We start from the raw sequence: 71,053 nt of genomic DNA on the forward strand, positions 1-71,053 counted from the left end.
ACCACGCGTACATAATTATGCACTAGAAATCCCATGGGCATCGACGGAGGCACAGCTAAGTTGCGGTCCACAGTTCAGCTTGACCAATCCCGGACACACATATACTGTCAAATTTTTTCTTTTTCCTTTTCCAGGTTTACTTAGGCCTTTTTCAAATGGCCCGACCACCGATCCTGTTAAAGGACACAAAGACCAAGGAGGCAAGGAGCTTTGATGTACAAGGGAATCCCCAGGTGGTCTCTGCTAATGATTGCTATACCTATTTTACATACCCGCATGCAGCTCGCTCTTGGTCATGGCATGTTAAAATAGCCTTATTTGCTTATCGCATTTCTTGTATAAGTACGCCTCAGCGTATTCATCACAATACAATGGTAACATCAGCTTATTACTTGATTTTCTCCTGGACTTTGTACTTATTACTCATCGAACCCGTACACTCTGGTACGTATCACTTCGCCAGGGGCTTCAGCACGCCCCGTAGTACGGCAATCAAGTCCGAACACTTTTTACAGTACGGTTCGGCACCCCGAACTTATAGCATTATATGCATCGGCTCCGAATCATGTCTTTGGTCAATAGTTGGGTTGCCCGGCTCATGTTCTTACTACCTTATGTTCTGCTATATTGGCTAGGGTAGTAAAGGGAGAACTACTGCGATTGTGTCCTGGTTCTTCCGGACGAGCACCTCAGTAGAGAAAGCCGAAAACTGACTGTCATGATGCAGCGAGAGCTGGTCAGATGTTCGAGAGGTTTCAAATCCTTAGAGATTTTTTTCCGCTTTATGCAAGGAATCGGTTTTTATCCGATCAGGCATATTTAGTGCCCCTAGCTCGGTCTTCCGAATACCAGGGGCTTCGCCAAGATTCTTATTGTCAAACCCCTATGGCTACGTGAGGGCGATAAAAGCCATATAGTCCGATTGCCTTGTTCGTTGTGCTAAACTCCTCCTTTAAAGACCAGAATGTGGAGTAAAGAGTGTTTAGATTTATCCCGAACACCCCCGTAGTATCTACGTGGGGGCAGAAGCCGACGATTGGTTAACCCTCAGATTACATAAACGGCCGCACAGGAGGTCAAATTTTAAGAGTCACAAGCATAACGACTTGTTTCATGTTACAAGACAGGATAACATGAATGTTTTTAGGGGAATATAACATCCCTCGCACAGTGCTCCGCCACAAGGCGGGATCCCTCTAGGACACCATCAAAATAGAGCTCGGGTCGGCGATGCTCCTTGCCCTCAGACGGTCCTTCGCTCATCCACTTCTTGGCATCCATCTTCACCCAGTGCATCTTGACGCGGGCGAAGGCCATCCGTGCACCTTCAATGCAGACCGACCGCTTTATGACTTCAAGCCGCGGGCAGGCTCTAACAAGCCGCTTCACAAGTCCGAAGTAGCTGTTGGGCATGGGCTCGGCAGGCCACGGCCGGACTATTAGGTCTTTCATGGCTAGCTCGGCCGCCTTGTGCAGCTCAACCAGCTGTTTCAGCTGGTCGCTGAAGGGCACCGGATGTTTTGGTCTAAAGAATTGGGACCAGAACAGTTTCTCTGAAGAGCTCCCTTCTTCGTCTTGATAGAACTCGGCAGGTAAATCCGTGAACACCCCTGGAGAGCTCCCAATTCAGGTAAGTAAAAGGAACATTTCCTTAACAGACTTGCTTTGCATAATGAAATCCTTACCCGCCGCGATCTTCTTGGCCACCTGGATTTCCTGGAGGGTGCTTTGGGCTTCGGCTCGGGCATCTTGTGCGCTCTGGCGGGCCTACGCAAGTTCGGACGCTTGCGTCTTAGTATCACGCTCCAATGACTCGTACGTTTTGACGACATCTTGGAGCTCTTGCTGGACCTCGCCGACCCGGGCCTCGTGCTTCTCGCGTGCGGCGTGCTCCTTGGCCGCTTTGTCCTCGGCCTCGGCCAACGCCTTCTTGAGGGCCGCCACCTCGGTCGTGGCCCCTAACAAAGTTCGTGACGCTTTAGTCCGCACGAAACATTCATTCTTCCTAAAATATACGCGCAGGTTACTGCATACCTTGGCTGTCCTCAAGCTGCTTCTTTACGAGGCCGAGCTCTTCATTGGCCCGCTCCAGGCTCTGCTTCAGGCCGGAGACCTCCGCAGTATGAGCGGTAGCAGCCAGCAGCGACGCCTGCTTATTTCATAGACATATTATGTTAGACTCCTGCAAAAATTGTTTTGATCCTCTGTTCGGCTTTTTCTTTCCGAACACCGAACAGAGCATCGGGGGCTACTGTCTACACTGTGATATTCTTTCTACGATTATTACCTCTAAGCCTGTTAAAAGGCTAGCGCAGGCCTCGGTCAGTCCGCCTTTGGCGGACTGAACCTTTTCGATCACCGTACCCATAAGGGCACGGTGTTCATCCACAATGGAGGCGCCTCACAGCGCTTCCAGCAGACTATCCGGTGCCTCTGGTTGGACAGAGGTCCCCGGCGGAACAGCCACACCTCCTCCTTTCGGGGAAGGCTGTTTGCTGAACTCCGGAACCATGTAGGTCTCCGGAATGGTTTCCGGCTGAGGGACGAATGGAACTTGGCCCCCATCACCAGTCCCCAGGGGGCTTTTTCCCCCATGTGTCCGGCGGCCGAGAGTCATCCTTGGGCGCCACCCTGATGATCTCCGGAACCTCCCCCCGGCCTGGGACTATCCTTTGGGACCCCACCTCGTCATCACCCTTGGGCGAGACAGAGTGAGTGGGCGGCGGTGACATGCTAGCCATCTCATTTGAGTCTAGCGAACCCTCTGTTGAGGATCGCGGGGAGCTATCACGGGCCGGACTACAATGGCACGGATTAAACATATTAATATTGCAAAGCGGAAGGGCTGAGCATCTAATGTGCATAAGATTTGGGGGTACTTACGAGGCAGCCCGAGGCTTGGTCCGGGGTATTCGCTCCGGACTGCTATCGACATCCCACGCGGAGTTATCCGCAAGGGAGTCCTTCCTCTTCTTGGGCGCCTTCGCCTCCAAATTTGCGGCGGCCCCCCTTTTCTTCCTTCCCCCCTCAGGGGGGAGCTACTTTCTTCCTCCTCCTCGCCGTCATGTTCGGCGGCCGAAGAGTCCGTCTCGTCTTCGGAAGACATGTCCGAAGAGACCTTTCGGCGAAGGCCACTCCTGGTCCCTTTGGCCGTCTTCTTGGCCTTCTTCTCCGGCACATCATAAGGCGCCGGAAATAGCATCTTCCTGAGGAGTGGGGTTTCTTCATCTTCGGGTAGCGGAGCTGGACAATTAGTCTGCTCCGCTACGTCGGTCCAGGCCTAAAAGAAATTGATAGGGAGGCTTAGACTCCTTCCTCAAGATATGCCTGTAAATGTTATAGCTTGAAATCATGTGAGAACTTACCGAATTAGCCTGGCGCTTTAAGCTAAGCCCACGATCCTCGGTCGTAGGCGGTGGTGTCTCCCCGGCTTTGAAGAGCACTTTCCAGATGTCTTCGTGCGTCGTGCCGAAGAGCTCCAGCAGCATCTGGTGCTTGGTCGGGTCGAACTCCCACAAATAGCAACTCCGGCGTTGGCACAGAAGGATCCGGCGAATGAGCATGACCTGAATCACGTTGACAAGTTTGATCTTCTTAGTTATCATGTTCTGGACGCACGTCTCGAGCCCAGTTAGCTCGTTCGTGGAACCCCAGGTTAGGCCCTTCTCTTGCCAGGAGGTGAGCCGCATCGGAACTCTGGATCGGAATTCGGGGGCCGCTGCCCAGTTGGTGTCGCGCGGCTCGGTGATGTAGAACCACCCCGACTGCCACCCCATCACTGTCTCCACAAAGGAGCCTTTGAGCCAGGTGACATTGGGCATCTTGCCCACTATGGCACCTCCGCACTCTGCTTGTTGACCGCTCACCACCTTCGGCTTCACATTGAAGGTCTTCAGCCACAGGCTGAAGTTAGGTGGGATGCGGAGAAAGGTCTCGCACACGACTATAAATGCCGAGATGTTGAGGATAAAGTTGGGGGCTAGATCATGGAAGTCTAGCTCATAGTAAAACATCAGTCCGTGGAGAAACGAGCGGGGAGGGAATCCCAGCCCGCGGACGAAATGCGCGAAGAAAACCACCCCCTCATGAGGCTCGTGTTGGGGAACGTAGTAATTTCAAAAAAATTCCTACGCACACGCAAGATCATGGTGATGCATAGCAACGAGAGGGGAGAGTGTTGTCCACGTACCCTCGTAGACCGACAGTGGAAGCGTTATCACAACGCGGTTGATGTAGTCGAACGTCTTCACGATCCGACCGATCAAGTACCGAACGCACGGCACCTCCGAAGTTCTACACACGTTCAGCTCGATGACGTCCCTCGAACTCCGATCCAGCCGAGTGTTGAGGGAGAGTTTCGTCAGCACAACGGCGTGGTGACGATGATGATGTTCCACCGACGCAGGGCTTCGCCTAAGCTTCGCGACGGTATTATCGAGGTGTAATCTGGTGGAGGGGGGCACCGCACACGGCTAAAATATCGTATATCAAGTGTGTTCTTAGGTGCCCCCCTGCCCCCGTATATAAAGGAGCAAGGGGGAGGCCGGCTGCCTATGGGGCGCGCCAAGGAGAGGGGGGGAGTCCTCCTCCTAGTAGGAGTAGGACTCCCCTTTCCTAGTCCTACTAGGAAAAGAAGGGGGGAAGGAAAGAGAGGGAGAGGGAGAGGGAAAGTGGGCTGCACCCCCCTCTCCTAGTCCAACTAGGACTCCTCTGGGAGGGGGCGCACCACCTCCTGGCTGCTGCCCTCTCTCTCCCCTCAAGGCCCACTAAGGCCCAATACTTCCCCGGGGGGTTCCGGTAACCCTCCGGCATTCCGGTTTAATCCGAAACTTCTCCGGAACACTTCCGGTGTCCGAATATAGTCGTCCAATATATCAATCTTTACGTCTCGACCATTTCGAGACTCCTCGTCATGTCCGTGATCACATCCGGGACTCCGAACAACCTTCGGTACATCAAATCATATAAACTCATAATAAAACTGTCATCGTAACTTTAAGCATGCGGACCCTTTGGGTTCGAGAACTATGTAGACATGACCGAGACACCTCTCCGGTCAATAACCAATAGCGGGACCTGGATGCCCATATTGCCTCCTACATATTCTACGAAGATCTTTATCGGTCAGACCGCATAACAACATACGTTGCTCCCTTTGTCATCGGTATGTTACTTGCCTGAGATTCGATCGTCAGTATCTCGATACCTAGTTCAATCTCGTTACCGGCAAGTCTCTTTACTCGTTCCGTAATACATCATTCCGCAACTAACTCATTAGTCACAATGCTTGCAAGGCTTATAGTGATGTGCATTACCGAGTGGGCCCAGAGATACCTCTCCGACAATCGGAGTGACAAATCCTAATCTCGATATACGCCAACCCAACAAGTACCTTTGGAGACACCTGTAGAGCACCTTTATAATCACCCAGTTACGTTGTGACATTTGGTAGCACACAAAGTGTTCCTCCGGTAAACGGGAGTTGCATAATCTCATAGTCATAGGAACATGTATAAGTCATGAAGAAAGCAATAGCAACATACTAAACGATCGGGTGCTAAGCTAACGTAATGGGTCATGTCAATCACGTCATTCTCCTAATGAGGTGATCCCGTTAATCAAATGACAACTCATGTCTATGGCTAGGAAACATAACCATCTTTGATTAACGAGCTAGTCAAGTAGAGGCATACTAGTGACACTCTATTTGTCTATGTATTCACACATGTATTATTTTTCCGGTTAATACAATTCTAGCATGAATAATAAACATTTATCATGATATAAGGAAATATATAATAGTTTATTATTGCCTCTAGGGCATATTTCCTTCAGTCTCCCACTTGCACTAGAGTCAATAATCTAGTTCACATCGCCATGTGATTTAACATCAATAATTCACATCACCATGTGATTAACACCCATAGTTCACATCTCTATGTGACCAACACTCAAAGAGTTTACTAGAGTCAATAATCTAGTTCACATCGCTATGTGATTAACACCCAAAGAGTACTAAGGTGTGATCATGTTTTGATTGTGAGATAATTTTAGTCAACGGGTCTGTCACATCCAGATCCGTAAGTATTTTGCAAATTTCTATGTCTACAATGCTCTGCACGGAGCTACTCTAGCTAATTGCTCCCACTTTCAATATGTATCTAGACCGAGACTCAGAGTCATCTAGATTTAGTGTCAAAACTTGCATTGACGTAACCCTTTACGATGAACCTTTTGTCACTTCCATAATCGAGAAACATATCCTTATTCCACTAAGGATAATTTTGACCGCTGTCCAGTGATCTACTCCTAGATCACTATTGTACTCCCTTGCCAAAATCAGTGTAGGGTATACAATAGATCTGGTACACAGCATGGCATACTTTATAGAACCTATGGCCAAGGCATAGGGAATGACTTTCATTCTCTTTCTATCTTCTGCCGTGGTCGGGCTTTGAGTCTTACTCAATTTCACACCTTGTAACACAGGCAAGAACTCTTTCTTTGACTGTTCTATTTTGAACTACTTCAAAATCTTGTTAAGGTATGTACTCATTGAAAAAACTTATCAAGCGTTTTGATCTATCTCTATAGATCTTGATGCTCAATATGTAAGCAGCTTCACCGAGGTCTATCTTTGAAAAACTTCTTTCAAACACTCCTTTATGCTTTGCAGAATAATTCTACATTATTTCCGATCAACAATATGTCATTCACATATACTTATCAGAAATGTTGTAGTGCTCCCACTCACTTTCTTGTAAATACAGGTTTCACCGCAAGTCTGTATAACACTATATTCTTTGATAAACTTATCAAAGTGTATATTCCAACTCCGAGATGCTTGCACCAGTCCATAGATGGATCGGTGGAGCTTGCATATTTTGTTAGCACCTTTAGGATTGACAAAACCTTTTGGTTGCATCATATACAACTCTTCTTTAATAAATCCATTAAGGAATGTAGTTTTGTTTATCCATTTGCCATATTTCATAAAATGCGGCAATTGCTAACATGATTCAGACAGACTTAAGCATAGATACGAGTGAGAAACTCTCATCGTAGTCAACATCTTGAACTTGTCGAAAACCTTTTTGCGACAATTCTAGCTTTGTAGATAGTGACACTACTATCAACATCCGTCTTCCTCTTGAAGATCCATTTATTCTCAATGGCTCGCCGATCATTGGGCAAGTCAATCAAAGTCCATACTTTGTTCTCATATATGGATCTTATCTCAGATTTCATGGCCTCAAGCCATTTTGCGGAATCTGGGCTCACCATCGCTTCTTCATAGTTCGTAGGTTCGCCATGGTCTAGTAACATGACCTCCAGAAGAGGATTACTGTACCACTCTGGTGCGGATCTTACTCTGCTTTACCTACGAGGTTTGGTAGTAACTTGATCTGAAGTTACATGATCATCATCATTAACTTCCTCACTAATTGGTGTAGGAGTCACAGGAACAGATTTCTGTGATGAACTACTTTCCAATAAGGGAGCAGGTACAGTTACCTCATCAAGTTCTACTTTCCTCCCACTCACATCTTTCGAGAGAAACTCCTTCTCTAGAAAGGATCCATACTAAGCAACGAATGTCTTGCCTTCGGATCTGTGATAGATGGTGTACCCAACTGTCTCCTTTGGGTATCCTATGAAGATACATTTCTCCGATTTGGGTTTGAGCTTATCAGGATGAAACTTTTTCACATAAGCATCACAACCCCAAACTTTAAGAAACGACAACTTTGGTTTCTTGCCAAACCACAGTTCATAAGGCGTCGTCTCAACGGATTTTGATGGTGCCCTATTTAACGTGAATGTAGCTGTCTCTAATGCATAACCCCAAAACGATAGTGGTAAATTGGTAAGAGACATCATAGATTGCACTATATCCAATAAAGTACGGTTATGACGTTCGGACACACCATTATGCTGTGGTGTTCCAGGTGGCGTGAGTAGTGAAACTATTTCACTTTGTTTTGACTGAAGGCCAAACTCGTAACTCAAATATTTTACCTCTGCGATCATATCGTAGAAACTTTTATTTTCTTGTTACGATGATTCTCCACTTCACTCTGAAATTCTTTGAACTTTTCAAATGTTTCAGACTTGTGTTTCATCAAGTAGATATACCTATATCTGCTCAAATCATCTGTGAAGATTAGAAAATAATGATACCTGCTACGAGCCTCAATATTCATCGGACCACATACATCCGTATGTATGATTTCCAACAAATCTGTTGCTCTCTCCATAGTTCCGGAGAACGGCGTTTTAGTCATCTTGCCCATGAGGCACGGTTCGCAAGCATCAAGTGATTCATAATCAAGTGATTCCAAAATCCCATCAGTATGGAGTTTCTTCATGCGCTTTACACCAATATGACCTAAACGGCAGTGCCACAAATAGTTTGCACTATCATTATTAACTTTGCATCTTTTGGCTTCAATATTATGATTATATGTATCACTACGATCGAGATCCAACAAACCATTTTCGTTGGTGTGTATGACCATAGAAGGTTTGTATTCATGTAAACAGAACAACAATTGTTCTCTAACTTAAATGAATAACCGTATTGCAATAAACATGATCAAATCATATTCATGCTCAACGCAAACACCAAATAACACTTATTTAGTTTCAACACTAATCCCGAAAGTACAGGGAGTATGCGATGATGATCATATCAATCTTGGAACTACTTCCAACACACATCGTCACCTCGCCTTTTTACTAGTCTCTGTTTATTCTGCAACTCCGTTTCGAGTTACTACTTTAGCAACTAAACCAGTATCAAATACCGAGGGGTTGCTATAAACACTAGTAAAGTACACATCAATAACATGTATATCCAATATACCTTTGTTCACTTTGCCATCCTTCTTATCCACCAAATACTTGGGGCAGTTCCGCTTCCAGTGACCAGTCCCTTTGCAGTAGAAGCACTTAGTCTCAGGCTTAGGTACAGACTTGGGCTTCTTCACTTGAGCAGCAACTTGCTTGCCGTTCTTTTTGAAGTTCCCCTTCTATCCTTTTGCCCTTTTCTTGAAACTAGTGGTCTCGTCAACCATCAACACTTGATGTTTTTCTTGATTTCTACCTTCGTCGATTTCAGCATCACGAAGAGCTCGGGAATTACTTTCGTCATCCCTTGCATACTATAGTTCATCACGAAGTTCTACTAACTTGGTGATGGTGACTAGAGAATTCTGTCAATCACTATTTTATCTGGAAGATAAACTCCCACTTGATTCAAGCGATTGTAGTACCCAGACAATCTGAGCACATGCTCACTAGTTGAGCGATTCTCCTCCATCTTTTAGCTATAGAACTTGTTGGAGACTTCATATCTCTCAACTCGGGTATTTGCTTGAAATATTAACTTCAACTCCTGGAACATCTTATATGGTCCATGACGTTCAAAACGTCTTTGAAGTCCCGATTCTAAGCCGTTAAGCATGGTGCACTAAACTATCAAGTAGTCATCATATTGAGCTAGCCAAACGTTCATAACGTTTGCATCTGCTCCTGCAATAAGTCTGTCACCTAGCAGTGCATCAAGGACATAATTTTTCTGTGCAGCAATGAGGATAATCCTCAGATCACGGATCCAATCCGCATCTTTGCTACTAACATCTTCCAACATAATTTTCTCTCGGAACATATCAAAATAAAACAGGGAAGCAACAACGCGAGCTATTGATCTACAACATAATTTGCCAAATACTATCAGGACTAAGTTCATGATAAATTTAAGTTCAATTAATCATATTACTTAAGTACTCCCACTTAGATAGACATCTCTCTAATCATCTAAGTGATTACGTGATCCAAAGTAACTAAACCATGTCCGATTAACACGTGAGATGGAGTAGTTTCAATGGTGAACATCACTATGTTGATCATATCTACTATATGATTCACGCTCGACCTTTCGGTCTCTGTGTTCCGAGGCCATATCTGTACATATGCTAGGCTCGTCAAGTTTAACCTGAGTATTCCGCGTGTGCAACTGTTTTGCACCCGTTGTATTTGAACGTAGAGCCTATCACACCCGATTAACACGTGGTGTCTCAGCACGAAGAACTTTCGCAACGGTGCATACTCAGGGAGAACACTTTTGTCTTGAAATTTTAGTGAGAGATCATCTTATAATGCTACCGTCAATCAAAGCAAGATAAGATGCATAAAGGATTAACATCACATGCAATCAATATAAGTGATATGATATGGCCATCATCATCTTGTGCTTGTGATCTCCATCTCCGAAGCACCGTGCTTGTGATCTCCATCTCCGAAGCACCGTCATGATCACCATCGTCACCGGCGCGACACCTTGATCTCCATCGTAGTATCGTTGTCGTCTCGCCAACTTATTGCTTTTATGACTATCGCTACCGCTTAGTGATAAAGTAAAACTATTACATGGCGATTGCATCTCATACAATAAAGCGACAACCATATGGCTCCTGCCAGTTGCCGATAACTCGGTTACAAAACATGATCATCTCATACAACACATTATATCACATCATGTCTTGACCATATCACATCACAACATGCCCTGCAAAAACAAGTTAGGCGTCCTCTACTTTGTTGTTGCAGGTTTTACGTGGCTGCTACGGGCTAAGCAAGAACCGTTCTTACCTACGCATCAAAACCACAATGATAGTTTGTCAAGTTGGTGCTGTTTTAACCTTCGCAAGGACCGGGCGTAGCCACACTCGGTTCAACTAAAGTGAGAGAGACAGACACCCGCCAGTCACCTTTAAGCAACGAGTGCTCCGAACGGTGAAACCAGTCTCGCATAAGCGTACGCGTAATGTCGGTCCGGGCCGCTTCATCTCACAATACCGCTGAACCAAAGTATGACATGCTGGTAAGCAGTATGACTTATATCGCCCACAACTCACTTGTGTTCTACTCGTGCATAGCATCAACGCATAAAACCAAGCTCGGATGCCACTGTTGGGTTACGTAGTAATTTCAAAAAAATTCCTACGCACACGCAAGATCATGGTGATGCATAGCAACGAGGGGGGGAGAGAGTGTTGTCCACGTACCCTCGTAGACCGACAGCGGAAGCTATATCACAACGCGGTTGATGTAGTCGTACGTCTTCACGATCCGACCAATCAAGTACCGAACGTACGGCACCTCCAAGTTCTACACACGTTCAGCTCGATGACGTCCCTCGAACTCCGATCCAGCCGACTGTTGAGGGAGAGTTTCGTCAGCACGACGGCGTGGTGACGATGATGATGTTCCACCGACGCAGGGCTTCGCCTAAGCTCCGCGACGGTATTATCGAGGTGTAATCTGGTGGAGGGGGGCACCGCACACGGCTAAAATATCGTATATCAAGTGTGTCTAGAGGTGCCCCCCTGCCCCCGTATATAAAGGAGCAAGGGGGAGGCCGGCTGCCTATGGGCGCGCCAAGGAGAGGGGGGGAGTCCTCCTCCTAGTAGGAGTAGGACTCCCCTTTCCTAGTCCTACTAGGAAAAGAAGGGGGGAAGGAAAGAGAGGGAGAGGGAGAGGGAAAGGGGGCTGCGCCCCCCTCTCCTAGTCCAACTAGGACTCCTCCTGGAGGGGGCGCACCACCTCCTGGCTGCTGCCCTCTCTCTCCCCTCAAGGCCCACTAAGGCCCAATACTTCCCCGGGGGGTTCCGGTAACCCTCCGGCACTCCGGTTTAATCCGAAACTTCTCCCGAACGCTTCCGGTGTCCGAATATAGTCGTCCAATATATCAATCTTTACGTCTCGACCATTTCGAGACTCCTCGTCATGTCCGTGATCACATCCGGGACTCCGAACAACCTTCGGTACATCAAAACATATAAACTCATAATAAAACTGTCATCGTAACTTTAAGCATGCGGACCCTTTGGGTTCGAGAACTATGTAGACATGACCGAGACACCTCTCCGGTCAATAACCAATAGCGGGACCTGGATGCCCATATTGGCTCCCACATATTCTACGAAGATCTTTATCGGTCAGACCGCATAACAACATACGTTGCTCCCTTTTTCATCGGTATGTTACTTGCCTGAGATTCGATCGTCAGTATCTCGATACCTAGTTCAATCTCGTTACCGGCAAGTCTCTTTACTCGTTCCGTAATACATCATTCCGCAACTAACTCATTAGTCACAATGCTTGCAAGGCTTATAGTGATGTGCATTACCGAGTGGGCCCAGAGATACCTCTCCGACAATCGGAGTGACAAATCCTAATCTCGATATACGCCAACCCAACAAGTACCTTTGGAGACACCTGTAGAGCACCTTTATAATCACCCAGTTACGTTGTGACGTTTGGTAGCACACAAAGTGTTCCTCCGGTAAACGGGAGTTGCATAATCTCATAGTCATAGGAACATGTATAAGTCATGAAGAAAGCAATAGCAACATACTAAACGATCGGGTGCTAAGCTAACGTAATGGGTCATGTCAATCACGCCATTCTCCTAATGAGGTGATCCCGTTAATCAAATGACAACTCATGTCTACGGCTAGGAAACATAACCATCTTTGATTAACGAGCTAGTCAAGTAGAGGCATACTAGTGACACTCTGTTTGTCTATGTATTCACACATGTATCAAGTTTCTGGTTAATACAATTCTAGCATGAATAATAAACATTTATCATGATATAAGGAAATAAATAATAACTTTATTATTGCCTCTAGGGCATATTTCCTTCAGAAACCTATTCGTTGCAAGTGGGTTTTCAAGAGAAAAGAAGGTGTTTCTCCTAATGATGAGACAAGATATAAAGCAAGGTTAGTTGCTAAAGGTTACAGTCAGATTCCAGGTAGTGACTATAACAAAGTCTTTTCTCCTGTTGCGAAGCATAGCTCTATTCGCACTTTACTCAGTATTGTTGCCATCCTGATCTTGAGCTTGAACAATTGGATGTTAAAACTGCATGTTTACATGGAGAATTAGAAGAGGATATTTATATGGAACAACCTGAAGGTTTTGTTATTCCTGGAAAAGAAAAGCTTGGCTATAAGTTAAAGAAATCTATGTATGGATTGAAGCAATCCCCTAGACAATGTTACAAGAGATTTGACACTTTTATGCTCTCTCAAGGTTTCAAAAGGTCTCATTCTGATAGTTGTGTTTATTTGAAAACTATCAATGGTTCAACTATTTTTTTGCTCCTTTATGTTGATGATATGCTAATTGCTGCAAAGAGTATATCAGATGTTGTTGAACTAAAGAAGCAATTGAGTAATGAATTTGAGATGAAGGATTTGGGTGCAGCAAAGAAAATTCTTGACATGGAAATATCCAGAGATAGACCGTCTGGAAAAGTATATCTAAGTCAGAAGGGATATATTGATAAAGTTCTTCGTCATTTTAATATGCATAATGCCAAGCCAGTAAGTACTCCGTTAGCTGCACACTTCAAATTATCATCAGCATTATGTCCTAAGTCAGATGCAGATATTGAGTACATGTCTAGAGTTCCCTATTCGAGTGCAGTTGGTTCACTTATGTATGTCATGGTTTGTTCTCGTCCGGATTTATCTTATGCATTGAGTGTTGTCAGTAGATACATGGCTAATCCTGGAAAAGAGCATTGAAAAGCAGTTCAGTGAATTTTCAGGTACCTGTGAGGTACTTCTAATGCTTATTTATAGTTTGGGAAAACTGGAGATGGACTTGTTCGTTTTGTTGATTCTGATTTTGCTGGTGATTTGGATAAGAGAAGATCACTCACAGGTTATGTTTTCACCATTGGTGGTTGTGCTGTGAGTTGAAGAGCAACTTTGCAGTCTATTATGGCATGTTCCACTATTGATGCCGAGTACGTGACTATTTCTGAGGCATGCAATGAAGCTATCTGGTTGAAAGGTTTGTATTCTGAGCTTCGTGGAGATTCATCTTGCCCTACCGTATTTAGTGACAGTCAAAGTGCCATATATCTTACAAAGAATCCAATGTATCTCGAGAGAACAAAGCACATTGATGTCAGATTTCATTATATTCAAGATGTTGTTGCTGAAGCCGATTTGAAGGTATGCAAGATAAGTACTCATGATAATCCTGCTGATATGATGACAAAGCCAGTTCCAACCAATAAGTTTGAGCTTTGCTCAGGCTTAGTTGGTATTTCTCACTAGTCCTATGGACTTTGACGCACAAGGTGTTTATGCTGATTTGGATGGAGTTATCTACTTTCTTCGACTACTTGAGGGAATTTGGATCAAGGTGGAGATTGTTAAATTGTGATCCAAATTATACCATGTTGGACTAGACGTAGTACAATAGGTGTGGGCCTTTGCGTTGACGTCGACGCGTACAAGTACAACTCGTTTCTTGTCCTCCAAGTCTATCGTCTCATACTTGTAATACTCCTTCTCATAGTGATTGAGTCTTCGTGCGTCCGTGGTTTTCTCCCACAAAGGTTTCCACATAAAAATACGTGTGCTATTGTGTCTCGTTTATCTCGTTTTTATCTAACAAAAGGCACTCCTGAGTGCTGACTCCCCGGCCAACCTGAGCGCTGTCAATATATTAAGCCGTGCACAATCCACACTTCACACCTTCACAGCTCCATCTTACTCTCTCACGCCCAGCCAGTGGATCGTCGCGCCCTCTGCCCCCAACGACGCATCGATGGCACTGGCGCCACGACCACTGGCCACCATAGTTTTCGTCTGCCAGATGATGGCGGTCGTTCTGCAGGCCACGACCTTGACTTGCGTTGTGCTCGCAGGCGACCTCTGGTTCTAGACGTTCCTGTATGCTACTATACCACCTCTCTGGCCTCTTCTAGCCATCTGTTCAACCAACACCACTTCACTTTGGCATGTAGATTCCTCAAGGCTCTCCTGGCGGCGGAGCTGGCCTTGAACACGGCACGACTGATCTACGAAGCGGCGCAGGTCTTCTTCCAGAAACTGTTGTCGGCCTTCCGCTGGCAGATGATGGGGCTCGTCGCCGCTGACTAGGTACCGTACAGTAGTATTCTCTTTCATGCTCGCTGGCTCGCACAAACATATATGTCGTCCTACGTGTGCGTGCATGCATGGATTGCAAGTGATGATGCTCCTCCTTTTCACTATTGGGTCGAGCTCCCTCGCCGTGGAGGACTTCATCGAGAACAACATGAGGCATTGCGCGTGGCTGAAGCCCGAGACGTGCGAGCGGTACAAGGCCTCCGGCGTACTTACCTTGCTGGCGTGGGCTTTCACTGCCCTGGTCGCCTGTGTTATGCTTCGTCAGCAAAGGATCTGGGATGAAGACGCCGCCACCGCTGATGCATGATGGGCAGTCAACTTCTACCTAAGCATGAGAGATTTATTTGATACTAGTAGTAGTAATAAATAGTTTAGTTTGGCTACTATCGCTATGACGTCGCCATGTGTACGTACGGTAGACGTACTACCCTCCCTATGATTTTTAGTAAAAGTGTATATTATTCCCGTATATGATGCTTAAGTTTGGTTGCGGCTCACTTTGAAGATAACGTTTGCCGGTGGTTGGTTGCCAGTTGTCTGTTGGTACCCCGCCGTCATATCAGTACAATGCACTGCTTTTCTTCGCTATGATATACAGCTTACCACGTATGCCATGTGATGTACAATGCTATGCTGTCGAAAAGTCAGTAAGGGCTAGGCATGAGGCTAGCACTTCACTACCCAAGTCAGCTAAAAAGGACAATGATTGGTGAAGTACTGTACTGTAACAAGGAGTTCACTCAACTTCTTATCAAGGAAGAAATATTATGAAAGCAGAGATCTCGTCTAGACAAGATGAAAGGGGAAGATCGTAATACAAAATATTTTCAGCGAAAGGCTTCTTGGAGAGCGAAAAAATTCTATTTCGGCTCTTAGGAAGGATGATGGTTGTCTCACATAAAATCTGAAGGAAATGAAAGGTATCGCAAACTTGTTTTTTAAACAACTTTATTCTTGTGATGCTTCGGTTGATCCATCCCACATTATTTCGATAGTCAAGCCCCATGTGACAGATGATATGAATGATGATCTCTGCAAGCCTTTTATGGAAAAAGAAATAAGTGATGCCTTTTTTCAAATGGGACTGTTAAAAGCACCAGGGCCAGATGACTTTCCTGCGAGGTTTTTCTAGCAGAATTTGGGTCGAATCGAAGATGATATCGTCAAGGCTATGCAGCAATTTTTTATTTCTGGAATTATGCTTGACGGTTTCAATAATACAACTATTGTTCTCATCCTGGAGATTAAATCCTCAAACAATCAAAGATTTTAGGCCGATCAGTTTGTGCAATGTTATCTATAACATTATTTCCAAGTGTCTTGTTAACAAGATGCGACCGCTCTTTGATGGTATGATTTTCCCTACCCAAAGTGCGTTTATTCTGGGATGCTCTCATAGCTTTTGAATGTATGCATTCAAACATACATTCGTTAAGTACGCTTAAGGATTTAAGAGGGGAATACTATGCTTATAAGTTGGACCTGCCAAAGCCTATGACCGTGTGGATTGGCAATTTTTGCAAGGTATGATGGGTGCATTGGGTTTTGCGCCACAATGGATTAAATGGGTTATGACATGTGTTACTTTGATGAAATTTGCGGTGCACTTTAATGGTCAATTGTTGAAGTCATTCTCACCAACTCAGGGGCTCGGACAGGGAGATCCTTTATCTCCCTATTTGTTCTTATTTGTTGTCGGGGCGCTTTCTTCGTTGCTTAATGACGCATGTGCCAGGGGAGTCCTCCAGGAATTCAGACTGAATAGACAATGCAAGCTCCGGGTATTTCTCATTTGTTATTTGTAGATGATAGTCTGCTATTTTTCAAGGGTTCTTTTGATCAAGCTTTAGCAATTAGAAATATTCTAACGGTGTATGAGAAGGGAAATGGACAAGCCCTGATAAGTGTTCCATAATGTTTGGGAAATGTGCAGCTTGGAGAAACAAGTGACTATTATGGTTATCTAAAAAATTACTGTGGAGGGGTTCGAGGATAAATATCTTGGATTACCAATCCCAGAGGGTAGAATGAAGGCTGGTATGTTTCGGTATACTAAAGACAAGCTTTTGTAAAGGCTTTCTGATTGGATTGAAAAATATGCTTCTTGTGGAGTCAAGGAAGATTTAATCAAAACAGTAATTCAGGCTCTAACTGTGTATGCTATGGGTGTTTTCAATTTCCGGCTTCCCTTTGTGAGGAGTTATCCTAGATTATAAGGAATTTTTGGTGGGGAGATGAAGAAGAAAGAAGGAAAACACATTGGTTGGCGTGGGACAAACTAACAAGACCAAAAGGGAAGGGTGACATGGGCTTTCCTGATCTCAGACTTTTTAATCAAGCTCTTTTGGCCAAACAGGCATGGCGGTTGTTGGTTTATCCGGACTCGTTGTGTGCAAAGTTGATGAAGGAAAAGTATTACCCTCATGGACATATTCTGGATACGGTGTTTCCGCATGCTACTTATGTGACTTGGCAAGGTATTACACATGGCCTGGAACTTCTTAAGAAGGGGATCATTTGGCGCGTATGTGATGGATCTAGTATTAATATTTGGACGGATAATTGGATACTTAGGAGGCATGGCCTACAAATTTCAGCTAGAAGGCATAATACCAGCTTAAAGTGGGTATCTGATTTATTCATGAGCGGGCGTAAGTGTTGGGATGAAATTTTGATCAAGTGTCTTTTTTTAAGCACTGACCATAGAACAATTGTTCTACGGTATTTTCATTAATAAATTATATACAAAATACAAGTGAGAAACCTAACATCAACCAATACCAGTTTTATGAAACATGGAAATTAACAATGAAGATCTATCCAGTCCCTAATCCTTTGCGCTTTTGCTTGCGTAGCTCTAATTTGCACTCCTTTGAGCCCTTCCTGAAGATAGTAACTCCATCCTTGCACATGTGAAGCAGCATGTCTGAAAATTTTATCATTTATGACCGACCAAATACCCCAACAGCCCATGATGATAACCTCTAGGGAAATGCTTTGGGGCAGATGCTGAAGAGCCAATTGGATATCATCAATAACTGATATACCTCTTTTCCTATTCGGGATGATCCTATCCCAACAAAGCAAGGCAAATGGATAGTCCCAGAATGAGTGCATGTTTGTTTCCTCAGTATTGTCTGCACAAAGCACACAATTGTAGCTGTTCAAGACCATTCTATGAAGTAAATTCCTGGAGTTGACACTATCATGTAGAAGCATCCAAAAGAAAATCTAGTGCCTCAAACGGCATGCTGTTTTCCAAATATCCTGGAACAAAGAGTGTACTTTAGTGGGTCCCATCATGTGTGCATACATCTGGATAGAGGAATATCCTCTGGAACATCCAATAATGGACCATCTATCATTTCCTTGCATGTCACTTCTTCCTTGTAGGCATTCTTGTAGAGCATTAAACTGCAGAAAAGTCTGATGTGATAATGGTGTATGAAAATGGGATGCCAAATCTTCAGTGTTCAGAATTTGCTGAAGGGAAACATTATTGTTGTTTCTGCAAGAGCTAAGCTCAGGGAATTTGTTGAGGAGTGGCTGGTCCCACTAGCAGTCTGACTAGAATAGAGTTGTGTTACCAGAATGACCAGAAGAAACAGCAAATGCTTTGTAGAGAGGCAGAAGTTTGAGCACGGTTTTCCACCAAAAGGAGCCCACCTATCGATCCCCACGCAATAGTAAGTTTCCCAAATGATATTAACCCATGGAATATTCTCTTTATTGAGGAATTTGTGCACTTGTTTCATGAGCAGCGCCTGGTTGTGCACCTCAATATTTAAGATGCCAAGTCTTCCATTAGCCTTGGGTTGGCAGGCAGTGCTCCAAGCAATCAGAACTGCCCCTCTGTCTTGAGAACCATATTTCCTCCAAAAACAGTTTCTGAAGTGGCTGTGAAGTTGATTTACCACTATAATTGGAATCTGAAGGGAGCACATGAAATAAATGGGCAGACTGGAGAAAACTAATTTAATGAGTGTGAGCTTATCACCAGTAGAAAGCAAAGTTGAGCAGCTCATCAGCCTATTTTCAACTCTTTTCAGTAATGGCAGAAAATCTTCAACCCTTGGTTTGCTGAGGCTGAGAGGAAGGCCTAAGTACGACAGAGGTAAGGTACCAATCTGACATCCCAAAATGTCTGAGAGAATCTGCATCTTGTGCTCAGGAGTATTGATGGAAATCATGGTGGACTTGGAGTAGTTTACTTTGAGGCTAGTGTATGCTGCAAAGTGGAGCAAAAGGTTCTTGATGTTGTGTAGCTGTGTAGCCTCTGCATTTGCTATCAAAATGGTATCATCGGCATATTGAATAATGGGATAATCTTGGCTGGACTGATGAATCAATGGTGCTGGGATCAGATCATTTCTTTTTGCCTCATTCAACATTGTTTGTAAAATATCTGCTGCAATAACAAAGATGGGGGGAGACAGTGGGTCTCCTTGTCTTACTCCACATTTTCACAAAAATTGTTTGCCTGGGACCCCATTAAGTAGCACAGAAGAAAAACCAGTACTGTATATCATCTTAATCCATTGAATCCATCTACTTCTAAAACCTTTAGCTTCTAGAATTTCCAAGATGGTATCATGATTAAGCATATCAAAGGCCTTCTCAAAGTCCAATTTCAATAGAACCAGCTCCTTGTTTGACTGATTGCACTGATGAATATATTCATATGACCAAGCTAGACAATCCTGAATGCATCTGTTGAAAAGAAAACCATATTGATTCTGGTGCACTAAGGAGAGGATAACTTTCTGTAGTTTGTTAGCCAACAACTTCGTGATGATCTTCAATGTGCAATTCAAGAGAGAGATAGGTCTAAAATCATTTGGCAGAATAGCAGCATCTTTCTTAGGAATGAGTGTTATGAAAGAGTAGTTTATGCTCTGAAGGTTGACAGTCCCCTTGTGAAAATCTTCTATTAATCTATAGAAATCAGGGGCAATGATGTCCCAGCAAACCTTAAGAAATTTGGTATTAAATCCATCTGGGCCTGGGGATTTATCTGCAGGAATGTGTTTAATCACATCATCAATTTCCTCTTTGGTGAAGGGGAGTTCCAATTCAGAGAGATCCAAAGGTTGTTGAAGCAGAGTGTGCAGAAACAGTGGGTTTTCGGGTTTGGATGCAGTACCAATCCTGTTCTTAAATGCTCTGAAAAGAATAGCTGCTTTGGCTTGGTGCTCCTGATGTTCAAAACCATCCTCATCCCTTAAGACAACAATGTGGTTGTTCCTGTGCTTGATGGTGGCTTTAGCTTGGAAATACTTAGTGTTTGCCTCACCCATTCTTATCTTTCTAATGGTAGCTCTCTGTTTCCAGTATATCCTTTGATGCTCATTAATCTCTCTCAGATGTTCAATTAAGATAAGTCTACCATTGGCTTCCTCAGTAGATAAATCTCTGTACTCCTCAATAACATCATAACATAAGATCATGAAGTTAGTTTTCTCAATGGTGGCCTTCATATTTGATATAGTCCTTGCCAAAATTTTCAGGCCCTTCCTTAGCCTCTTGAATTTTGCAGCAATACATTGGCACTATCCACTTCCTGAACATCTTGTTCCCAAATTTGCTTCACTACCTCTTTAAATTGTGCATGTTTAGTCCAGTAGTTTCAAACCTGAAGATCTGTGATTTAGGGATTGAGGTACCAATCTTGATAAGCACAGGAGTATAATCAGAAGTTGTTTTAGCTAGGGGAATGGCCAAAGTTGATGGGAAAGAGAGAGCCCAAGATTTATATGTAAAGCACCAATCTAGCTTCTCTAGTAGTGGTGCGTCTTGCATATTGCTCCAAGTGTAGTTTCTGCCCTTGAGTGGGATCTCAACCAAAGCTTGTCTGCTTATTACTTCATTGAATAGCAGCATGTCATTAATACTTCCACCTTCCCTATTCATGTTTTGTGGATACCTGATGTAATTAAAGTCACCAAGAATCATCCAACTCATCTCAACATCAATTTGGAAGTTCTGAAGCCAGACTAAAAAGGAAATTCTATCTTCAGGATTACAAGGCCCATAGACATTAGTCAAGATCCAGACAGAACCATTGAGTTTACATGTGAAATGGATTGATAGAGAGAAGGCATTTTGATGGAAGATGTGACCAGAGAAGATGCTATCATTCCAAGCAGTGAGGATTACTCCAGAAGCACCAATGGAGGGAAGGAATTCAAATTTAGAGAGTCTTTTGGGACAGAAGTTCCTGAGATAAGATTGATCAAAATTCTCTCTTTTTGTTTCTTGAAGACATAGCACTGAGCAACCTGACTCCTCAATCTTATTTGATATAGCATCCCATTTTTGGATCATTGAGGCCCCTAATATTCTAATTTAAAACGTTCCAATTTCTAGCCATGATCAAAATGTTGCAGAAACAACACTGATATGTATTTATACTTGGTAACTGATCCCCTGGAATTAATGTGACACACTGGTTTCACTGGCATCAACATGACAGGATGTATCTCAGAACAAATCAGACATTTTAGAGATACAATAAGCATGGAAGGTTCTAACTTAAGCACAAAACAGTCAAACATATCTGTTCCATTCAGGGAACCATGCATCTTAGTCTGTCTTCTTGATGAACTGTTACTAGTTACCCAAAAGACCAAAATAAAGGAAGATAACTGGTTTATTACATGTCCCATTGGACCAGCAGGATTAATTCAGAGTTTTGCTGGTGCCCTTTGACACCATGCTGCTCTCCTTGGACTTGCTACCACCCTTGGGAACCATGTTTCCTTCCTTAGGCTTGCTGTTGGTTTTTGCCTTCTTGGGGATGTTGGAGAGCTTCTCTTCTGAAGTGTTCTGAGCATTAACCTTGCGAAAAGATGTATTCAAGTTCTTAATAACTTTGGTAGGGATGGAAGGAGTCAGAGAGTGACAAGCTAAACAATCTTTGTCCATACAAACAGATTTCTTAAATCCTTTTTGCAATTGTTGCAGTCTGCAACTCCTTCTTACCTCAGTTTCCACCAGTGGACCCTTTTCTTTCCTCTTCCAATTCTGATGAAGAGCAGATGTTGAGGAGGCAGATATTTCCTGAGAATCTCCCTTAGCAGAAGGAGTATTTTCCTGATCCTAGGGATTATTCATTAAACATGACACACTATTAGAATCTGGGCATGATTCTGGGATGGCAAAAGGCAGGCAATTCTTAATCTCCTTATTCTGAGCAATGATCTCCCAAACTTGAGACTTAATAAATTTCTGAGCCCACTCAAATTTATCAGGAGTAAGAAAAGTGACAGAGAGAAAGTTAACCCACTCCATAGGTACCTGAATGATGACTTTGCTGTTCTCCTTAGGAGAAAAATGAGTTTCCTAAGTGAGGTCTCCTTCCTTACCAAGCAGTTCTTCCAGTGGAAAATCTGGGGAATTGAGGGTTGTGGAACTCTCAGGAGGTTGCAAATAAGGTAGGTAAATGGGTTGGGAAAACCCAGGAGGTGCAGAAGTTTCAGAGAAAGAATCACCTGGATTTTGATCAGCTCGGATGGGAATATCTTTAGTGTCTTGAGTCTCAGGGAGAGGAGGATCACTGTTTGGTTCTGTAGCAAGCTGATGTGCCTCTTGGCCATGCTCTACTGCAGGTAAAACTCTGTTTTGTTTCAAAATAATGCCTCTGTCCTCAACAATGCTCATGTCTTTTCCAGTTCTCTGAGAAACAACTCTGTTTTCCATGTTGCTAATCCTTCCAATGGGTGACTTCTGGCTAGATGTTGCAGGTGTAGTGTCAATCTGCTTGTTAACATATGAAGCAGAATTGAAAACTTCCAATTGCATTGGATCCTCGGCAGACCAGATGGGTTCAGAATGATGTTGCAAAATAGCTACCAGGCTAGGATCTTCATATAGTGACCCAGTAACCTGATGCTCATGGGCCCTTATGGGAATTGGGTCAATCTGTTCCTGAGGCCCAACCACCACATTCAAATCAGGGAGGGCTGGCGCCAAAGGCCCATTAGCAGAAGCAGCAGTCTCAGCATTGTCATTTGGGGGCTCCTGTGACAAGGTGATGTTACTATCTCCTGGTCCAATCATACCCTGCTGATCCCGAACCTCCTCCATGGGCTCCATAATCTCATTGAGATTCATAAATTCACCAGCATGTAATTCCTGGTCCACAAGCTCATTCTTTGCAGGCAGGGCCCAGTGGCCCCATCCACGTAAATCTGGTTCATCTTCCTCCACCAGAGCATTATTGTTAGGAGCAAGCTGCAGATTGAGATCATGCTGTGGAGGTTGATCATGATGCTGTAGAGGACCCAGAAAGTGATTATGCTGGTTCTGATGAAAATTAGCTTGTAGTGGGACTGGGTGAGGGTTGCCAAAAGGAGGGATTGGGTTCTCATCAGGAGCTACTCTGCCCAACATGGTATCCTGCAAGATCACTACTGGAACGGAGAAAGTATGCAGGATCAAGTATCTTTTCTATCCACATGATGCGGAGGAAATTCTTAAGATTCGTATTTAGGCCTCTAGGGATGGTGATTTTGTTGCATGGCACCACGAGAAGAATGGTATATTCTCTGTTAAAAGTGCATACCATTTTGCGCTTAAATTGAAGGATAGTCAGGATCCTGTTGGCTAAGCTAGTGGCGAACCAGAGGTGGAAAGAGGGATTTGGGAGTTAATATGGAAGGCAAATATCCCTCAAAAGATCAAGATTTTTGCGGGCGAGCTGCTACCAATAGCTTGGCGGTCCAGATGAATTGAGTTAAGCACCATCAGACTGATTCATGTATATGTTCTATTTGTGGTATACAAGATAAAGACATCTTTCATGCTCTGGTGAGCTGTTCTAAAGCTCGTGCTCTACGACTGGCCTTGAGAGAGCTATAGAATATTCCGGATGAAGAGTTCTTCAAGTGCACGGGACCAGATTGGTTATTGATTTTGCTGGCGCAGTTGGGCTTGCAGCAGAGGGAGCAAATCTTTTTTCTTTTCTGGCGAGCATGGCATTTGAGAAATGATTTAATTTTTGGGAATGGAAAAGAATCCGTTAATGCCTCTGCATATTTTATGGACAATTATTGGCCACTTTCACGTCCAGTCACGACACCGTTCAATTGAACGCTAGCAAAAAAGGTAAGGAGAAGGAGAGCGCTGTTGTTGCTGATTATGCACCATTAAAAGATCATGTGGTGTGTACTCCTCCCACTGATGACCATATCAATATCAATGTTGACGCTAGTTTTGTGGAGAGTACTAATGCAGCCAGTGTGGGGGTTGTAGCTTGTAATTCTTCAGGAGAAATTATTGTTTCTTCGTGGGATTTTATTGATCGGTGTACCAGTGTGAATGAAGCTGAGCTACGCGCCTACCTTGCAGGACTTTATATAGGTATCACCCTTCATCAATCTATTGTTTTAGAGACTGACTGTGCTTTCGTACATTCGTTTTTTTGCAAATGAGAAGCTTGACATGTCCTCTCTAGCTGATATGATGAATGAGGCTCTGAGTATATCCAGTATGATCCAAAATTTTAATATTTCAAAGATAAGTCGGATTGCCAATGGGGCGGCACATGAGATTGCTAAGTTTAGCTTTAGTACTAGGTTCGATGGGATTCTTTTTAATTCTGTTCCGCCCTGCGTGGTGTATGCTGTAACGAATGATTGTAAGAACATTTCTCTGGATTAATTAATATATGGCATGTTTTGTAAAAAAATAACCTTACCCCCTCCGAACAGAATTAGCAGCATGCAATTAAACACCCAATCATACAGCTGTAAGAGCATGGTTAATAGTATAGCCAGCTGCTGGCAATATGGACATGCCATGTCAGCAAGTGTTAACATTATTAACTGGTCATACAATAGAGTCGGCTATAAGCTTGACTATAAGCTCACATTTTTTCGCTTTCTCTCTATCTCCGTCCTCTCATTAAATGCTTTTGCCTAGGAGCACGAATAGAGCCTAGCTCTTGCATGAGAATCCACTTCTTCACTTTTTCCTTGTCTCTCTCCTCCACATAGGGAAACTGCTATGTAAGCGGGCTTATAACCCACTATTGTACTTGCTCTAAGGAGAAATTGAGAAATACAATAAGTGGTTGTCTGTCATTAGTAAGTCTTGTTCGCTAAGTATGGAAAGGGGATGATACGCGCCGGCGCGCTGGCCCAAATTTGGGTCGGTCGCACTGCAGCCGTTTGATGCATCCTCGTGGGCATTGGATTCCATCAAAAATGGTTCGCCCTACTTCTTCCTCATGCAGCGCCGTGCTTGTTGTCGCCTCCTGTTGGAGCATCGCACCGCCCCTGCCGCTCCAAGCGTTGCGCCGTCCTCGTTATGCTCGTCGCTGTGCTCGTCGCTACCATCGTGGTTCGCAGAAACCCACCGCCAACATCTCATCCCCATTGAAGCATCGCATGGGTAGTTTCATGAGGAAAATGGATGTAGCAAAACAAGTAGGCGGTAGTAGCAAATAATAGATACGATTGCAGCAAAAACGCCTCGCTGTCATCGTCACCGGTTGTAGCTCGCCGTGGAGGGTCGCAATAATTTGAGTCGCCGGTGTAGCAAAAGACGCCGCCGGTTCCAGCAAAACTGGCACCGCTGGTTACAACATTTTGGTTGAAGCTTTCTCAATCTCTGGTAAAAGATTTTTCATCTGCTGGACGAAGCTTTTTTTAAACGGTTACAATTTTTCATGTGTTCGAGAAAGTCTGGTTCAAGCTTTTGTAATGGCTGGTGCTACCTCTTAAGCACTGCGTTGGTTTTCCCTTGAAGAGGAAAGGGTGATGCAGTAAAGTAGCGTAAGTATTTTCCTCAGTTTTTGAGAACCAAGGTATCAATCCAGTAGGAGGTCATGCTCAAGTCCCTTGTACCTACACAAACAAATAAGAGTCTCGCAACCAACGCGATAAAGGGGTTGTCAATCCCTTCACGGTCACTTACGAGAGTGAGGTCTGATAGAGATGATAAGATAATATTTTTGGTATTTTTATGATAAAGAGTAAAAGTAAAGAAAGCAAAGTAAACAGTAATGGAAATAACGGGAGATTAATATGATGGAAAATAGACCCGGGGGCCATAGGTTGCACTAGTGGCTTCTCTCAAGAGCATAAGTATTACGGTGGGTGAACGAATTACTGTCGAGCAATTGATAGAATTGAGCATAGTTATGAGAATATCTAGGTATGATCATTTATATAGGCATCACGTCCGTGACAAGTAGACCGACTCATGCCTGCATCTACTACTATTACTCCACACATCGACCGCTATCCAGCATGCATCTAGAGTATTAAGTTCATAAGAACGGAGTAACGCTTTAAGCAAGATGACATGATGTAAAGGGATAAACTCATGCAATATGATATAAACCCCATCTTTTTATCCTCGGTGGCAACAATACAATACGTGTCGTTTCCCCTACTGTCACTGGGATCGAGCACCGCAAGATTGAACCCAAAGCTAAGCATTTCTCCCATTGCAAGACAGATCAATCTAGTAGGCCAAACCAAACTGATAATTCGAAGAGACTTGCAAAGATAACCAATCATACATAAAAGAATTCAGAGAAGATTCAAATATTGTTCATAGATAATCTTGATCATAAACCCACAATTCATCGGATTTCACAAACACACCGCAAAAGAAGATTACATCGAATAGATCTCCAAGAGAATCAAGGAGAACTTTGTATTGAGATCCAAAGAGAGAGAAGAAGCCATCTAGCTAATAACTATGGACCCGAAGGTCTGAGGTAAACTACTCACACATCATCGGAGAGGCTATGGTGTTGATGTAGAAGCCCTCCATGATCAATGCCCCCTCCGGCAGGACGCCGGAAAAGGCCCCAAGATGGGATCTCACGGGTACAGAAGGTTGCGGCGGTGGAATTAGGTTTTCTTGGTGCTCCTCGATGGTTTGGGGGTACGTAGGTATATATAGGAGGAAGAAGTAGGTCGGTGGAGCCACGAGGGGCCCACGAGGGTGGAGGGCGCGCCTGGGGGGGTGGGCGCGCCCCCTGCCTCGTGGCCGCCTCGTTGGTTGCTTGATGTCCACTCCAAGTCCTTTGGATCATGTTTGTTCCAAAAATCACGCTCCCGAAGGTTTCATTCCGTTTGGACTCCGTTTGATATCTTTTTTCTGCGAAACACTGAAATAGGCAAAAAAAACCAGCAATTTGGCTGGGCCTCCGGTTAATAGGTTAGTCCCAAAAATAATATAAAAGTTTATAAATAAGCCCATTAAACATCCAAAACAGAATATATAATAGCATGGAACAATCAAAAATTATAGATACGTTGGAGACGTATCAGCTGGCTGAAGATTTTTCAATCTCTGGTTGAAGCTTTTGTTAAAACGGTTGCAACTTTTCATGTGTTCCAAAGTCTGGTTGAAGCTTTTTTATCTACTAGATGTAGCATTTTGTGTCCATGGTTGTAGCACGGGCACCGCCATTTGTAGCTGTCCCGGCGTCACGGTTGCATCTCCGCTAGTCGCCATGGTTGTAGCAACGAGGCACCTCTGGTTCAAGCGTTTTGGAATGCCGCCGGTTGCTTGTCACGTGTTGTCGTGTTTAACTCGGATGAGAGATGGCCGTCGGGAATTAGGGGATCGGTCCCCTCGAGCATTGGTAATCGAAGAGAAAAGGACTGGGGAGAGGGAGCTCTTAGGGGGGGAGGGGGAGGAGGGTTGCGACGGCGACTTGTTGTGTGGGACGGGCGGTCAGAGCTGCAACGACGCTGTGGTGTGCGGAGCTGCGTAGCTGAGCGCGTTGACGAGGAAGGGGAGGGGCACGCGTTGTTGTCCACAAGATGGCGATGGATCCCCTGGCTCGCGTGCGACCAACCGAACGCTCAGCCGACGCAGCAGCTCCAAACGTTTTCCATATGGAAAAGGGTATCTAATGACTGAAAGTGCATACATAAAGGAATGGAGGGAGTATATATCATGAATGGGAAATTTTTGTTTATTTCCAAAACTACACGATTAAATGGAAACAAGCGCTAATTGATTTCGCATGTTAATCCTGCAAAATAATCTAAGATTGACAATCAGGGAAAATCAATTAATAATTTAGTTTCTCTTCGCATGTTAATCCTACATAATAATTAATCCCTCGAATTTTGGTTTATTCCAGAAACAACATGCCCGGGGTTTTCTATGCTTGTTAATTCGCACCATGATATTAGATTAGATATGTGTGTTAATTGATAACCTTCTAGTGCAATCAAGAAATCTCTCTGTTACTTGTAATACAGCCCATTAACGGTGGCGCAAAGGGCGAGCCCTGGCGGCATCAACACACTGTTTAATCGCTCGCGCTGCCGTTCCTGATTGGCTCGTTGTGGCTGAAACGATGTTTTATTTTTTGGTGAGAAACCTTCCCAGATAACACCTCCCTCGGTAAAACAGAGATGGAGAGGAAGGAATTTTCCTTCCTTCCCCTTGAAGGCAGCCCAGCTCTTCCTCTTCGGTTCCTCTCACACGCATCCTTTCCTTCCTCTCTCGTCCCCTCCCTGGTGCTCCGCCGCCGCCTTCTTTCTCCACCAAATCTACCCCGTCCCATCGTCCTCATCCACGGCCATCGAGTGAAGGAGCCTGAGCAGGTGAGGGGGTGGCTCTGGGAGTCGATGGTGTCTCCAGAGCGGTCGAGAGGCGTTGGGTCGAAGGCGTCGTGCCTCGGTGGCCGGGATTGGGCAAGTCAGATGGGAAGCAACGATGCCGGAAATTGTTCGCTGCGCCTCCACCTTGTCCCTGGCCCTTCTACGAGCACTTTCTCATGTCCACGGGAGCCCCCTTTCCACCGAGCTCCAGATCCATGACACTAGCAGCGAGGTGAGCAGCGGCAAAGGCTACCACCTAGCAACTCCTCTTTCCTCCTCTTTCATCCTCTCCAACCCGTCTGGAGGTATGCCCACTCTTCTTCTCTTCTTCTTTTATACAACAAAGAGGATAGGCGCAAATCTGAAGATAGTAGTTTAGTTTTCCTTTTATTTTGTATTGTTTCTCCATACTACAAAATTGCAACTTGTGTTTCTTTGGAAGCAATATTTTCATCATATATCAATTTAGATAGGCTACATGGGGACCTTTTGTTCTGACCAGAGTTGATGATTTGTCTTAGGATACAGTTGATGATGTAGTTGAAGATGAATGGTTCTTACTAAGATACATCTGTATATGTATGTGGTTTCTTTGCTTCGGTTGGAGATATATGTGTGGCTTAAAGATATATCTGAAGTTAAATTTCCAAGACATACCATCCGTCAGTGATTATGTATTAATGATTGTTGGGAACTCCTATCTTACTGACGACGCCCCTTGTAGGTAAAATCTCATCTAGACTACTAGATGATCCAAGTGAACAACTATTTCACTTTCAGCTTGTATATCACTGTCTGGCCATAGAAGGTTAGATGGTAATATTGCATCCAAGAAGATGGGTGCCAACTATTTAAAACACGCCTCTCACAAAAAAAGTATAAAAGGATTGCTAACTTGAGTCATGAGATTGTTGAGTTTAGTTCGCCATCTCTTGAATTGGGTGAATTTCATCACAAGAAAGAAGAAGGAACTTGAAATCCATTTTTGCATTTTAAAACAAGTTGATAGTATTTGTGTTTCCTTAATGAGTTGCTAGAGTTTCTTTACAAATGTATTGATGAGAGGCTATGCAATGATCCATATATTCGGTAGGTGTTTATTTTGCACTATAATTATGTGAAGTCTTCGTCTATACAAAACATTTGAGGGGTGGCCGAACTGAAATAAGTTGACCATGTATGGATGACAATTCAATGACTAATGGTTCTCTTTGGCAATTAAAGTGGGTTAGAAAGTTTTCTTTAGCACACTAACTCTTGACTTCTTTTGTGATCACGAGGACTGGGATCATGTATTTGTTTGATAGATTATGTAAACTGAGATCATATATATATATATATGCTACCACGCTACATGTCTCATATACTACCATGTGCTACTATATATACTTATTTATTATTTTAAATATGTTCATATACTATATCTAAGATATTTCAAAGCAAGTTACATGAAAAAATTGCATATGAACCCATAGTTTTTGTTATATTTGTGAAATACGTACATATTTGTACGTAAAAAATGGCATACTCAAAACAAGGTATATACTACCTAACCATTGTTATATACTACATACTATACGTACATACTCTCGATTTCGACAGATACTACATACAACATACAAAACGCAAGTGGTGGTAACTACCACTGCTTGTAGGAAACATATATATATATATATATATGTGTGTGTGTGTGTGTGTGTGTGTGTGCGTGTGTGTGTGTGTGTGTGTGTGTGTGTGTGTGTGGGAGTAGGATTTTCTACAATAGCTTACCACAGAACTAGTTAAGGTTTTCGACGGTGTAAAAGTTCTCAAAAATCTTGAAAAAAATACTGAACCAACACACCTATAATATAACATGATCCAATGGATGGATTAAAAAAATATGACTGCATGTGTCCTAGACAAAAAGAACAAATGGTTCAATATATATTGATCTTGGAGTGAGCTGAAATGCTTGTTTTTTCGCCGAGGACACATAAATGCATTTTTTCACAATCACACTATTGGACCATCTTATTATATTAGAGTGAGGCTCCCCTATTTATTTCATATTTTTTACTTACTTTTAAACCGTTAAGTGTTTAGCAAGCCTTAACTAGTTCTGTGACAAGCTATATATATAGTGGCTTTTGTGAAGCTGCAGGTATATGTTTCCATTTGTTTTTATATTTAATAGAATGTCCATTGTGGATTTTGTGAAACTGTAGGTATATGTTTCCTTCCATCCCTTTGCAAGATTGGCTTATAAAGTATGGAGTATTGATGAATATCAATTGATAGTCACTGGGATGTGAAATTACAACGATGTCAGTATGTATAAGATTTCTCAATTCCACTTTATCTCGAGGAACCGCGAGAAATGTAGTGTACAAATGAGTTCATGGCTTTGCAAGGCATATAAATTTTAGGTGTGCAATCTTTTCACTTAGTGTATGTTGTTCCCGTATGTAGACTTCCTTTTTGATGATATTCACAAATATGTTGAACATGGTTGGAAGTGAACAAATTCTTGTGGAATATGAATATAAAGTTTTGCCTGCTTTTTTTGGATTTTTTTTTCCTAAATGAAGTTTGTCAAGTGTGAAAATGGCCGCACCTGAGACACAATGAAGCGCTTCAGCAATACAAGTGCACCACAAGCATGCCTCAAGCGGCGCGCCAAGGGCGTGCCCCAACCTCTAGTACTAGTCAAGACGTGCACGATTACTACTTCCTCTGTTTTAGAATATAAGGTGTATTGGTTTCCGTGCAAGTCAACCATTTAAATGTTTGACCAAGATTATAGAATAAAATAACAACATCTATAATACCTAGTAGATACAATATGAAACTACTTTTCACGATGAATCAAATGGTATAAATTCCGTATTCTGAATGTTGATATATTTTTCTAACAACTCGGTCAAACTTTCACTTGTTTGACTTTTGAAAAAACAAATACACCTTATATAAAGGAACGGAGGGAGTAATTCGCTTCAGCACAGGAATGCGAGGCTAACCAATGATCAACAAAACGGAGGAGGAACAATGGATCCATAATCGATACATGATCGAGAACAAATCAACAAACCGTTCTTGCCGCTAGCCACGGGGCACGCCGCCTCCTTTTTGTGATGGAGACATCTTTATCCCGTCACTAGTGGCTGGGGCGCGCCTCCTCTGCGTCACTGTGCGCACCAGTCATGCTGATGTACTTGTGAACGTTACATTGCAGTTAAGGTACGGTGAGTAAAATAGAACGGCAGCAGAAGAGTTTTCATTTATAAAGCGGAGCAGGCCACGGTGCTGGCTCATGCATATATGCTAATAGGTCTATATTATTGGCCTGACGTATTCGTTTTTCCAAAGACGTGCTCCACTGTTGCGGCCATGTCTCACGGCCTTGTGAAGCCCTGTGGGTCAGCTTATTGACCCTGCTAGACACCACCGTGTCGCTGCTATTGTTGGTCCTCTCCTCCGCCTCCGAAGACACTCCATCGTCCAGCTCGGGCTGGCCCCTTCTCCTCGTCCACCTACTCTACAGCGCATGGAAGAAACACGCCCATGGTTGTCAATCCATAGCATGGCAACCTTCGGAAGGTAGCAGGGTCGATGGGTACCATCTGCATGAAACTGAACAACATCTTTAGGAGATTAAACCACAAATCCAGAATGACACTAAGCGGCTGAATCACGTCCACATATTATCCCAACACCACAATATATATGCTGCGCGGTTTCCTTAAAGCAGAACAAAATGATTTCTTCAAGGGGAAGCAATTGATGAAAGCATCTCTCTCTCTAATTTCTCAAATTTGTTGCTTATCATTGAAGTATCTATCAAATGATTCGGAAGGAAAAAATCATCATTCCTTGAGATCATATATTCGATGTACTAAAAATGAAAACGCTCAATCTACCATCAGAATTACATGTCATTACCTTGTCCGAGTTGACGTCATCGCTGGATGAACCAATGAACCAACCCCTTTCTATATGCTACAGTGATGTGATGATCATGGATTATAAGAAAGTAGGCTAGTTCAGTCTCAAAATGACATCTCCCACAGTATTCAGAGTAAAATCAATACCATTAAGCATTTGAGTCAAATAGATTTGCATAAAAAATAAATTTGGAGGTTGGCATATCTTGATAGCATGAGCTGCACCCTGATGACGCTACAGAAATTGAAACTGTATAGTTTCAACTTTCAACAACTCTGAAGGCTTTAAGCTCGGGCGTTTCTTTTTGTCAAACGGACACCTAACTGTGTGTTTCTTGTATTTTGCTCAGGAATTTACAAGTACTGTAAAAAATACTAAAACTGAATTTATCCTCATCAAACTAAAGAACATTCTTACTCAATACTGTACGAACCAGGGTCTTGAAGCTCATGCATGTTCCCTGTTTTCAGTTATAATTATAAATACTTCTGGCATAGCTTTAAAAACTACCCACAATCTTGACATAAATACTACTACAGATAATTGATATTCATGTCACTATCAGGTGGTGGAAAACAAATTAACTCGAGTATATTCACAAAGCAGATCAATAGATACCAGCAAACAAATGACGACAAGAACGGTTATTTCAGCATTAATATATGTAATATTTTTAGTGATCATACGAATTCTGGGAGAAGCGTGTGTGCTGGATCGAACGTACCCTGACTTCCTCATAGAGCTTCTTCTCCCACTCGTACAGCCTGCCAAGGCTCTCCTTGTGGCTCTAGAAGAGCAGGAATGGCTCCGGCGAAGCTTCACGGATGCCAACTTGCTCGTCATCCTTGACATCTCCTCTCGGAGCAAGTTGACAGGGAGATAAATGTTTACCTTCCATCTATGTATAAATAGCCAATGGTTCCAACAATAATAGCAGTTACCAGCACCTGCAAGAGAATGAATTCACTTCCTAGCAAGTTAAATTAAACTGACAAACATGACAAATAAATTATATTCTCTGATATTTGGCTTCAGATAGGCAGAGGCAACAAGGCACATCACATAGAACTTGCGATGTGCCATCTAGGAAACACCCATTCTACAAAGCTTGGAAATAATCATCTCTATCTATATGTAACTTTGTAGGGCTCCCATCCGATCCACTGAACTATGTCCTGGATTTGGTATATATATATATATATATAAATATATATATATATAAATAAATATATATATATATATATATATATATATATATATAAAATAATTTCAGCTTCTGGATTTCTCTCATAAAACATATTATTCAGATTGACAACAGTCCATTTTGTTATAAATGGGAAACACAAATGAACTAAAGCAGATTCTATGAAAATATGTTTGGACCAAGTAATAGCATTTCAACAGCCTACAAAATTGCAGAAAAAATGAATAGAAAAAAAGAACATATATGATAATAAGAGTCAAGTTCCTGCTCAAATTTGATGAGCTCTGATCGATCGTTTGAGCTACCTCTAGACATGAGGATGGGGGTGATGATTGCAGGGACATGTATGGCAGCATTGTCGGCGACATCTCCATGGGAGGGTGAGAGTGAACGGCAACACCTACAATAAGAACACGTCAGGATCACACATCAAACAAGAAAATTATTCAGCGAACAATAACAAATATATTACATAGATTAATCGCCCTCTGCAGCCTAGTTGAAATCATGGAACTGTGACAAGGAAGAACAACTAAACAAGAATTGGTCATAGGTTGTTATCTCTGAGACCAAAATAAAAGATAGCCCTCAACGGCATGAATGTAAATCTAACCATTTTTCCGTCACTATCTGCCTTTGAAATAGTATTAGAGATCCTTTTTAAAACGTCATAACCCTATGGAAACATAGAAAATTCAGCATCATAAGAGAGAAATATAGGTGCATTTTCTTTTGAGCTTCCATCTTCCCCTACTTCTGAATTGAATTTTCCAGTAATTTTCAATGTGCATACAATAATGTTGATTCAAATTGAAGTGTAGCTCACACTGGGCTGAACAGGGGCTAGTTAGAGGACCCAGCTTTAGTTATCTGGATCATGAAACACTAACTTATCATATTTAAGCTGAAAATAATAGGGCTTATAAAAGAAACATAGCAGAAAGGTAAGTGTACGCATGTAGTGTTGTCATGGGCATGCTTTTCCTTTGTGCTTAGGGACGTCGTGTCGATGTTACTAATAACTAACAAGAAGCATTTATGTTGTGTGATACATAGTATGATCTCACCGAATAAGGCAGATGTATGTATCCATCTTCCATGGAAAGTCCACGGTTAAAAAGCTAGTCCTAGAAAACTGCATTCTGCTAGAGACTTCCTTGGACTGTCACACAAACCTCTCCACTGTAGTGCTCATTATTTAAACTATTTATTAACTAGCGAAATAGTGCTTATAAATTGGAAAAGACTGCACAAGCTATAATATAAAACATAAGGAAAATAAAAATGACATGCTACCTGATAAGAGAGCACAAAGGAAGCACAAGAACAGTAGTATGCCTTCTGGAAAGAAATAAATTTAGCATAAAGGGAGAATGAACAAGCAAGTCACAAGATCACATTCTTCTCATGGAAATTAAAGGGTCTAAAGAATGCATCTCATATTCATCGGAGGATGAAGCTTTGCTAACAGAATCATTATGCAGTAGTATTTTCATCCAAAATTTTCATTTAGTAACTACTATATGTAGGTCAGGTTTTGACAGATATAGCAGTGTCGTGGTATTATACACAATCCACAGCCAAAAGTCTTCACTATTTTTCTACCAAGATTTTTCACGAAGTAATGTATCTTTCCTTTTTAGATGGTACTTCTACATGTAGCATCTTACTCTAATACTGAGTGGTTAACCTGCTTCCTTTCATCAAATATACAATTGCACTATTAGTGGTAGCACTGGCTAATATATGTCATTTTCCTGTAACCCCTAAAGACTGAAACAATGATCGGTGCATACAAATCCTGGTCCGAGACTCCGAGCAATACAAAATCATGACTATGGTCTTTTCTGCATACATATATAGTGCATGCTACTGATATTCTTCCACAAGTAATCTTGTAGCAGCCAAATATAAACGGATTAGTAAAAGCAAATGCTACATGAATAATCAACATGAATATACTTAAAGAATAAAAGTACAACCCCCAAGAGAACAATGAACAATCAAAAGATACTTCCAAAGGAGTTAGTCTAACTCCTGCATCTAAGCAGACCGTACGTATTTGCCTCTCTAGCCATGTATTCAGTCCCTTGTTTCACTCTAAAATTCTCTCATAGAATTAATCACCACAGTTTTGGCACACATTATAGGATCTTCCAGCTATGATGCTCAGACCAGTTCAAAGAGCAGCGGTAATCAAGAAACTTACCTATTTCCATCATTTGTTGCTTCATCATGCTAATATCAGAGTCTCCAGCTTTGCCTCTTTTATCTGATTGACAACAAAAGTCTTCCTTCTGAATAAATATTACAAGACCAAAATATTACGACGTAGAAGGTGCTAAATCAATTGCAAAGAAAGTTGCTCATGAAAACCTAAGGTAGTGAATCTTACCGTCTCCTTGTCACTTCTACCATAGTCCATTTCAAGCCAGGTGTATTTCTTTGAGTAACACCTGAAATTGTTGCAATTGGACCATCCATTATTAGTATTGTGCCAGAACTTGAATTCAAATACACGAATCACTTCGTGTCATGGCATGGGGCTGAGCAGCTCGTTCCGACCTCGGTGACCTACTCTGCCATATCTCTAGTAAACCCTAAAGCTTCCACCATCTTCAGATTCTACAATTAACAGGCACCGGTTAGCATTTCGGGTGGAGATGTTGTTGTTAGTGTTGTTTTGAAAAGCGATATCAAGAGGGAAGGAGAAGCAATCATCAGCCCTGCTAACTTCACCTCTCCACAATAGCTTCTTAACCACATATCAGGCTGCAAAACCAACTGTAACAGAAAGGGTGACACCTGCAAAAACACAAGCGCAAAAAACTCATATGTTGAACATTTATATTATCACAGCTCCTGCTAGCAACTTGAGCCTCCACCACATATTATTGCTCCAACTTTATTTGGAAGCGCAATCGATAACCGGCCAAGAATGAAACACCATCCCCATATTCTCTTTCCTTGATTGAATTGAGACAAATTATCAAAACAAGCTAATCTCAACTAATTTAACCTAGGCATTGTGAATTCTCAGCATCCAAAGAACCAATTTGAGAGATAAAACAATTACCGATAGAAATTTGTGATATATGCTTCCTTTAGCTTTGTCAAATCAGAACGTAGTCCCACTAAACATCCATTGGCTCCAACACTTTCCTTTCTTCCTCATCAGAACGTGAACAAGATAGCACAAGCATCATCTCACAAATATGTACATTATCTGCAGTCCAACTATTCCATACCAGAGGAGAGAAGGGAGTGGCGAGCTGTACCTGAGTGGAGATGTAGGGCCGGCTACCATGGAGCATCGGAGGCATGGCAGTGGTGTGGTCGGCTGCTTGCCGGTAGCACCAGAGAAGACGTCGTAGTGGCCATGCTTGCTAGCATGGCGGCAGCCAGGAAAGGCAACGCAGCAACCAAGGACTCGAACGAACGGATCGGCGAAAGACCACCTCTGATGAGGACATGACTACCTTAGATATGACCAAACATATTGCATACATGCATATTTGTCAGGTGATTTCTAGTGCAAACTATTCAATAATCTATTTATGTTATCCAGAACAAAAATACTTCACACACTTTTGTGTTTTGTCTAATTGCAGGTGTATGGGACATTTGTACAATCCACATATGAAGATAGGGGAAAAAGGAGAAGTTTAGGTTATGTTCAAAAAGTCCTCTCACGTCACTTTTGGGCCAAGAGAAGATAGAGTCCAAGTCTCTCACGTTCTGGATTCAGATTCGGACTGCACAGACATACCTGAATCAAAACGCCAACAACTTTTTCATACGGACTCCGAATTGGTGTGATTCTGTTTTTGTTGGAAAGTAGATTTCGTCCTCTTTCCAACCCAATTGGATTCACCTTTAAATTCGTCCGGAGCGTTGAGATATGGACGAAACAATCTGACGCTGCAGTAGAATCCGAGTCAAACAACAAGTCCAAAGGTGTTGCATCACCTCCACTTGGGCCCATGAGCCTTGTACGACCTAGGGTTGGTTTTAGGCTGCCTTGGGACGTCCTCCCACCTCCTTGGCCGCCACCCCTTGCTCCTATATAAGTAGATCCATCTAGTAGCTTTTCCCTTGGGATTTGTTTAGTTAAAAGTTAGCCATTGCAACTTCGTGTACTTCGTTTGTGTCCAACGACCAGACCAAGACCGCTTACGGATCCCCACCTTTATCAATACTTCATCTATATTCGCAATATTCAGATTGCATTATCATATTCTTGCTTGTTCTTCAATTGCTTGCAGGAATAGACCTTCGTGGTCAGGTTGATTGTGCTGCGGCGTGGTCAATAACCTCTCGGAGTTGGTTTAGCGATTGCTAAGGCGCAACGTCGTGCACGTTTGCAGTCGGATCGTCAAAGTCGTCTCCACCATATCGATAGTTATCATCTCATTGAAAGATCGGGACACTCCCGCCTCTATCAAGTGGTATCAGTTTTCAGGTTGCTCGGTGAGAATTTCCAGTTTCCCTTAGATTAGATTTATTTTCTTACCTATTGTTCAAGAAAAAGCCACAAAAAAGTTAGATCTATTCATCCTTTTGTCCAAGCCAGTCTGAGCCTTTGCAATTTTCTTTTCATTGTTTGCATTATTGAATTATCGGTTGCATCGTCGTGTCGAGTTGCTGGTCTTAGTGTCTAGTTCGTTTAGAGTTTCGAGTTCTGTTCACATTAGTCACGCGCCGCTGCATCGTTATCCCTTCCGCTGTCCACCACACCATCCATCAATTTCCACCACGTGCTACCCATAGTTCATTGTCACAATCATAGTTGAGGTTGTTCACATCTTCGCTTGATCCAATCTGCATCTTATCTAGTTTGTCTTAGAAAGAGGGAGAGAAAAAAAGACAGAGACAAAAAAGAGACAAAAAAAAGAAAAAGAAGTTAGAGAAAAAACAAGAGAAAGAAAAAGAAAAAAAGTGTGAGGAAAAGAAGAGAGAAGAAAAAAAACAAAATTCGGATCTATCTAGACTCAATCTCGTAGTTGAATTCGAATGGGAATCTGTTTTGTGCATTGTTCAGTAAAACACGCATAACTTCCTCATACGAAGTCCGTTTTGGCTCCGCGAGTACTCAAATGAAAGCTAGCGACGAGCCGCATCTAAATAGTTGCAGAGACTAGTTCAATATTTGACACCTCAAAATCGTCTTCTAAATTGGTCTTTTTGCCCTCTGAAGTTCGTGGACACAGCTTATTCCAGTTTTTCAAGCCAGTTTCAGAATTCTTTGACTCCTCATATCAACTCGGAATTGAGTGATTCTTTTTGCATTGGAAAGCTTGAGTTAGTAGCATTCTTTGAAAAAAATTATCAGAAAATTGGCTCAAACTTTTCAAGAGGAAAGTTGGAGAGAGAGTTGTTGTATATCCTGCTTGGCAGTTGTTTTTCATCATTAACTTTACTGCCGTTGTGATCTTCACTTATATCTTGCTGTCCAGAGCTACTTAGTATCCTTCATTGATGCTAGTTGTGCTACGCCGTGACCTCATTAGTGTTCTAGGCTCGCGTCTCAAGTCCGGTCTAGCCTAGGACCAGCACAGTACCGTCGTTGAGCGTTTATTCAACATTGCATCTCTGAATTGATTATTGCTAATATTTTGCTACCATATATAGCCAACCCAGCTCCACATATTTCTGCACCGTGTATACGTACGTTCCTCTGGCAATCGCTTTACACAACCTTCAGAGTTATTTGACACCGCTGGTTACCTGTCACTACCTACTGCTTGGTAAGAACTTGTAAGATATTGATATTTGCTTTACTGTGAGCACTTTACAACCACATCCTAGTAGTTCATAGGAACATTATTCTCGAATTTTGTTTCTTGTTTCTACTAATCATGACAGGTTCCGGAGATAGACGTTCTTGGACGACGGACACATCTTCACCATCACGAGAGTTGGGACAACACACACAAGCACATGGTCAGGTTATCTCTTTACCGTCATTTAAGGGTAGATTTAATCTTGCTATTTATCTAGCTTGGGAGCTTGAAGTAGAACAAGTTTTTAGTCACCATGACTTTTCTGAACTTGAGCGAGTACGAGCTGCCACTAGAGCATTTACTGGTTTTGCTTCTGTTTGGTGGAGTGTGCATTGTAAGAAAAACATTGATAACCAACTCACAACTTGGAAAGATTTGAAAGATGTAATGAGACAACAATTTTTCCCTCCTTACTATCGTCGTGAATTGCTTCGCAAATTTGAACAATTTAAACAAGGCAACAACACTGTTCATGCTTACTACCAAGAGTTCAAATCTTATATGCATCATTGTGACATAGAAGAATCTGAGGATGATACAATGAATAGATTTTTTGGTGGTTTGAACCATGATATTCAGGCACGATTTCAGTATATTCCTCGTTGCATTACTGGTATGTATGTTCGTGCTTGTACCTTTGAGAGATAGTTACAGGAGGATGCATTGGGTGACTACAACAACTACTATTCTAGTTCATGCTCACCACCACCGCTTGGTTCCTCCACCGTTGCACCTACTAGAGCAGCCACGCCTCAGATTGTGAGCGCGACATCATCGCAAGTGTATGGTACATTGCCATCATCCGTACCTACATCAGCTACATCTTTGCGACAAGGTAACTGTAAAGGTATTGATGATATAACTTCACATGAAAATGATGCATGCCTAGTTAACTTGAATACATCATGTGTTGAGTTACCTGTTGATTTGAGCGCATCACCTATTTTAGAGAATCATGTTACTTTCATGAATGCGTCATGTGATCAAACAACGGAAATACCAACAATTTTGAGTACACCAAATGAATTAATTGTTGATGCAAAAGAACAAATGTTTAATCATTTTGATATGACCTCTAATCTTGGTGATGATTCTGTGTCAAATGACTTATTGCATGTTTGCTTATTTAAGCATGTTGTAGCATGTAAATTTGATGCAAGTAAGGTTTATTCACCAATGTTGGGATGGTTTAATGATGAATATTGTCAATCTTTTCATATGAATAAGAGCTTCACTTATATGTGCAAACTGAGTTGCAATACTTTCATGCCTTCTACTTCTTGTGATATTATTTTGCCTTTATATTTTATTAACTATGAAAGTTACTCATGTATACATGTGTCATATGTGCAAAATCCAAGAGAAGTAAAAATGGATGACATATACATATACAACATGTACACCTTGTCTCTTTTGTTAGCCACATTTCAGATTAAGCAACGCCGGGACGGCTTTATTTTCAAGAAGGGGAGGATGATGAGGACATGACTACCTTGGATACGACCAAAAATATTGCATACATGCATATTTGTCAGGTGATTTCTAGTGCAAACTATTCAATAATCTATTTATGTTATCCAGAACAAAAATACTTCACACACTTTTGTGTTTTGTCTAATTGCAGGTGTATGGGACATTTGTACAATCCACATATGAAGATAAGAAAAAAAGGAGAAGTTTAGGTTCTGTTCAAAAATTCCTCTCACATCATTTTTGGGCCAAGAGAAAATAGAGTCCAAGTCTCTCACGTTCTGGATTCAGATTCGGACTGCACAGACATACCTGACTCAAAACGCCAACAACTTTTTAGTACGGACTCCGAATTGGGTGATTCTTTTTTTGTTGGAAAGTAGATTTCGTCCTCTTTCCAACCCAATTGGATTCACCTTTAAATTCGTCCGGAGCGTTGAGATATGGACGAAACAATCTGACGCTGCAGCAGAATCCGAGTCAAACAACAAGTCCAAAAGTGTTGCATCACCTCCACTTGGGCCCATGAGCCTTGTACGACCTAGGGTTGGTTTTAGGCTGCCTTGGGACGTCCTCCCACCTCCTTGGCCGCCACCCCTTGCTCCTATATAAGTAGATCCATCTAGTAGCTTTTCCCTTGGGATTTGTTTAGTTAAAAGTTAGCCATTGCAACTTCGTGTACTTCGTTTGTGTCCAACGACCAGACCAAGACCGCTTACGGATCCCCACCTTTATCAATACTTCATCTATATTCGCAATATTCAGATTGCATTATCATATTCTTGCTTGTTCTTCAACTGCTTGCAGGAATAGACCTTCGTGGTCAGGTTGATTGTGCTGCGGCGTGGTCAATAACCTCTCGGAGTTGGTTTAGCGATTGCTAAGGCGCAACGTCGTGCACGTTTGTAGTTGGATCGTCAAAGTCGTCTCCACCATATCGATAGTTATCATCTCATCGAAAGATCGGGACACTCCCGCCTCTATCAACCTACCACACCAATCCGCCGCCGCCGCTGCCGCCGCTAGGGTTTCGCATCGGGAAGTGAAGCCATGTCAGGGAGAGAGGCTAACAGGATTGCGGGAGAGCGATGGCCCGACGAGGATGGGCGGAAGACGAGAGAAGGTTGCGGGCGGGGGCGGGTGACGCGATGGGTGGCGGCGATGAATGGGCGGGCGTATCTGGCGAAGGTGGGGAGGAGGTGGCGTGCGTCCTCTCTCTGTCTTCTCGAGGAAGGAAACGACCACGCCTTTTTTTCTACGAAGGGAACGTTTCCTTCCAATTGGCCAGCGCGAATAAGTACCACCCTGCCGACGTGGACACAACCAAAGATCGCTCATTGCGCGACCGTTAATGGGTTGTATAGATGCTGTCCGAGTGCATGTGTAAGAAGACATGGTTCCGTTTTGAAAAAAAAAAAAAAAGGCGATTGATACGCATCTAGATCTTAGGGGCTAATTCTATGATAAATGCAAATAGGGGCTATTACGTGCGGGACATTGGTTGTTCTTTAGTTGAATGATTATTATGAGCGAACACACGAAAAACTATTTTGGACATGTTGACAAGTCCTGCCCTTTATTAACTTGTACTATGGTTGTTCTATTTTATGGGGTTTGAAGATGATCCAGGAGATCACTCGCAAATCCTCGTCAACCCCTTTGATGAGGGGATTAAAGGAACAAAGCCTTATTTAGAGAAAAGACATAATTTTTTTGTGAATATAGAAAAAGACATAATAACAGATGAAAATTATATACACGGGCATGATCACGTATCCAAGAATATGCGGCTGTGTATTACATTATTAATCCCCCCAACGAATTTTGTGTCGATCCGATGGAGCTACGACGACGGGCTCAGGGGCAGACCTTCCTGCACTCCTCCGCGGTGTCCCAGCAAGGGTTATTGGGCAGCGTTGCACAGCAGTAGCATTTGTGGCCAAACACACTATCAGTGCATAAACTCTTGTGGCACAGTACCCCTGGATTAAGCTTGATGCCGCCCACGTCTTCAGCCAGGTCACGACCACCTGATCTCGCAACACCCAGAAAGGAGTATAACGCATCAGATAAACTTCAAAGGGATACATGCTAAGGATCTGAGGAGATACATATATACGAACATGCGATGGCTAATCGTGTGTATACATACAGTGCGCGGTGTACGCGTAGCATCCGAGAAGCATGAGGAGTAGAATCGCGACTGCTTTCGCATTCATCTGGCCGCCGTTGCACACCACGGTTACCTAGATTTTTCTTTTCGATGGATGCTTAGCTAGATCTGATGTGGTGCTCGACCCGAGCCCTTGCATCCATTATTTATAGAGATGACCAAGCAGAATAGGATCAGCACCCAATTAATTGGTAATTATAACTTGCTAAATATAAACAGATCCACCAGTACGAAGGTGCCGTTGATTTGGTTAAGAAAAATGGAATGCACTCACAATTAATGGAACCTTTCTTTTGTCTTTGCCACCTTTTTTTAGGGGTTGTCTTTGGCATACTTGTACTAGCGGATATCATTTTGGGTCTCAGGCCATGGAACCTGTTGACGACATTTTTATTGCGGGAACGTGTAGATGAACTCTTTGCTGGGTCGCTGCAGGCATTGTGCCAGCCGAGGACGGGACTCGTTGATTTGATTGAACCGAACTCCTTTTTTTATCACGGTTGAACCCGTTTTCTCTAAATGCTCATCTCAAAAAAAAAATGGTAATATGTGTTTCAGTCATATCAAAATGATCATAGTATAAATCACGTAATGACCGACATTACAAAACTGAAAAGACAATAAAACGCTAGCCTTTGCAAAAAAAAGCTACCAGCTAAGAAGTAAAAATACAATCAAGACTGAATAATCCTCTGAGGTTGACACCAACACCGTCACCTTTCTCCGGCATCACAAGAGCAACCACGAAAGGAAAAAAATGACGGATCACTTCCTCATGCGAGCTCCACGTGGCTACATCCTTGAAATGCAGCTTTGTGGACCTCCAAGAGTGGCTCACCAAAGGCGAAGCCATTGCCGTTGTACGAATCAGACCGGGACAACACTCTGGACACGCCATCGAACTCCAGATCTGGTATCCCACCGCGACTAAGACGCCGAAGGAGGAAACCATACCTGACAACCATCAATCACGAACCCAACACACGTTTTGTCTTCCAGATGTTGTTAATGCAAACCACATTCTGCATCTGCTCCTGGACTACCTCCCAAGATCCATGCCGGCATGGGAGCAAATGTCGTCGCAACGGCAGGGCTCGAGACACAAGTTCACCACGAGGATGCCATCGTCGCTAAGCCATCCTTACTTGAACAAAGTGGTTTCAAATCCATTCTCAACCATAGGTCTGATTGCCTCGTTGGGGAAGGATCTGAAACTTCTTTATTCAGCGCCGCCATCCTCGCCGCCGAAGCCAAGATGATGAACGACCGAAAAACATAAACTATAGGGTATAACCTAAAGCTAAACAGTCGACACTTGAAGATCCGGCGACTAACCTCACCACCGACGACCGAGGTCATCGGTGGAGGGGAGCCGCCGAAGCTAGGAGGTGGAAGGAACTCCTGGCGGCTAGAGCTTTTTTTAGCCGGTTACCCACTACACCACTTAAGTTCAACTATCACATACTGCTAACAATGTTATATTTATTGACACAAAAATGGCATTTATTTTTCCGCATGAAAAGCAATGGGCCCCACATGTCATTACATAGAGAAAATTAACACCAAAAAAGCATAGCACACAAGTCCCACTAGCCGTTTGAAACTGCGCCAAAAAAGGGTAACTAGTCTTAATGAAGTACTCCTTCCGCCTCATAATATACGTGTCTTTAATACTGCACTAGTGTAAAAAACGCTCTTATATTATGGGACGTAGGGAGTATAACAAAGGCGCTCATGGACCTGAAACGGGCTATAGTGTGTGCAGCCCATTTTGGACGTGTTTGTTTCTTTTTAGAAATTTGTAATGTAGTACGTAAATTATAATTACAGTAATAAAAATAACATTTAAATATTCATGTGGTATAAATATGTTACAAACAAATGAAATAACCTACATTTAAAATTGTTCATATATTTTGTTAACAATATTCACATAGTTAAAATTGTTCATTACACAAACATTTCAATAATTATTCACACATTTGTATGGTTCTATGTTTCTATAATTAAAATATCAAAATTTAAAATTTAAAAACTGTTGATATGAATTATCAATCGTGACTAACATTTTAATTATATAAGTTTTTGAATATAAGTCATGAGTAAAAATTATACACAAGTGTATATTTGTAAACATTAGTATTCATCATTTTTTATAAATTAATATAAGCCGTGTATGTATAACTTTTTTGGATTCATGAAAAATATTTATTTAATAAACATTTTCAATAATGCTATTAACTAAACATTTTTATAAAATACACAGGGCCGGTCCCTAGAAAAAAAGAAAAACATGGCGTGTACAAAATGGGCTTCTACAGCCCATTTAAACATACACGCTCAATACATATGTACGAGTTATCCATAATTCACATCAGAACTTGAAGGGTTAGTCCAAAATAACTAATTGAGGAGTACTCGTTGCAAAGATCACTTCAACCTTTCCAGATTACGACAAATGCGCCACTTGTCGTAACATGGGAGTTTTTCCTTTTTTCTAGATCCATTTATTTAAAACGTTTTATCTCTTAAACCGTGCGTCCAAATCTCGAATAGCTTTCACCGTTGGATTCCTCGCGTCGAGATCTTGAAAACTAGATCCCATGTTGATCGGTTTTGACGATTTTTTTCATGAAAACAAACGGACGTAAAAAAACGTACGAAAACCGAATCGGGAGCATGGGGTTTTTCACTTTTCAAAAGAGGCACGCCCGTGCCTCTCACGAAATCACAACCGTGCCTCTCGCGAAAGCAAACAGTGACTCTCGCGGAAGAAGAAAAAATAGAAAACACTTTTTTTGTTTTCGAGGAGGCATGACCATGCTTCTCGCGAAAGCACAACCATGCCTCTCGCGGAAGCAAAACCGTGACTCTCATGTAAGAAAAAAAATCAGAAAACGCGTTTGTTTCCGAGAGGCATGGCCGTGACTCTCGCGAAAGCACAATCATGCCTCTCGCGGAAGCCGTCGTGACTCTCGCGAAAGAAAAAAAAAAACAAAAAATGCGTTTTTTTTCCTTTCCGAGAGGCACGGCCGTCACTCTCGCGAAAGCACAAACATGCCTCTCGCGAAAGGAAAAAAACAAAAAATGCGGTTTTTTTCGTTTCCGAGAGGCACGGCCGTGACTCTCGCGAAAGCAAAACCGTGCCTCTCGCGGAAGCAAAACCGTGATTTTCGCGAAAAAAACGCGTTTTTTCGCGCAAAAAATGTTGATTTTTTTGTTCCAAAAGCTAAGGAAGACCAGTGGAAAACCGAAACGTCAAAAAACCGTTTAAAAAGCTGAAAATGCGTGCAAAAAAGATCGGAGGAAGCGCCCAGAGCGCGACACCTGACGAAACGGCCGAGAGCGCGCCAAGTGATGCTGATCGTTGTGAGGCTCCCGAAGGGGCGCTCGTTAACTAGTTGCCCTCGGGTTAGTCCCCCTAAAAAAAAACTTGATTGGTTAGTGGCTAGAGTGCATTGCGTTGTAAGCTGGTCCCGTGTACCTTTTTTTCGCTGAATCTCGGAGCTTTATTAATTAATCAAAATCCGGTCATTGCTTGTCTTAACTTTCGTATCTAAGAGCAGTACAATAATCGGCTATTTTTTTGACCCGAAAGCCGTAGAACAATAGTTCTACGGTATAATTATATTAAAAATAAAATATGTTACAAATTACATGATGCCCCAAGGGGTCTAGCCAATGCCAGCTCTAGGAAACATGATCATTATATTACAAGTTGCAACTAATCCAGTCTGAAAGTTCTTGGAAATACTTTTCTTTCACTTTGAACCTGAGCAATTTGAGGTGTTTCTTGAAAAGAAGCGCCAAGCTTGCACTGACTGTTGTTGCTGTCTGAAGATCTTGTCATTACATTGTGTTCAAATGTTCCAACATTCCAACAGGACTATTTCTAAGGAAAAATGCTTGGGAAGATGTATTTTTGCAAGATTTATGTCTTCAATGATTGAGGTTCCTCTTTTCCTTCCTGGAATAATAGTATTCCAGCAATCTTGTGCAAAGTGGCAGTCCCAGAACAAGTGCATTGGTGTTTCTTCAGCACCCTGGTTGCAGTTTGGACAGGATGTATCATCGAGGTGCATGCCCTTTCTTTGAAGCAAAGACCTAGTATTGATTCTGCAGTGAGCAAGCAGCCAGAGGAAAATCTTGTGTTCGAGCCTGCTAGACAAAGACCAAATCATTTTGAAAATTGGATGTCCTTCCTCATCTCCCATCAACTTATTGTACATACTCATTGATGGGTATTTGTTGGCTATACCATTGGTAATCCATATGTCCTTTCCTCTTTCATCAAGCTGTGGGAGAATTTCTTGCAAGAGACTGTGTTGCTCATATGCTATAGTTGACATTGGCAAGTGAAAGTGAACTGTAAGATCATGTGGCAGGCTAAAATTGTGCACTGAGATGGAGTCATCTATTGCAAATGAGTGCAGTTCCGGGAACTTGTTTTGAAATGGTTCTCCTGCCTAGTTAGCTTTCCAGAAAAGAGCAGATGTTCCTAAGGAAACTTTGCATGTGCTTGCTTGTTTGAATTCAGTCCAGAGTGCCAGGTGTGCCCTCCATCATGAAGACCCTTCCATTTTTCCCAAAGGCATGTTCAGACTGTAATATTTCTCCCAAATCGGTTTAATCGAACGAATCTCTTCTTTGTTCAGAAACTTGAATATATTCTTCATGAGAAGGGTTTTATTGTGTGTGCCAATGTCTAGTATTCCTAGGCCTTTTTTCTTCTTGGGCTTTGATAATCCTCAAGTGCAAGGAATCATCGTAGCAATTTCCAAAGGTGGAAGTGATAAGCATGGAGTGTCGAACCCACAAGGAGCTAAAGGTAAGATCAATATTCTCTCAAATCCTATCTGCCACTGATATGACTCTACGTACACTGAACGTTTGCTTCCAACTAGAAACTAGAAATAAAACTACATTGTGTGTATGAAGAGGATAACTTTGCATGATATCGGAGAATTAAAATATAAAAGTAGGTGCTATTATCATAAAGTTAGAATATATTACTATATATTATAAATAGCGAGTGTGGAATAATGATGGATCGGTGTGCGGAATTATCCTAGGCAATTGTTAACAAGATCGGTAATCATTATTGCAATTTTATATGAGGGAGAGGCATAAGCTAACATACTTTTTCTTCTTGGATCATATGCACTTATGATTGGAACTCTAGCAAGGATCCGCAACTACTAAAGATCACTAAGGTAAAACCCAACCATAGCATTAAAGTATCAAGTCCCCTTTATCCCATACGTAACAACCCCCTTACTCGGGTTTAAGCTTCTGTCACTCTAGCAAACCACTATAAGCGGATTATGAACGTATTGCAACACCATACAGCGAGCATCCCTCACGTGTGCGCAGCACGGAAGGCACCATAGGACAACACCAAAATAAAACATACAACTCAAACCAATCTAGATCATCAATCAACCCAAAGGACAAAAGAAATCTACTCAAAACATCATAGGATGGCAACACATCATTGGATCATAATATGTGGCATAAAGAACCATGTTCAAGTAGGGCATTACAGCGGGGGTGCCAGAGAGTGGACCGTGTAAAAGAGATGAGGATGGTGATGATGATGTTGATGTTGATGAAGACGGTCACCGTGGCGATGGTTCCCCCGATGGCACTCCGGCGCCACCAAGAGAGAGGGGGAGTGGTTCTACCCTTTGTGCTTCCTCCTCCATGGCCTCCCCCTTAGATGGGGAAAGGTACTCCCTCTAGTCCTTGGCCTCCATGACGATGGTGACCCCTCCGACTTCCTCCTCCATGGCCTCCGGTGACGTTGGCCCCCTCCGGCAGGGTGCTAGAGAGGGCCTAGATTGGTTTTTCGTGGCTACAAAGGCTTACGGCGGCGGAACTCCCGATCTAGGTTTCTTTTCGGGGGTTTCTGTATTTATAGGAATTTTTTGCGTTGGTTTCACGTCAAGGGGGTCCATGAGGCACCCACAAGGTCGGAGCACCCTCCCGGGGGGTGGTATTGCGTGCCTCCCGACCTTGTGGAGGCCTCGTGGCTCTTCTGGCCCAACTCTTTTGCTTCAGGGGCTTCTTCTGGTCCATAAAAAATCACCGTAAATTTTCAGGTCATTTGGACTCCGTTTGATATTCCTTTTCCGCGAAACTCAAAAACAAGGAAAAAACAGAAACTGGCACTGGGCTCTAGGTTAATAGACTAGTCCCAAAAATCATATAAAGTAGCATATAAATGCATATAAAACATCCAAGATAGATAATATAATAGCATGAATACTTCATAAATTATAGATACGTTGGAGACGTATCAACATCCCCAAGCTTAATTCCTGCTCGTCCTCGAGTAGGTAAATGATAAAAGAAATAATTTATGAAGTGTGAATGCTAGCAAGTGCACAAGTTTGATCAATGATAGTTCCAAACACTTTTTCTAGCATCATTATATATCACAAACAGTAGCTCATCTCATAAAACTTCTCATGATCAAGTAGCAAGCTATTCACAAGTTAAAGTATAGACCATAAAGTTTCTTGAAAACGAACAAACCATGTTCTTAGTCATCTTGCAATTCATCTTATTTTCAAGAAGGGTCTATGTAAGAGCTTTGGTTTAGCAAATCCCACATACTCAACTATCATATAGTCTTTCACAATTGCTAACACTCACGCGATACTGATGGGTACAAAGATTCAATCGGACATAGAGAAAGATAGGAGCTTATAGTTTCGCCTCCCAACCTTTTACCTCAGGGGTAATGTCAACAATAATACTTTATGAAAACCTATATCCGAGTGGATATATATATCCGGATCTCTCCAACACATAGTGCTTGCCAAAAGAAAAAAAAGTGTAAAAAGGAAAGGTGATGATCACCATGACTCTTGTATAAGGGTAGAAGATAAAAGTAAAAGGTAGGCCCTTCGCAGAGGGAAACAGAGGTTGTCATGCGCTTTTATGCTTGGACGCACAAAATCTTAATGCAAAATAATGTCACTTTATATTTCCGCTTGTGATAAAGACCTTTATTATGCAGTCCGTCGCTTTTATTCTTCCATATCACAAGTTCGCATAAAGCTTATTTTCTTCACACTAATAGATCATACATATTTAGAGAGCAATTTTTATTGCTTTCACCGATGACAACTTACTTGAAGGATCTTACTCAATCCATAGGTAGGTATGGTGGACTCTCATCGCAAAACTGGTTTAAGGGATGTTTGGAAGCACAAGTAGTATCTCTACTTTGGTGCAAAGAATTTGTCTAGCATGAGGGGGAAAGGCAAGCTCAACATGTTGGATGATCCATGACAATATAACTTCTATTCGGATATAAAAAACATAACTCATTATGTTGTCTTCCTTGTCCAACATCAACTTTTTAGCACGTCCTATTTTAACGAGTGCTCACAATTACAAAAGATATCTAAGATCGTATATTTATATGTGAAATCTCTCTTCCTTCAATATTCTTTCATGAATTGTTCAAATGAACAATGTTGAGTTTGCCAACTTTCAATAAATTTTACCACCTATACTTCTTATAAGTGAAGTCATTACTCCCCATGGGATAAGCATATGAAACATATATAATTTCATATCTATGATATTCAATTCATTCAACAATTTACTCATAAGATCTAAGTGAAGCACGCGAGTAAATGACAAACTACTCCAAAAAGATATAAGTGAAGAACAATGAGTAGTGAAATAATTAGCTAGCCATGGAGGACTCTCTCTCATTCAAGATTTTAGATCCAATGATTTTATTCAAACAACAAGTAAAATGAAAATACGCTCGAAGCAAAACAAGTATCATGTGACGAATAAAAATATAGCTCCGAGTAAGGTATACCGATGGTTTGGAAGACGAAAGAGCGGATGCCTTCCGGGCATCCCCAAGCTTAGGTGCTTGAGTCTTCCTTGAATATTACCTTGGGGTGCCTTGGGCATCCCCATGCTTAGGGTCTTTTCACTCCTTATTCTCCTCGTATCGATATCTCTCCCAAAACTTGAAAACTTCAATCACACGAAACTTAACGGAACTTTGTGAGACGAGTTAGTATGATAAAGAGTAAATCATTCACTCTGGTACTGTCAAAAACAAGTATCATGTGACGAATAAAAATATAGCTCCGAGTAAGGTATACCGATGGTTTGGAAGATGAAAGAGCGGATGCCTTCTGGGCATCCCCAAGCTTAGGTGCTTGAGTCTTCCTTGAATATTACCTTGGGATGCCTTGGGCATCCCCATGCTTAGGGTCTTTTCACTCCTTATTCTCCTCGTATCGATATCTCTCCCAAAACTTGAAAACTTCAATCACACGAAACTTAACGGAACTTCGTGAGACGAGTTAGTATGATAAAGAGTAAATCATTCACTCTGGTACTGTCAAAGACAAGATTCATAATTGTTCTCACACAATGCCTACTCTACCATATCATTTCTATAATTTATATTGAGCAATATAAGCCATAGAAACTAGAAAACAAGTAAACCATGCATTGAAAATAGAATCTGCTAGAAATAGAACAGTCTGTAATGATCTGAACAACAACCATACTTCTGCTACTCCAAAAATTCTGAAAAATTAGGACAACCTAAGAAATTTGTTTATTAATATTATGCAAAAATAATCAGTATTTTATCACGCTTCTGTTAAAAATGAGAATTGTTTTCCTGAGTGCAAAATTTTCTGTTTTTCAGCAAGACCAAATAAACTATCACCGTAAGCCATCCCAAAGGTCTTACTTGGCACTTTATTGAAATAAAAGCTATAAAACATGATTACTGCAGTAGCTTAATTATGTGAACACACAAAAACAGTAAGGACAAATATTGGGTTCTCTCCCAACAAGCGTTTTTCTTTAATGCCTTTTTAGCTAGGCACGATGATTTCAATGATGCTCACATAAAAGATAAGAATTGAAACATAATGGGAGCATCATGAAGAATATGTGTAACATCCCAAATTTTCAATTTGGTATGTTATACATAGATCATCATTGCATATCATATTTTATTGCATTTTGGCAAATCCTCGATAAATCCTAAGCAACTCAAGGACCCTCGGAGAGAGTTGGGGATTTTCTCGAAGTTTCATACTTGATTTTCATCAAATAATAAAATGAGGATTTTTGGTTTTAATTATTTTCTCTCCGGAAAAATATTTCTTTTTTAAAAAAAATAAATGAGAGGAGGAAATATGACTTCTCCAAAACAATTGAAATATTGGAGGAAAAATGTTAAAATCATTTATTGGATTTTATTCGGAGTTTATTTGCAATTTTAATTGCATTAAAAATATAGCATGTTTTCAAAAACAAATTGTGTCAAAAACAATGTTCACCCTGTTCTAAATATTCTAACTAGACGGGGAAAATTTGTTTTATGTTTTTTGGATTTTTATTTATTTTTCTACGAATTATTCGGCGGAACATTTAAAAAAATAAAAAATTTGCGCCGCGCCCGACCGGGCCGAGGCCCAGCCGAGCCGCCGGCCCACCCCCACGTCTCCTCCCCGCGTACGCCAGCGCCGCCGCCGCGCCGTGTCCGACTCGAGCACGGGAGCCCCGCCGCCTTGCCCCCTCCTCCAAGCCGCCACCCCCCTCCTTTATAAACCCCCGCCGCCGCCCCTCCCTCTCACCCCGTCGCCGCCCCGAGCCCGCCCGAGCCGCCGCCGCTGGGAGCCCGCGCCGCCGCCGCCTCGCGCCGCCGCCCCGCTCGCCGTTCGCCGCCGCCGGAGCCGCCCCGAGCCCCGCCGCACCCCGCCGCCCTCGCCGGAGCCAGCCGGAGCCCCGCCGGAGCCCTGCCCCGACGAGGTATACCTCGCCGTCGTTTGCCGGTTTTGTTTTAAAAAAAACGTTCGTTTAAAAAAAAACCTAGATCGGTTTATTTCTTCGGTTTTGTATTTTGTGAACGTTCACCGACCCGTTCGTTTTAACGAACGCGTTCGTCGGATTTTCTCTGTTAACGAACGTCCGTTCTTTAACCGTTCGTCCGTTTTTTCCTTTTCGCCGGATTTTTCCGCGATTATCTCAGATCTCGATTTCTGATCGAATCTTCGTTTCTGTTTAACTTTTCGCTCGTTTATCGGAATCAGGCGATTCAAGCGCCTAGAGTTTCGTCTCGAAATTCTCTTTCTGTTTAACCTGCTCAAACAAGTTTTTGCTACTGTAAAATTTGACCTAGATCCAGATTAGTAAACCAAGTTTGTGTCTTTCGCCGTTTGACTTTTGTTGTTTCGTTCGAGTTGATTCTTTTTGCAAACCGGAGTTCTTAAGTTGAACTTTCTGGTTGGATCTTTTCATTCGAGTTTTACCTGTGCATTAGATGAGTACTTATTGTTTGCTTGTTTGTTTGCGATAGAGTACCCGGAGTGTGCCGCTTGTTACTTCGAATCGCTAGGTTTCGCGGGTCATCAGCAAGGCAAGTAACACTTTGATCATACCTTCCATACCCAGTTTTTATTGCATTAGATCTATTCCTCAAACATTGCATGGTTAGGATCTAATTAAATTGTGGGCATTGGGAAGTAGTTGAGGTAGTACCTATTACCTGTTCTTTTATCAAACCCTTGGGAGTTACTTCTACGTTGCTATTATATTGCCAAGCTATGCTCGTAGACGTGGATTGGGTTTGAGTGATATTCATGACAGATGTGAGATTTTTAATAATGGTTTACTTAAGGTGGCAACTAAACTCACATCTGGGTGGATTGAGGCACCTGGAGAATCCAGTGTTGTCTGTTTGTATAAGGACCGCCACCCAGACTCAAAGGGATCATAAGATTATTCATGCTAGAAACTTCCGTGTGCAGCCACAAGCTATTATGGGCTCTAGCATAGTTGAGTAGGTTACATGATCTCTTGAAGAGGTGGGCTAGCAGATGTAGGGGAAAGTAGGTGTAACTGTCCACCCGGAGTAAAGAGTGATTGTTCCTGAAAGGCTGTGTCTCGGTCATCCGTTTCTCAAACATCATGTAGTGCGAGAATCAAGCGGAGGCGATCGAGTCTTGTGGGGAAAAGTGCACAAACCTCTGCAGAGTGTACAAACTAATCATGGTTAGCCGTGTCCCCGGTTATGGACAACTTGAGTATCTAGTACCTGGATTATCATTTGAATCTCATCACCATGTTACTTATAATTAATTTTGTTGGGTTAATGATGATTCTTAATTGGGATTGAGATGCTGTCAACCATCTCAATGTTTAACAACCACCATGATAGTTAAATAAATTTATTCCTTTGCAGTAGGGAAAAATTGGCTTTCCGCAAAAACTTTAACCATAGAGCTTTCCACCAGCCATATATGCATGTAGTATAGTCTTATTCTTGTTCATTAATCTCTATGTGTTACATTGCCAGCATATTCCATGTGTTGACCCGTTTTCGGGCTGCAATGTTTCATGTTGCAGACTTTTCAGACGACGAGTAAGGTGCCTTAGGTCGTGGTCTTATACTCAGTGATGCCGTTGGAGTTGATGGACTCACTTATCTTCCAAGTCTTCCGCTGTTATCGTTTTTAGATGGCCTTAAGCCATATTTATCATACTTATTCTCCTTGGAGATATTCGATGTAATAAGTGTGTGATTGCTACTCTGTTATAAATCCTCCATTTATACTGTGCGTGTCAGCATTACTGATCCAGGGATGACACTGGTGCACAGCAGCATAGACCATTTGAGGTCTGGTCGCTACAAAGGTGGTATCAGAGCACACGCTGACTGTAGGACACGACCACTAAGCTTAAGCCCTAGAACACTTCTCTCTTCTCATTTCTGACCTCTCTCCACTTTCTACTCTTTTAGGAATGGCGGATCCAAGGAGCAAATTCATGCAACCAGATGAAGACACGCCTTTTGGTCGACACTTGAAGGAAGTCACCAAGTACTTGAACATAGGAATACCAAGCATCACCGGAACCTACAACGCCACATTACCCGAAGAGGAGAGCTGGAAGATTCAAGTTCACATTCCAGGAAGGACGTTTGTGCCAGTTACGGAACCCATAAGATTGGTTTTCGAAGCACCAACCTGGAGTTTAGGGAAGAGCATGGCAGCCCACATCGCTATGGGACGCATTGGAGAAGTCTACCACCAGGAGCTTAAGGATACAATTTATCAAATTTGTGGACGCCGAGACGCGCAATGGGAGATGATCAGAACCAAGAAGGATGGATCAATCGCAGCTTTCATCCAGGAGCAAAACCAACACATTCGTCGCGAGGAGAACCAGATGTGCACGGACAAGGAAGAACTGAAGAAGGCATTGACGAAGATCAAGGAGCTGGAGGAAGAACTCAAGGCTACACGCGAGGATTATATGGAGGAAATCGTCGCACTAGTAGGGAAGAATGATGACCTGGAGAAGAAGATTGGAGTATTCATGGGAAATCCAGTGCCAAAAGCAAAGGATGACGAATGCACTTGTCCGGATAACTACATCATCATCGACGACACCGACTCAGAACCAAGTGAAGATGACTTTGTTGATGAAGCTGGAGCAGACATCATGGAGTCTTCAACTGATCAGAATTTCTAGTAGACCACCATATCAGTAGTAGTTTTCCTCCATTTAATAGTATAGTTCAAGCACTTTGTAACGCTAGTTAGATCGATTGTTATGCCTTGTTTGAATTGATTGAGTGATATTGATTGTATTTGTCTCATGAGCATATGGGTAGTGTTTTCCCCTCTAGACCTCATTCTATTCTTAACTCCCATCTTTTCTAACCCATCAGATGCCTCCGAGACGCGACACCGGATTTGTTTTCCCACCGGAGATCACCCAGTTGATTCAGCAACAGAATGCCCTGATGCAAGTGTTAGTGCAGAACCAAGGCAACAACAACAACAACCCACTGCCACCACCACCTGTTGATCACTTAGCCCGTTTCTTGAGGCTAAACCCGCCGGTGTTTTCCAGTAGCACCGAGCCGATTGTTGCAGATGATTGGCTCTGCAAAGTTGGAAGGGAGTTGACCACTGCAGGATGCACAGATGCGGAAAGAGTGCGTTTTTGCCGCACATCAGCTTGATGGACCCGCAGCATCATGGTGGGAGAATTATACAGCCACGCACCCTATTGACACTGTCACATGGGACCAGTTTCAGCAAGCTTTCCATACAGCTCATGTTTCAGCAGGAGCTATGGCTATGAAGAAGCGTGAGTTTCGCAACCTACACCAAGGAGGACGCACCGTAGGCTAGTATGTGGAGGATTTCAGTAAGTTAGCACGTTATGCACCAGATGACGTTGCTACAGATGCAGCCAAGCAGGAGAAATTTTTGGAAGGACTGAATGATGAACTGAGTATGCAGTTGATGGTAGCAACCTTCAACAACTACCAGGAGCTGGTAGATAGAGCTCTCATGATTGAAGGGAAGCAACAGCAGATTGAAAACCGCAAGAGGAAGTATGGACAAGGGAAGTATAACTCTGGAGCTCAGCAGAAACCACGGTTTGCCCCGAAACCGGGAGGACAGTTTCAGCTTACCCATGGAGGAGGTAGTTCGCACAACCATAATGGCTCCAAGAATGGTAATGGGAATGGAGGAACCAATGGACAGAACCGCACCAACCCATCTACCCCAGCCAAGAGGGATCTAAGTCATGTTACCTGTTTCAAGTGCCAGAAGACTGGACATTATGCAACTGATTGTCCAGAAGCCCAGAATGGAAATGGTAATGGAAGCTCTGGGAAGAAGTCGAACCTGTTCAACAAAGGACACGTAAACCACGTGAGCGTGGAGGAGGTTGAAGCTCAGCCTGATGCAGTAATAGGTAAGTTTTTGGTTAAGTCATTTACTACAACCGTTCTTTTCGATACTGGTGCATCGCATTCATACATATCAAGGGGATTTGTGAATAAGTTTAAGCTGCCCACCAAAGTTCTCAGAATACCTATGTTAGTAACCTCGCCAGGAGCAGAGTATATGGCAAGCCAAGGATGTTTTCAGATGCCATTAGCCATTGGTAGGCATGTTTCCCCTCAGACCTAATAGTTTTGGAGTCGCAAGGTTTGGATGTGATTTTGGGAATGGATTGGCTATCGTTGTATGGAGGAAACATCGATTGTGCCAGCAAGTCGATTTTGCTTACCACCCCAGAAGGAAAAGGGATTAAGTATGTATCCCGGCATATGCCGAAGAGGACTCAAGTGAATTCCTTATCAGGAATTGTACAGGAGGAAGTACCAGTGGTGAAAGATTATCCGGATGTATTTCCAGAAGAGTTGCCAGGCATGCTACCAGATAGAGACATTGAGTTTTTGATTGAACTTTTGCCAGGCACAGGGCCAATATCTAAGAGACCGTACAGGATGCCCGCAAAAGATTTGGAGGAAATTAAGAAGCAGATCAAGGAGTTACTGGATAAAGGCTATATTCGCCCAAGTTCGTCACCTTGGGGATCACCAGTACTTCTAGTGGAGAAGAAAGATGGATCGCTGAGGATGGTTGTTGATTACCGTGGATTGAATGAAGTGACCATCAAGAACAAGTACCCGCTGCCGATGATAAATGATTTGTTTGACCGCCTACAAGGAGCTAAAGTATTTTCCAAGATCGACCTACGATCAGGATACCATCAGTTAAAGATTCGAGAGCAGGATATACCTAAGACGGCTTTTACCACCAGATATGGACTGTATGAGTATACCGTTATGTCATTTGGTCTGACTAACGCACCTGCCTATTTTATGAACCTGATGAACAAAGTGTTTATGGAGTTTTTGGATAAGTTCGTCGTGGTGTTCATTGATGATATTTTAGTCTTTTCCAAGAATGAGGAAGAGCATGAGGAGCATTTGCGATTGGTACTTGAGAAGCTCAGAGAACATCAGTTATACGCCAAGTTCAGCAAGTGTGAATTTTGGCTGAAGGAAGTTGGATTCCTTGGACATGTTATTTCTGGAGAAGGAATAGCAGTAGACCCTGCCAAGGTTGATACAGTGACAAGTTGGGAATCACCCACGACAGTTGGAGAAATCCGGAGTTTTCTTGGACTTGCAGGATACTACCGGAGATTCATCGAGTATTTCTCGAAGATTGCTAAGCCCATGACTGAGCTATTGAAGAAGGACACCAAATTCAATTGGACTGAGGATTGTGAAGCTAGTTTCCAGGAGTTGAAGAAACGATTGGTTACATCACCCGTGTTGATTCTACCAGATCAACGCAAGGACTATGAAGTTTATTGCGACGCTTCTCGTCGAGGACTTGGAGCAGTGCTTATGCAGGAAGGAAGAGTGGTGTCATATGCTTCACGACAACTTAAACCCCATGAGAAGAATTATGCTACGCATGATTTGGAGTTAGCAGCCGTGGTGCATGCGTTGAAGACATGGAGACATTTTCTCATCGGAAACCATTGTGAGGTGTACACGGATCACAAGAGTTTGAAATATATTTTCACGCAGAAGGAGTTAAACCTTAGACAGAGGAGATGGTTGGAGCTCATTAAGGATTATGATATGAGATTGCATTATCACCCAGGAAAGGCTAACGTAGTAGCAGACGCGTTGAGCCGCAAGAGTCATGTCAACACCCTCCTGACAGGAGAGTTACTTCAGGAGTTAGCTAAGGACCTTCGCGAACTATGTTTGGAAATAGTCCCTAGAGGCTATTTAGCGACACTGGAGATTCAGTCTACCTTGATGGAAAGGATCAGGGAAGCTCAGAAGATAGACAAGGAGATTGAAGAGATAAAGGAGAAGATGAGCAAAGGAAAAGCCAAGGGATTTCGGGAAGATGAGCACGATACCTTATGGTTTGAGGACCGCGTTTATGTGCCAAAAGATCCGGAGATCAGGAAGTTGATTTTGCAAGAAGCCCATGATTCACCGTACTCGATTCACCCAGGAAATACCAAGATGTATTTGGATCTGAAGAATACTTTCTGGTGGACCGGAATGAAGAAGGATATTGCAGAGTATGTAGCAGTTTGTGATGTATGTCAGAGAGTGAAGGCAGAGCATCAGAAGCCAGCAGGATTGCTACAACCATTGCCGATACCCGAATGGAAGTGGGATAAAATAGGCATGGATTTTATCACAGGATTACCCAGGACTCGTTTAGGCTATGACTCAATATGGGTTGTAGTCGACCGTTTGACGAAAGTGGCTCATTTCATTCCAGTGAAGACCACTTACACCAGTGCTAAGTTGGCAAAGATATACATGACCAGGATCGTATGTTTGCATGGAGTTCCGAGGACCATTGTATCAGATAGAGGAACCCAGTTTACCTCGAAGTTTTGGAAGCAATTACATGAAACATTGGGAACCAGGCTAGAATTTAGTACAGCTTTTCACCCACAGACAGATGGACAGACCGAGAGAGTCAACCAGATTTTGGAGGACATGTTGAGAGCTTGTGCACTAGATTATGGATCTAGTTGGGACGACAACTTGCCATATGCGGAGTTTTCTTATAACAACAGTTATCAAACTAGTTTGAAGATGGCCCCTTTCGAAGCCTTGTACGGAAGGAGGTGTAGAACACCGTTGTTATGGGACGAAGTTGGAGACCGTCAGTTGTTTGGACCAGATTTGATTAAGGAGTCCGAATAGAAAGTGAGGTTGATTTGCGATAGGCTCAAGGTAGCCCAGTCCAGGCAGAAGAGTTATGCTGATTCTAAACGAAAGGAGACAGTTCACGAAGTCGGAGACAGAGTTTATCTTCGAGTATCACCACTTCGAGGAGTGAAGCGCTTTCGAGTTAAGGGAAAGTTAGCGCCCCGTTTGATCGGACCATACAGAGTTTTGGAACGCATGGGAGAGGTTGCCTACAAGCTGGAATTGCCCGAAGGATTGTCTGGAGTTCATGATGTATTTCACGTTTCCCAGTTGAAGAAGTGCCACGCAGAGATGGCCGAGATACCACTGAGAGATACTGTGCCGCTGGAAGCGATTCAGCTGGAAAGTGATTTGACCTATGAGGAGAAACGAGTTAAGATTCTTGAGTATGCCAGCCGAGTTACCCGCAGTAAGGTTATCAAGTTTTGCAAAGTCCAGTGGAGTCACCACACGGAAGATGAAGCCACCTGGGAGCGAGAGGAAGATCTACGGAAGGACCACACCCACCTGTTTCCTAGCCAACCCGAATCTCGAGGGTGAGATTCATCTTAAGGGGGGTAGGTTTGTAACATCCCAAATTTTCAATTTGGTATGTTATACATAGATCATCATTGCATATCATATTTTATTGCATTTTGGCAAATCCTCGATAAATCCTAAGCAACTCAAGGACCCTCGGAGAGAGTTGGGGATTTTCTCGAAGTTTCATATTTGATTTTCATCAAATAATAAAACGAGGATTTTTGGTTTTAATTATTTTCTCTCCGGAAAATATTTCTTTTTTTAAAAAAAATAAATGAGAGGAGAAAATATGACTTCTCCAAAACAATTGAAATATTGGAGGAAAAATGTTAAAATCATTTATTGGATTTTATTCGGAGTTTATTTGCAATTTTAATTGCATTAAAAATATAGCATGTTTTCAAAAAAAATTGTGTCAAAAAAAATGTTCACCCTGTTCTAAATATTCTAACTAGACGGGGAAAATTTGTTTTATCTTTTTTGGATTTTTATTTATTTTTCTACCAATTTTTCGGCGGAACGTTTTAAAAAAAAAAAATTGCGCCGCGCCCGACCGGGCCGAGGCCCAGCCGAGCCGCCGGCCCACCCCCGCGTCTCCTCCCCGCGTATGCCAGCGCCGCCGCCGCACCGTGTCCGGCTCGAGCACGGGAGCCCCGCCGCCTTGCCCCCTCCTCCAAGCCGCCACCCCCCTCCTTTATAAACCCCCGCCGCCGCCCCTCCCTCTCACCCCGTCGCCGCCCCGAGCCCGCCCGAGCAGCCGCCGCTGGGAGCCCGCACCGCCGCCGCCTCGCGCCGCCGCCCCGCTCGCCGTTCGCCGCCCCTCGCCCCGCCGCACCCCGCCGCCCTCGCCGGAGCCAGCCGGAGCCCCGCCGGAGCCCTGCCCCGACGAGGTATACCTCGCCGTCGTTTGCCGGTTTTGTTTTTAAAAAAACGTTCGTTTAAAAAAAAACCTAGATCGGTTTATTTCTTCGGTTTTGTATTTTGTGAACGTTCACCGACCCGTTCGTTTTAACGAACGCGTTCGTCGGATTTTCTCTGTTAACGAACGTCCGTTCTTTAACCGTTCGTCCGTTTTTTCCTTTTCGCCGGATTTTTCCGCGATTATCTCAGATCTCGATTTCTGATCGAATCTTCGTTTCTGTTTAACTTTTCGCTCGTTTATCGGAATCAGGCGATTCAAGCGCCTAGAGTTTCGTCTCGAAATTCTCTTTCTGTTTAACCTGCTCAAACAAGTTTTTGCTACTGTAAAATTTGACCTAGATCCAGATTAGTAAACCAAGTTTGTTTCTTTCGCCGTTTGACTTTCGTTGTTTCGTTCGAGTTGATTCTTTTTGCAAACCGGAGTTCTTAAGTTGAACTTTCTGGTTGGATCTTTTCATTCGAGTTTTACCTGTGCATTAGATGAGTACTTATTGTTTGCTTGTTTGTTTGCGATAGAGTACCCGGAGTGTGCCGCTTGTTACTTCGAATCGCTAGGTTTCGCGGGTCATCAGCAAGGCAAGTAACACTTTGATCATACCTTCCATACCCAGTTTTTATTGCATTAGATCTATTCCTCAAACATTGCATGGTTAGGATCTAATTAAATTGTGGGCATTGGGAAGTAGTTGAGGTAGTACCTATTACCTGTTCTTTTATCAAACCCTTGGGAGTTACTTCTACGTTGCTATTATATTGCCAAGCTATGCTCGTAGACGTGGATTGGGTTTGAGTGATATTCATGACAGATGTGAGATTTTTAATAATGGTTTACTTAAGGTGGCAACTAAAACTCACATCTGGGTGGATTGAGGCACCTGGAGAATCCAGTGTTGTCTGTTTGTATAAGGACCGCCACCCAGGCTCAAAGGGATCATAAGATTATTCATGCTAGAAACTTCCGTGTGCAGCCACAAGCTATTATGGGCTCTAGCATAGTTGAGTAGGTTACATGATCTCTTGAAGAGGTGGGCTAGCAGATGTAGGGGAAAGTAGGTGTAACTGTCCACCCGGAGTAAAGAGTGATTGTTCCTGAAAGGCTGTGTCTCGGTCATCCGTTTCTCAAACATCATGTAGTGCGAGAATCAAGCGGAGGCGATCGAGTCTTGTGGGGAAAAGTGCACAAACCTCTGCAGAGTGTACAAACTAATCATGGTTAGCCGTGTCCCTGGTTATGGACAACTTGAGTATCTAGTACCTGGATTATCATTTGAATCTCATCACCATGTTACTTTTAATTAATTTTGTTGGGTTAATGATGATTCTTAATTGGGATTGAGATGTTGTCAACCATCTCAATGTTTAACAACCACCATGATAGTTAAATAAATTTATTCCTTTGCAGTAGGGAAAAATTGGCTTTCCGCGAAAACTTTAACCATAGAGCTTTCCACGAGCCATATATGCATGTAGTATAGTCTTATTCTTGTTCATTAATCTCTATGTGTTACATTGCCAGCATATTCCATGTGCTGACCCATTTTCGGGCTGCAACGTTTCATGTTGCAGACTTTTCAGACGACAAGTAAGGTGCCTTAGGTCGTGGTCTTATACTCAGTGATGCCGTTGGAGTTGATGGACTCACTTATCTTCCAAGTCTTCCACTGTTATCGTTTTTAGATGGCCTTAAGCCATATTTATCATACTTATTCTCCTTGGAGATATTCGATGTAATAAGTGTGTGATTGCTACTCTGTTATAAATCCTCCATTTGTACTGTGCGTGTCAGCATTACTGATCCAGGGATGACACTGGTGCACAGCAGCACAGGCCATTTGAGGTCTGGTCGCTACAATATGACTAGCACATTTAAGTCTAACACACTTCCTATGCATAGGGGTTTTGTGAGCAAACAACTTATGGGAACAAACAACTAGCATAGGAAGGCAAAACAAGCACAACTTCAAGATTTTCAACACATAGAGAGGAAACTTGATATTATTGCAACTCCTACAAGCATATATTTCATTCCTCATAATAATTTTTTAGTAGCATCATGAATGAAATCAACAATATAGCTATCACGCAAAGCATTCTTTTCATGATCCACAAGCATAGAAATTGTACTACTCTCCACATAAGCAAATTTATTCTCATGAATAGTAGTGGGAGCAAACTCAACAGAATAACTATCGTGTGAGGCATTATCCAATTGAAAATCAAGATGACAAGTTTCATGGTTATCATTATTCTTTATAGCATACATGTCATCACAATAATCATCATAGATAGCAACTTTGTTCTCATAATCAATTGGAACCTCTTCCAAAATAGTGGAATCATCATTAAATAAAGTCATGACCTCTCCAAATCCACTTTCATAAATATTATAAGATTCAACACCCTCCAAAATAGTGGGATCATTACCTAGAGTTGACACTCTTCCAAACCCACTTTCAATGATAAGTTTATTCATACTCTAAAAGATATAAGTGAAGTTCATAGAGCATTCTACAAATAATATACATTTATCAATATCTAAGCTCAAAATATATAAGTGAAGCACATGAAGCATTCTATAAAGCCATACTCAAAAGATTTAAGTGAAGCATAAAGAGCATTCTATAAAGGCATACTCAAAATATTTAAGTGAAGCACAAAGAGCATTCTACTAATCAATGAAGGGCTATCTCACACTAGCATGGAGCATAAAGGAAAGGGAAGGGAAGATAAACTAAAGAGACACATATCATGTGAACAAAACAAAAATCGAGGTATACCGATAATTGTTGAAGAAGAAAGATGGGATGCCAACCGGGGCATCCCCAAGCTTAGATGCTTGAGTATGCTTGAAATATTTACTTGGGGTGCCTTGGGCATCCCCAAGCTTGAACTCTTGCCTCTCCTTATTCTTCTCATATTGATAACTCCTCGTTCTTCGAACACTTCATCCACACAAAACTTAACAAAAACTTTGTGAGATCTGTTAGTATAATAAAGCAAATCACTACCTTTAGGTACTGTTGTAAACTCATTCCAATTTTATATTAGCATTATATCTACTGTATTCTAACTTCACCATGGTTCATACCCCCCGATACTACCCATAGATTCATCAAAATAAGCGAACAACACATACAAAACAGAATTGTAGCAATCTGGAACTTTTGCATACTTCTGTAACTTTCAAAATTCTAAAAAAATAGATATTTGTATAGAAGTACTATGCAAAAAGTTTCAGAGGCATTCGACGTTCCAGTAAAAAAATGAAAATCCACGCACTACAGCCAAAGTTTCTATTTTTGCACTGCACATAGCAAACAAATAATCTAATCATCCTAAAACCAAAACCTGGCACATTAATTTTATAATACAATGAATATATACAAGGGGATACTTATTTTTGAGAAACTTCCATGAAAACATCTAAATTGTTTCCATGAGCATGAACACAAGTGTTCAAGGTCGACCATCACTTCTCCAACGCATAACCTTTCAATCACTTCTCTTTTTGAAAAAAGTTTTTAGGCATAAGAGGCAAGTAATTTTTTTTGTATTTTCATTCTTCATTTTTTTTTGTTTGTTTCACCCACAAATAAACAAAAACAAAAGAGAAAACAAAATCTACTTAGTGAAGAAAGCAAACAAGCATACACGAAAATATTAACCCCACGCTATTGCTCCCCGGCAACGGCGCCAGAAAAGAGCTTGATAATCCTCAAGTGCAAGGAATCATCATAGCAATTTCCAAAGGTGGAAGTGATAAGAATGGAGTGTCGAACCCACAAGGAGCTAAAGGTAAGATCAATATTCTCTGAAGTCCTATCTGCCACTGATACGACTCTACGTACACCGAACGTTGGCTTCCAACTAGAAACTAGAAATAAAACTACGTTGTGGGTATGAAGAGGATAACTTCGCATGATATTGGAGAACTAAAATATAAAAGTAGGTGCTGTTATCATAAAGTTAGAATATATTACTATATATTATAAATAGCGAGTGTGGAACAATGATGGATTTGGTGTGCGGAATTATGCTAGGCAATTGTTAACAAGATTGGTAATCATTATTGCAATTTCATATGAGGGAGAGGCATAAGCTAACATACTTTCTCTTCTTGGATCATATGCACTTATTATTGGAACTCTAGCAAGCATCCGCAACTACTAAATATCATTAAGGTAAAACCCAACCATAGCATTAAAGTATCAAGTCCCCTTTATCCCATACGCAACAACCCCCTTACTCGGGTTTAAGCTTCTGTCACTCTTGCAACCCACTATAAGCGAATCATGAATGTATTGCAATACCCTATAGCGGGCATCCCTCATGTGTGCGCGGCATGGAAGGCACCATAGGACAGCACCAAAATAAAACATACAACTCAAACCAATCTAGATCATCAATCAACCCAAAGGACAAAAGAAATCTACTCAAAACATCATAGGATGCCAAAACATCATTGGATCATAATATTGAAGGAAATATGCCCTAGAAGCAATAATAAAGTTGTTATTTATATTTCCTTATATCATGATAAATGTTTATTATTCATGCTAGAATTTTATTAACTGGAAACTTGATACATATGTGAATACATAGACAAAACAGATTGTCCCTAGTATGCCTCTACTTGACTAGCTCGTTTATCAAAGATGGTTATGTTTCCTAGCCATAGACATGTGTTGTCATTTGATGAACGGGATCACATCATTAGAGAATGATGTGATGGACAAGACCCATCCGTTAGCATAGCACTATGATCGTTTAGTTTGTTGCTATTGCTTTCTTCATGACTTATACATGTTCCTCTTACTATGAGATTATGCAACTCCCGAATACCGGAGGAACACTTTGTGTGCTATCAAACATCACAACATAACTGGGTGATTATAAAGATGCTCTACAGGTGTCTCCGAAGGTGTTTGTTGAGTTGGCATTTATTGAGATTAGGATTTGTCACTCCGTGTATCGGAGAGGTATCTCTGGGCCCTCTCGGTAATGCACATCACTATAAGCCTTGCAAGCATTGTGACTAATGAGTTAGTTGCGGGATGATGCATTACGGAACGAGTAAAGAGACTTGCCGGTAACAATATTGAACTAGGTATGAGGATACTGACGATCGAATCTCGGTCAAGTAACATACCGATGACAAAGGGAACAACGTATGTTGTTATGCGGTTTGACCGATAAAGATCTTCGTAGAATATGTAGGAGCCAATACGAGCATCCAGGTTCCGCTATTGGTTATTGACCGGAGATCTGTCTCGGCCATGTCTACATAGTTCTCGAACCCGCAGGGTCCGCACGCTTAACGTTCGATGACAATTTGTATTATGAGTTATGTGATTTGATGTACCGAAGGTTGTTCAGAGTCCCGGATGAGATTACGGACATGACGAGGAGTCTCGAAATGGTCGAGACGTAAATATCGATGTATTGGAAGGCTATATTCGGACATCGGAAAGGTTCCGAGTGATTCGAGTATTTTTCGGAGTACCGGAGAGTTACGGGAATTCGCCGGAGAAGTAATGGGCCTTATTGGGCTTTAGTGGAGAGATGGGAGAAGGGCCAAGAGGTGGCGCGCGCCTCCCCCTACCCAAACCGAATTGGACAAGGGGTGGGGGCGCGGCCCCCCTTTCCTTCTCCCTCTCCCTCTCTTTCCTTCTCTCCTACTCCGAATAGGAAAGAGGAAGGGAATCCTACTTGGACTGGGGAGTCCTAGTAGGATTCCCCACACATGGCACGCCCCCCTTGGGCCGGCCACCTCTTCCCTCCCCTCCTTTATATACGTGGCTAGGGGGCACCCCAAAGGCACTCAAGATTTGTCTTAGCCGTGTGTGGTGCCCCCCTCCACAGTTACACACCCCGGTTATATCGTCGTAGTGCTTAGGCGAAGCCCTGCGCCGGTAACTTTATCATCACTGTCACCACGCCGTCGTGCTGACGGGACTCTCCCTCGGCCTCAACTGGATCAAGAGTTCGAGGGACGTCACCGAGCTGAACGTGTGCAGATCGCGGAGGTGCCGTGCGTTCGGTACTTGGACCGGTTGATCGCGAAGACGTTCGACTACATCAACCGCGTTACTAAACGCTTCCGCTTTCGGTCTACGAGGGTACGTGGATACACTCTCCCCGCTCAGTGCTATGCATCTCCTAGATAGATCTTGCGTGATCATAGGATTTTTTTGAAATACTGCGTTCCCCAACAGTGGCATCCGAGCCAGGTCTATGCGTAGATGTTATATGCACGAGTAGAACACAAAGAGTTGTGGGCGATAATAGTCATACTGCTTACCAGCATGTCATACTTTGATTCGGCGGTATTGTTGGATGAAGCGGCTCAGACCAACATTACGCGTACGCTTACGCGAGACTGGTTCTACCGACGTGCTTCGCACACAGGTGGCTAGTGGGTGTCTATTTCTTCAACTTTAGTTGAATCGAGTGTGACTACGCCCGGTCCTTGTTGAAGGTTAAAACAGCACACTGAAAAATCGTTGTGGTTTTGATGTGTAGGTAAGAACGGTTCTTGCTAAGCCCGTAGCAGCCATGTAAAACTTACAACAACAAAGTAGAGAACGTCTAACTTGTTTTTGCAGGGCTTGCTGTGATGTGATATGGTCAAGACGTGATGATATATAATTTGTTGTATGAGATGATCATGTCTTGTAACAGTTATCGGCAACTGGCAGGAGCCATATGGTTGTCGCTTTATTGTATGAAATGCAATCGCCATGTAATTGCTTTACTTTATCACTAAGCGGTATCGTTACTCGTAGAAGCAATAGTTGGCGAGACGACAACGATGCTTCGATGGAGATCAAGGTGTCAAGCCGGTGACGATCATGACGGTGCTTTGGAGATGGAGATCAAAGGCACAAGACGATGATGGCCATATCATATCACTTGTTTGATTGCATGTGATGTTTATCTTTTTATGCATCTTATTTTGCTTAGTACGGCGGTAGCATTATAAGATGATCCCTTACTAAATTTCAAGGTATAAGTGTTCTCCCTGAGTATGCACCATTGCGACAGTTCTTCGTGCTGAGACACCACGTGATGATCGGGTGTGATAAGCTCTACGTTTACATACAACGGGTGCAAGCCAGTTTTGCACACGCAGAATACTTGGGTTAAACTTGACGAGCCTAGCATATGCAGATATGGCCTTGGAACACTGAGATCGAAAGATCGAATGTGAATCATATAGTAGATATGATCAACATAGTGATGTTCACCATTGAAAACTACTCCATCTCACGCGATGATCAGACATGGTTTAGTTGATATGGATCACGTGATCATTTAGATGGCTAGAGGGATGTCTATCTAAGTGGGAGTTGTTAAGTAATATGATCATATGAACTTTAATTTATCATGAACTTAGTCCTGATAGTATTTGCATAACTATGTTGTAGATCAATAGCTCGCGATGTAGCTCCTCGTTTATTTTTGATATATTCCTAGAGAAAAATAAGTTGAAAGATAGTAGTAGCAATGATGCGGACTTGGTCCGTGATCTGAGGATTATCCTCATTGCTGCATAGAAGAGTTATGTCCTTGATGCACCGCTAGGTGACAGAACTATTGCAGGAGAAGATGCAGACGTTATGAATGTTTGACAAGCTCGGTATGATGACTACTTGATAGTTTAGTGCACCATGCTTTACGGCTTAGAACCGGGACTTCAAAAATGTTTTGAACGCCACGGAGCATGTTCCAAGAGTTGAAATTGGTATCTCATACTCATGCCCGTGTCAAGAGGTATGAGACCTCTGATAGTACTTTGCCTACAAGATGGAGGAGAATAGCTCAACAAGTGAGCATGTGCTCAGAATGTCTGAGTACTACAATCACTTGAATCAAGTGGGAGTTAATCTTTCCGATAAGATAGTGATTGACAGAGTTCTCTAGTCACTATCACCAAGTTACTAGAACTTCGTGATGAACTATAATATGCAAGGGATAATAGAAACAATTCCCAAGCTCTTCGCGATGCTGAAATCGGCGAAGGTAGAAATCAAGAAAAAGCATCAAGTGTTGATGGTTGACAAGACCACTAGTTTCAAGTAAAAGGGAAAGGGAAAGAAAGGGAACTTCAGGAAGAATGGCAAGCAAGTTGCCACTCCCATGAAGAAGCCCAAAGCTAGACCCAAGCCTGAAACTGAGTGCTTCTACTACAAAGGAAATGGTCACTGGAAGTGGAACTGCCCTAGATACTTGGCGGATAAGAAAGATGGCATAGTGAACAAAGGTATATTGGATATACATGTTATTGATGTGTACTTTACTAATGTTTATAGCAACCCCTCGGTATTTGATACTGGGTCATTTGCTAAGAGTAGTAACTCGAAACGGGAGTTGCAAAATAAACAAAGACTAGTTAAGGGCGAGGTGATGATGTGTATTGGAAGTGATTCCAAGGTTGATAAGATCACCATCGCACACTCCCTTTACCTTCGGGATTAGTGTTGAACCTAAAATAAATGTTATTTGGTGTTTGCGTTGAGCATGAATATGATTGGATCATGTTTATTGAATATGGTTATTCATTTAAGTCAAAGAATAATTGTTGTTCTATTTACATGAATAAAACCTTCTATGGTCATACACTCAATATAAATGGTTTATTGAATCTCGATCGTAGTGATACACATATTCATAATATTGATGCCAAAAGATGCAAAGTTAATAATGATAGTGCAACTTATTTGTGGCACTGCCGTTTAGGTCATATTGGTGTAAAGCGCATGAAGAAACTCCATGCTGATGGGCTTTTGGAATCACTTGATTATGAATCACTTGATGCTTGCGAACCATGCCTCATGGGCAAGATGACTAAGACTCCGTTCTCTGGAACAATGGAGCGAGCAACTGACTTAATGGAAATAAAACATACTGATGTATGCGGCCCGATGAGTGTTGAGGCTCGCGGTGGGTATCGTTATTTTCTGACCTTCACAGATGATCTGACCAGATATGGGTATATCTACTTGATGAAACATAAGTCTGAAACATTTGAAAAGTTCAAAGAATTTCAGCGTGAAGTGGAAAATCGTCGTAACAAGAAAATAAAGTTTCTACGATCTGATCGCGGAGACGAATATTTGAGTTATGAGTTTGGTCTTCAACTAAAACAATGTGGAATAGTTTCACAAACTCATGCTACCTAGAACACCACAGCATATTGGTGTGTCCGAACGTCATAACCGTACTTTATTGGATATAGTGCAATCTATGATGTCTCTTACCGATTTACCACTATTGTTTTGGGGTTTTGCATTAGAGACAGCTACATTCACATTAAATAGGGCACCGTCTAATCCGTTGAGACGACACCGTATGAACTATGGTTTGGCTAGAAACCTAAGCTGTCGTTTCTTAAAGTTTGGGGTTGCGATGATTATGTGAAAAAGTTTCAACCTGATAAGCTCGAACCCAAATCGAAGAAGTGCGTCTTCATAGGATACCCAAAAGAAAATGTTGGGTAAACCTTCTATCACAGATCCATAGGCAAGATCTTTGTTGCTAAGAATGGATTCTTTCTAGAGAAGAAGTTTCTCTCAAAAGAAGTGAGTGAGAGGAAAGTAGAACTTGATGAGGTAATTGTACCTTCTCCTGAATTGGAAAGTTGTTCATCACAGAAATCCGTTCCAGTGATGCTTACACAATTAGTGAGGAAGTTAATGATGATGATCATGAAACTTCAGATCAACTTACCACCGAACCTCGTAGGTCAACCAGAGTACGTTCCGCACCAGAGTGGTATGGTAATCCGGTTCTGGAAGTCGTGTTACTAGAGCATGACGAACCAACGAACTATGAGGAAGCGATGATGAGCCAAGATTCTACAAAAATGGTTTAAGGCCATGAAATCTGAGATAGGATTCATGTATGAAAACAAAGTATGGACTTTGGT

The 71,053-nt window shown here is 42.5% G+C and overlaps 3 long non-coding RNA genes across 3 annotated transcripts; 1 reads left to right on the top strand and 2 right to left on the bottom strand.

Annotated features, from left to right (window-relative positions):
- The first annotated feature begins 28,319 nt into the window (after positions 1 to 28,319).
- Positions 28,320 to 31,145, top strand: LOC109781273 (uncharacterized). Its single transcript, XR_012187495.1, has 2 exons — positions 28,320 to 29,282; positions 30,766 to 31,145. It is a non-coding gene; the product is annotated as an uncharacterized lncRNA (long non-coding RNA).
- A 2,056-nt stretch (positions 31,146 to 33,201) lies between these two features.
- LOC109781271 (uncharacterized) lies at positions 33,202 to 37,340 on the bottom strand. Its single transcript, XR_012186830.1, has 5 exons — positions 36,763 to 37,340; positions 36,082 to 36,491; positions 34,754 to 35,983; positions 33,992 to 34,086; positions 33,202 to 33,429 (listed from the first exon to the last, which is right to left on the bottom strand). It is a non-coding gene; the product is annotated as an uncharacterized lncRNA (long non-coding RNA).
- A 5,286-nt stretch (positions 37,341 to 42,626) lies between these two features.
- Positions 42,627 to 43,203, bottom strand: LOC141025350 (uncharacterized). The gene is made up of 2 exons (XR_012186831.1): positions 43,092 to 43,203; positions 42,627 to 42,969 (listed from the first exon to the last, which is right to left on the bottom strand). It is a non-coding gene; the product is annotated as an uncharacterized lncRNA (long non-coding RNA).
- Positions 43,204 to 71,053: the final 27,850 nt, after the last annotated feature.

This window comes from Aegilops tauschii, chromosome 6 (genome assembly GCF_002575655.3).
Source record: "Aegilops tauschii subsp. strangulata cultivar AL8/78 chromosome 6, Aet v6.0, whole genome shotgun sequence".
Lineage (NCBI taxonomy): Eukaryota > Viridiplantae > Streptophyta > Magnoliopsida > Poales > Poaceae > Aegilops > Aegilops tauschii.